General features: G+C 33.3%; 1 protein-coding gene and 1 non-coding gene across 3 annotated transcripts; both read left to right on the top strand.

Annotated features, from left to right (window-relative positions):
- The first annotated feature begins 41,680 nt into the window (after window positions 1-41,680).
- LOC130811448 (tubulin-folding cofactor D) lies at window positions 41,681-65,936 on the top strand. Of its 2 annotated transcripts, none has more exons than XM_057677774.1 (17): window positions 41,681-42,117; window positions 43,760-44,307; window positions 46,285-46,342; window positions 46,669-46,845; window positions 50,194-50,379; window positions 51,223-51,339; window positions 51,849-51,953; window positions 54,316-54,486; window positions 54,596-54,811; window positions 58,469-58,667; window positions 61,220-61,425; window positions 61,511-61,735; window positions 61,816-62,373; window positions 62,451-62,720; window positions 63,864-63,908; window positions 64,525-64,710; window positions 65,153-65,936. In XM_057677774.1, exons 1-17 carry the CDS (start codon window positions 41,887-41,889, stop codon window positions 65,432-65,434), a joined length of 3,780 nt encoding a protein of 1,259 aa, XP_057533757.1. In that variant the 5' UTR covers window positions 41,681-41,886; the 3' UTR covers window positions 65,435-65,936. The 2 variants fall into 2 exon arrangements, with proteins under 2 accessions (XP_057533757.1, XP_057533756.1); XM_057677773.1 differs by having other exon boundaries at window positions 46,240-46,342.
- LOC130811945 (U5 spliceosomal RNA) lies at window positions 59,723-59,838 on the top strand. The gene has a single exon (XR_009041557.1). It is a non-coding gene; the product is annotated as a U5 spliceosomal RNA (small nuclear RNA).
- Window positions 65,937-72,089: the final 6,153 nt, after the last annotated feature.

The raw sequence follows: 72,089 nt of genomic DNA, 5'->3' as shown, positions 1-72,089 counted from the left end.
ATAGTCATATGCTTGAAATTACGTGACACGTTTCGTTTTTGAAGTTTTTATTAGCGTTTTTTGCGTTTTATCAAATAAAGTTGTTCAAACTTGGTTTGTTTGCCACGAAACTTGGCGCACAACACTATATGGTTTGTTTGGCATTTTCTCGAATAAAGTGGTTCAAACTTTGTTTGTTTGCCACGAAAGTTGGCATACAACACTATTGGATTTATGTTATTGAGTTGAAAATGTTTGAATCGAAAACAACAGTCATATGCTTGAAATTACATGCTAAGTTGCGTCTTTGAGATTTTTGTATATGCTTGAAATTACATGGTAGTTCAAACATGGGTTGTGTGGCACGAAACTTCGTACACAACACTATTTGGTATATGGTATTGTGTTGAAATTGTTGGAATTGAAAACAATAGTCAAATGCTTGAAATTACGTGCTAAGTTTCGTTTTTGAGGTTTTTTTTAGCGTTTTTGGCATTTTCTCGAATAAAGTGGTTCAAACTTTGTTTGTTTGCCACGAAACTCGGAACACAACACTATTGGGTTTATGTTATTGTGTTGAAATAGCAAGAATCGTAAACAATGGTCATATGCTTTAAATTAGATGCTATGTTTCTTTTTGATGTTCTTGTAGCGTTTTTGGTACTTTCTCGCTTAAAGTGGTTTAAACTTTTTGTTTGCCACGAAAGATTACACACAACACTATTTGGTTTATGTTATTGTATTGAAATTGTTAGAATCGAAATGAATAGTCATATGCATGAAATAGCGTGCTAAGTTGCGTCTTTGAGGTTTTTGTAGCGTTTTTGGCACTTTTTCCCATAAAGTGGTTCGAACTTGCGCTGTATAGCAAGAGACTTATAACACTACATTATTTGGTATATGTTATTGTATTGAAATGGTTTTTATCGAATACAATAGTGATACGCTTGATATAACGTGCTAAGTTGCGTTTGTGAGGTTTTTCTAGCATTTTTGGCACTTTCTCGTATAAAGTGGTTCAAACTTGGTTTATTTGCCACGAAACATGGCACACAACACTATTTGGTATATGCTATTGTGTTGAAATGGCTATAATCGAAAACAATAGTCATATGCTTAAATTTACGTGCTAAGTTGCGTTGTTGGCACATTCTCGCATAAAGTGGTTCAAAGTTTGGTTGTTTGGCGCGAAACTTAGCACACTACACTATTTGGTATATGTTATTGTGTTGAAATGATTAGAATAGAAAACAATAGTGATATGCTTAAAATTACATGCTAAGTTGCGTTTTTGAGGTTTTTTTAGCGTTTTTAGCACTTTTTCGCATCAAGTGGTACAAACTTGATTTGTTTGCCACGAAAAATCGCACACAAAACTATTTAATATACGTTATTGTGTTGAAATAGCAAGAATCGAAAACAATAGTTATATGCTTGAAATTACATGCTAACTTTCTTTTCTGAGATTTTTCTAGCGTTTTTGGCACATTCTCGCATAAAGTGGTTCAGAGTTGGGTTGTTTGGCACGAAACTTAGCACACTGCACTATTTGTTATATGTTATTGTGTTGAAATGGTTGGAATAGAAAACAATAGTGATATGCTTGAAATTACGAGCTAAGTTGCGTTATTGAGGTTTTTTAGCGTTTTTGGCACTTTCTCGCATAAAGTGGTTCAAACTAGGTTTGTTGGCTAGGAAACATAAGACACAACACTATTTCGTATATGTTATTGCGTTGAAATGGATAGAATCGAAAACAATAGCCATATACTTGAATTTACGTACTAAGTTGCATTTTTGTGGTTTTTCAAGCGTTGTTGGCACTTTCACACGTGAAGTGGTTCAAACTGTGTTTGTTGGCTAGGAAACTTTTTAAGTAGTTCAAATAAAATTGTTCAAACTTTTAAGTGTTTTTTTAAGCATTTTTGAAGTTTTTATTAGCGTTTTTTGCATTTTATCGAATAAAGTGGTTCAAACTTGGTTTGTTTGCCACGAACCATGGCACTCAACACTATTTGGTTTATGTTATTGTGTTGAAATGGGTAGAATCGAAAACAATAGTCATATGCTTGAAATTACGTGCTAAGTTGCGTCTTTGAGGTTTTTTTTAGCGTTTTTGGCATTTTCTCGCATAAAGTGGTGCAAACTTCTTGTTTGCTTCGAAACTTGGCACACAACACTATTTGGTATATGTTATGGTGTTGAAATGGTTAGAGTCAAAAACAATATTCATATGCTTGAAATTACGTGCTAACTTTTGTTTTTGAGGTTTTTTTAGCGTTTTTGGCATTTTCTCAAATAAAGTGGTTCAAACATGGTTTGTTTGCCACGAAACATGGCATACAACACTATTGGGTTTATGTTATTGAATTGAAATGGTTAGAACCCAAAATAATAGTAATATGCTTGAAACTACGTCTTTGAGGATTTTGTAGCGTTTTTGGCATTTTCTCAAATAAAGTGGTTCAAACTTGGCACACAACACTATTTGGTTTATATTTTATTTATTTGAAATGGTTAGAATCGAAAATAATATTCATATTCTTAAAATTACTTGCTACGTTTTGTTTTTGAGGTTTTTAGCGTTTTTTGCACTTTCACGCTTAAAGTGGTTCAAACTTGGGTTGTTTGGCACGAAACTTGGCACAACACACGATTTGGTATATGTTATTGTGTTGAAATGGATTGAATCGAAAACAATAGTGATATTCTAGAAATTATGTGCTAGGTTGTGATTTTGAGGTTTTTTTTTAGCGTGTTTGGCACTTTCTCACTTAAAGTGGTTCAAACTTGGGTTGTTTGGCACGAAACTTGGCGGTTTATGTTATTGTGATGAAATGGTTAGAATCGAAAACAATAGTGTTATGCTTTAAATTACATGCTAAGTTGCGTCTTTGAGGTTTTTTTTAGCGTTTTTGGCTATTTCTCAAATAAAGTGGTTCAAACTTTGTTTGCCACAAAACTTGGCACACAACAGTATTAGGTAATGTTATTGTTTTGAAATGGTTAGAATCGAAAACAATAGTCATATGCTTGAATTTAGTTGCTAAGTTGCGTTATTGAGGTTTTTTAAGCGTTTTTAGAACTTTCTCGCGTAAAGTGGTTCAGACTTTGTTTGTTGGCTAGGAAAGTTGACACACGACACTATTTGGTTTATATTATTGTGTTGAAATGGTTAGACTCGAAAACTATAGACATATTCTTTAAATTACGTTCGTAGTTGCATCTTTGAGGGTTTTTTTAGCGTTTTTGGCATTTTATCGAATAAAGTGGTTCAAACTTGGTTTGTTTGCCACGAAACTTGGCACACAAAACCATTGGGTTTATGTTATTGTGTTGAAATGGTTAGAATTGAAAGCAATAGTCATAAACTTTAAATTTCGTGCTAAATTTCATTTTTGAGGTTTTTTTTAGCGTTTTTGGCATTTTATCGAATAAAGTGGTTCAATCTTGGTTTGTTTGCCTAGAAACATGGCACACAACACTATTTGGTTTACGTTATTGTGTTGAAATGGTTAGTATTGAAAACAATAGCCATATGCTTGAAATTACGTGTTATGTTTCGTTTTTGAGGTTTTGGAAGCGTTTTTGGCACTTTCTCGCTTAGGGTGGTTCAAACTTGGCTTGTTTGCCACGAAACTTGCTACAAAACACTATTTGCTTTATTTTATTTAGTTGAAATGGTTAGAATTGAAAACAATAGTCATATGCTTGAAATTGCCTACTAAGTTGCGTCTTTGAGTTTTTTTTAGTGTTTTTGGCATTTTCTCGAAGAAAGTGGCTCTAACTATGTTTGTTTGCCACGAAACTTGGCACACAATACTATGTATTTGTAGTGTTTTTGGCACTTTCTCTCTTAAAGTGGTTCAAACTCTTTGTTTGCCATGAAACTCGGCACGCTACACTATATTGTATATGTTATTGTGTTGAAATGGTTGGAATCGAAGACAATAGTGATATTCTAGAAATTACGTGCTAAGTTGTATTTTTGAGGTTTTTTTAGCGTTTTTGGCCCTTTCTCGCATAAAGTGGTTCAAACTTGGTTTGTTGGCTAGGAAACTTGACACACATCACTATTTGGTATATGTTATTGTGTTGAAATGGTTGGAATCGAAAACAATAGTGATATGCTTGAAATTACGTCTAAGTTGAGTTTTCGAGGCTTTGTTAGCGTTTTTGGCTCTTTCTCGCATAAAGTTGTTCAAACTTTGTTTGTTTCCCACGAAACATGGCACACAACACTATTTGGTATATTCTATTGTGTTGAAATGGTTTGAATAGAAAACAATAGTCATATGTTTAAATTTACGTGCTAAGTTGCATTTTTCAAGTTTTTTAAGCGTTTTTGGACCTTTCTTGCGTTAAGTGGTTCAAACTTGGTTTGTTGGCTAAGAAACTTGACACACAACACTATTTGGTATATGTTATTTTGTTGAAGTGGTTAGAATCGAAAACAATAGTCATATGCTTGAAATTATGTGTGAAGTTGCGTCGTTGAGGTTTTTTTACCGTTTTTTGAATTTTATCGAAAAAGTGGTTCAAACTTTGTTTGTTTGCCACGAAACTTGGCACAAAACACTTGGGTTTATGTTATTGTGTTGAAATGGTTAGAATCGTAAACAATAGTCATATGCGTAAAATTACTTGCTAAGTTGCGTCTTTGTGGTTTTTTTAGCGTTTTTTGCAATTTCTTGAATAAAGTGGTTCAATCTTTGTTTGTTTGCCACGAAACTTGGAACACAACACTATTAGGTTCTTTATATTTTATTGAAATTGATGTAAGTGTGATTAGGAAGAACACACTTAAATTTAAAAGTTTCTGATTTAAAAGAATAGAAGAAAGTAGATAAGAAACAATAGTAGAAGAATATAGATAAGAGCCAAATCACGAGAACAAACTCAATGATTTGGGGTTTTAGGCTAGAGACAAGACACACTCAATCTCCCCTAAGAATTAACACTCAAGAGAAACTCAAAGTGATAATTGAAATTACTATTTCTTTGGACAAACACAAGAAGAAAAGCAATGCATAAAACATAAGGTTTATATTATGAAACAAAATCTGAATTTTTTTTATTACAAAACATTCCTTTATATAGGGTGAATACAAGATTCTAGAAGCTTTCAAATACATCCCCTATTTAGTTCAATACTTCCCCCTTTGTTGGTCAACAAATGCATGAATTAATTAGAGTTCATGTATCAAAATTCTTCTAGCAAATACAATGAACTTGGTGATTTCTAGAAACTAAATTCATCCCCCCTTATAATAATGAAAATCAGCCCCAAAAACTCAAAAATAAAAATAAAAATTAATATTCTGGACCAACATTGCATATTGATGCCACCCTTGCTCTTTTGTACCATTTATTTGTTATCCCATACTAAGAATGTGACAAATTTTGGTTAGCGAAAAAAAGAATTAAACCCGAGTTTCTCAAGAATTAAAGCAACGGGCTCATGAACACTCGATCTTGGATCAGAAATGGTTAGAATCAAAAAAAATAGTCATATGATTGAAATTACGTGCTAAGTTTCGTTTTTGAGGTTTTTATAGCGTTTTTGGCACTTTCTCGCTTAAAGTGGTTCAAACTTTTTGTTTGCCACGAAACTTTGCACACAACACTATTTGATTTATGTTATAGTACAGTGTTTTTATGGTTTGAATCGAAAACAATAGTCATATGCTTGAAATTACGTGCTAAGTTGCGTCTTTGAGGTTTTTGTAGCATTTTTGGCTTTTTCTGGAATAAAGCGGTTCAAACTTGGTTTACTTGCCACGAAACATGGCACACAACACTATTTGGTTTATGTTAATGTGTTGAAATGGTTAGAATCGAAAACAATATTCATATGCTTGAAATTACGTGCTAAGTTGCATCTTTGTAGTTTTTATTAGCGTTTTTTCCATTTTAACGAATAAAGTTGTTCAAACTTGGTTTGTTTGGCACGAAACTTAGCACAAAACACTATTTGGTATATGTTAATGTGTTGTAATGGTTAGAATTTAAAAGAATAGTCATATGCTAGAAATTACGTGACATGTTTCGTTTTTCAGTTTTTATTAGCGTTTTTTTCATTTTATCGATTAAAGTTTTTCAAACTTTGGTTGTTTGGTACGAAACTTGGCACACAACACTATTTTGTATATAATTGTGTTGAAATGGTTGGAATCGAAACAAATAATGACATTCGAGAAATTACGTCCTAAATTGCGTTTTTTAGTTTTGTTTTTGCTTTTTTGGAACTTTCTCGCATAAAGAGGTTTAGTAAACTTGGCACACAACACTATCTCGTATATGTTATTGTGTGGAAATGTCTAGAATCGAAAACAATTGTCATATGCCTGAATTTACGTGCTAAGTGCGTTTTTGAGGTTTTTAAAGCGTTTTTGGCACTTTCTCACGTAAAGTGATTCAAAGTTGGTTTGTTGGCTAGGAAACTTGACACACAACACTATTTGGTATATGTTATTGTGTTGAAATGGCTAGAATCGAAAACAATAGTCATATGCTTGAATTTACGTGCAAAGTTGTGTCTTTGATGTTTTTTTTAGCGATTTTGGCATTTTCTCGAATAAAGTGGTTCACACTTTGTTTGTTTGGCACGAAACATGGCATACAACACCATTGGGTTTATGTTATTCAGTTGAAATGGTTACACCATTGGGTCTATGAGCTTTTTGTAGCGTTTTTAGCACTTTCTCGCTTAAAGTGGTTCAAACATGGGTTGTTTGGCACGAAACTTCGCACACAACACTATTTGGTATATGTTATTGTGTTGAAACAAATAGAATTGAAAACAATAGTTATATGCTTGAAATTACGTGCTAAGTTTTGTTTTTGAGGTTTTAATAGCGTTTTTGGACCTTTCTCGCATAAAATGGTTCAAACTAGGTTTGTTGGCTAGGAAACTTGAGACACAACACTATTTGCTATATGTTATTGTGTTAAAATGGCTAGAATCGAAAAAAATAGTCATATGCTTGATTTTACATGCTAAGTTGTGTTATTGAGGTTTTTTAAGCGTTTTTGGCACTTTCTCACGTAAAGTGGTTCAAACAGTGTTTGTTGGCTAAGAAACTTGGCACACAATACTATTTGGTATATGTTATTGCGTTAAATTGGTTAGAATAGAAAAAAATAGTCATATGCTTGAATTACGTGCTAAGTTGCGTGTTTGAGGTTTTTGTAGCGTTTATGGCACATTCTCGCATAAAATGGTTCAAACATGGGTTGTTTGGCACCAAACATAACACACAACACAATTTGGTAAATGTTATTGTGTTGAAATGGTTAGAAATGAAAACAATAGTCATATGCTCTAAATTACTTGCTAAGTTTCGTTTTTGGAGTTATTTTAGCATTTTTGGAATTTTCTCGCTTAAAGTGGTTCAAACTTTGGTTGTTTGGCACAAAACATGGCACACAACACTATATGGTATATGTTATTGTGTTGAAATAGTTGGAGTCGAAAACAATGGTGATATTATAGAAATTACGTGCTTAGTTGCCTTATTGAGATTTTTTTAGTGTTTTTGGAACTTTCTCGCATAAAGTGGTTCAAACAAGGTTTGTTGGCTAGGAAACTTGTGACAAAACACTAATTGATATATGTTATTGTGTTGAAATGGATAGAATCGAAACCAATAGTCATATGCTTGATTTTACGTCGTAAGTTGCGTTTTTGAGGTTTTTAAGCGTTTTTGGCACTTTCTCACGTAAAGTGGTTCAAATTGTGTTTGTTGGCTAGAATATTTAGCACACAACACTATTTGGTTTATGTTATTGCGTTGAATTGGTTAGAATAGAAAAGAATAGTCATATACTTGAAATTACGTGCTAAGTTGCGTGTTTGAGGTTTTGTAGCGTTTTTGGCACATTCTCGCATAAAGTGGTTCACACATGGGTTGTTTGGCACGAAACTTAGCACACAACACTATTTGGTAAATGTTATTGTGTTGAAATGGTTAGAATTGAAAACAATAGTCATATGCTCTAAAATACTTGCTAAGTTTCGTTTTTGGAGTTTTTTTAGCATTTTTTGCATTTTCTCGCTTAAAGTGGTTCAAACTTTGGTTGTTTGGCACAAAACATGGCACACAACACTATTTTGTATATGTTATTGTGTTGAAATATTTGGAATCGAAAATAATAGTGATATTCTAGAAATTATGTGCTTAGTTGCCTTATTGAGATTTTTTTAGCGTTTTTTGAACTTTCTCGCATAAAGTGGTTCAAACTAGGTTTGTTGGCTAGGAAACTTGTGACAAAACACTAATTGGTATATGTTATTGTGTTGAAATGGCTAGAATCGAAAAAAATAGTCATATGCTGGATTTTACGTCGTAAGTTGCGTTTTTGAGGTTTATAAGAGTTTTTGGCACTTTCTCACGTAAAGTGGTTCAAACTGTGTTTGTTGACTTGGATATATAGCACACAACACTATTTGGTTTATGTTATTGCGTTGAATTGGTTAGAGAAAATAATAGTCATATACTTGAAATTACGTGCTCAGTTGCATGTTTGAGGTTTTTGTAGCGTTTTTGGCACATTCTCGCATAAAGTGGTTCAAACATGGGTTCTTTGGCACAATACTTAGCACACAACACTATTTTGTAAATTTTATTATGTTGAAGTGGTTAGAATTAAAAACAAATAGTCATATGCTTGAAATTACGTGCTAAGTTTCATTTTTGGAGTTGTTTTAGCGTTTTTGGAATTTTCTCGTTTAAAGGGGTTCAAACTTGGGTTGTTTGGCACAAAGCTTAGCACACAACACTATTTGGTATATGTTATTGTGTTGAAATGATTGGAATCGAAAACAATAGTGATATTCTAGAAATTACGTGCTAAGTTGCCTTAATGAGGTATTGTTAGCGTTTTTGGAACTTTCTCGCATAAAGTGGTTCAAACTAAGTTTGTTGGCTAGGAAACTTGACACACAACACTATTTGGTATATGTTATTGTGTTGAAATGGCTAGACTCGAAAACAATAGTCATATGCCTGAATTTACGTGCTAAGTTGCGTTTTTGAGGTTTTTTAAGCGATTTTGGCACTTTCTCACGTAAAGTGGTTCAAATTGTGTTTGTTGGCTAGGAAACCTTGCACATAACACTATCTGGTTTATATTATTGTGTTGAATTGGTTAGAATAGAAAACAATAGTCATATGCTTGAAATTACGTGCTAAGTTGCGTGTTTAAGGTTTTTGTAGCGTTTTTGGCACATTTACGCATAAAGTGGTTCAAACATGGGTTGTTTGGCACAAAACTTAGCACGCAACACTATTTGGTAAATGTTATTGTGTTAAAATGGTTAGAATTGAATACAATATTCATATACTTGAAATTACGTACTATGTTTCGTTTTTTATGTTGTTTTTTAGCGTTTTTGGCATTTTCTCGCTTAAAGTGGTTCAAACATGGGTTGTTTGGCACGAAACTTGGCACACAACACTATTTTGTATATGATATTGTGTTGAAATGGTTAGAATCGAAAAAAATAGTCATATGCTTGAAATTACATGCTAAGTTGCATCTTTGAAGTTTTTATTAGCGTTTTTTGCTTTTTATCGAATAAAGTTGTTCAAACTTGGTTTGTTTGGCATTTTCTCGAATAAAGTGGTTCAAACTTTTTCTGTTTGCCACGAATCTTGGCACACAACACTATTGGGTTTTTGTTATTGTGTTGAAATGGCTTGAATCGTAAACAATAGTCATATGAATGAAATTACGTGCTAAGTTGCGTCTTTGCAGTTTTTTTTAGATTTTTTAGCGTTTTCTCAAATAAAGTGGTTCAATCATTGTTTATTTGCCACGAAACTTGGAACACAACACTATTGGGTTTATGTTATTGTATTGAAATAGTTAGAATCGAAAACAATAGTCATATGCTTGAAATTACATGCCAAGTTTCGTTTTTGAGGTTTTTGTAGCGTTATTTGTACTTTCTCGCTTAAAGTTGTTTAAAATTTTTATTTTCCACGAAACTTTGCACACAACACTATTTGGGTTATGTAATTGTGTTGAATTGGTTAGAATCGAAAACAATAGTCATATGCTTCATTTTACATTCTAAGTTGTGTTTTTGAGGTTTTTTAAGCGTTTTTGGCACTTTCTCACGTAAAGTGGTTCAAACAGTGTTTGTTGGCTAAGAAACTTGGCACACAATACTATTTGGTATATGTTATTGCGTTAAATTGGTTAGAATAGAAAAAAATAGTCATATGCTTGAATTACGTGCTAAGTTGCGTGTTTGAGGTTTTTGTAGCGTTTATGGCACATTCTCGCATAAAGTGGTTCAAACATGGGTTGTTTGGCACCAAACATAACACACAACACAATTTGGTAAATGTTATTGTGTTGAAATGGTTAGAAATGAAAACAATAGTCATATGCTCTAAATTACTTGCTAAGTTTCGTTTTTGGAGTTATTTTAGCATTTTTGGAATTTTCTCGCTTAAAGTGGTTCAAACTTTGGTTGTTTGGCACAAAACATGGCACACAACACTATATGGTATATGTTATTGTGTTGAAATAGTTGGAGTCGAAAACAATGGTGATATTCTAGAAATTACGTGCTTAGTTGCCTTATTGAGATTTTTTTAGTGTTTTTGGAACTTTCTCGCATAAAGTGGTTCAAACTAGGTTTGTTGGCTAGTAAACTTGTGACAAAATACTAATTGGTATATGTTATTGTGTTGAAATGGCTAGAATTGAAAAAAATAGTCATATGCTTGATTTTACGTCGTAAGTTGCGTTTTTGAGGTTTTTACGCGTTTTTGCACTTTCTCACGTAAAGTGGTTTAAACTGTGTTTGTTGCCTAGGATATTTAGCACACAACACTATTTGGTTTATGTTATTTCGTTGAATTGGTTAGAATAGAAAATAATAGTCATATACTTGAAATTACGTTCTAAGTTGTGTGTTTGAGGTTTTTGTAGCGTTTTTGGCACATTCTCGCATAAAGTGGTTCAAACAAATGTTGTTTGGCACGAAACTTAGCACACAACACTATTTGGTAAATGTTATTGTGTTGAAATGTTTAGAATTGAAAACAATAGTCATATTCTCTAAATTACTTACTAAGTTTCGTTATTGGAGTTTTTTTAGCATTTTTTGCATTTTCTCGCTTAAAGTGGTTCAAACTTTGGTTGTGTGGCACAAAACTTAGCACACAACACTATTTGGTATATTTTATTGTGTTGAAATGATTGGAATCGAAAACAATTGTGATATTCTAGAAATTACGTGCTAAGTTGCCTTAGTGAGGTTTTGTTAGCGTTTTTGGAACTTTCTCGCATAAAGTGGTTCAAACTAAGTTTGTTGGCTAGGAAACTTGAGACACAACACTATTTGGTATATGTTATTGTGTTGAAATGGCTAAACTCGAAAACAATAGTCATATGCTTGAATTTAAATGCTGAGTTGCGTTTTTGAGGTTTTTTAAGCGATTTTGGCACTTTCTCACGTAAATTGGTTCAAATTGTGTTTGTTGGCTACGAAACCTTGCACACAACACTATTTGGTTTATATTATTGTGTTGAATTGGTTAGAATAGAAAACAATAGTCATATGCTTGAAATTACGTGCTATGTTGCGTGTTCAAGGTTTTTGTAGCGTTTTTGGCACATTTACGCATAAAGTGGTTCAAACATGGGTTGCTTGGCACGAAACTTAGCACGCAACACTAGTTGGTAAATGTTATTTTGTTGAAATGGTTTGAATTGAATACAATAGTCATATACTTGAAATTACGTGCTATGTTTCGTTTTTGATATTGTTTTTTAGCATTTTTGGCATTTTCTCGCTTAAAGTGGTTCAAACATGGGATGTTTGGCACGAAACTTGGCACACAACTCTATTTGGTATATGATATTGTGTTGAAATTGTTAGAATCGAAAAAAATAGTCATATGCTTGAAATTACGAGCTAAGTTGCATCTTTGAAGTTTTATTAGCGTTTTTTGCTTTTTATCGAATAAAGTTGTTCAAACTTGGTTTGTTTGGCATTTTCTCGAATAAAGTGGTTCAAACTTTGTCTGTTTGCCACGAAACTTGGCACACAACACTATTGGGTTTTTTTTATTGTGTTGAAATGGCTTGAATCGTAAACAATAGTCATATGAATGAAATTACGTGCTAAGTTGCGTCTTTGCAGTTTTTTTTAGAGTTTTTAGCGTTTTCTCAAATAAAGTGGTTCAATCATTTTTTATTTGCCACGAAACTTGGAACACAACACTATTGGGTTTATGTTATTGTATTGACATTGTTAGAATCGAAAACAATAGTCATATGCTTGAAATTACATGCCATGTTTCGTTTTTGAGGTTTTTGTAGCGTTTTTGGTACTTTCTCGCTTAAAGTTGTTTAAAATTTTTATTTGCCACGAAACTTTGCACACAACACTATTTGGGTTTATGTAATTGTGTTGAATTGGTTAGAATCGAAAACAATAGTCATATGCTTGAAATAACGTGTAAATTTGCGTTTTTGAGGTTTTTGTAGCGTTTAGGGTTGTATTTCACGAGACTTAGCACACTACACTATTTGATATATGTTATTGTGTTTAAATGGTTGGAATCGAAAACAATACTGATATGCTCGAAATTACGTGTTAACTTGTGTTTGTGAGGTTTTTTTTGCGTTTTTGGCACTTTCTCGCATAAAGTGATTCAAACTTGGTTTCTTTTCCAAGAAACATGGTACACAACACTATTTAGTATATGCTATTGTGTTGAAATGGCTATAATCGAAAACAATAGTCATATGCTTAAATTTACGAGCTAAGTTGCGTTTTATAAGTTTTTGTAGAGCTTTTTGTACATTCTCGCACAAAGTTGTTCAAAGTTGGGTTGTTTGGCACGAAATTTAGAATACTACACTATTAAGTATATGTTATTGTGTTGAAATAGTTGGAATAGAAAACAACAGTGCTATGGCTAAAATTACGTGTTAAGTTGCGTATTTGAGAGTTTTTACGTTTTTGGCACTTTCTCGCATAAAGTGGTACAAACTTGATTTCTTTGCCAGGAAAAATCGCACCCAACACTATTTGGTATATGTTATTGTGTTCAAATGGCTAGAATCGAAAAGAATAGTTATATGCTTTAAATTACGTGTTAAGTTGCGTTGTTGAGATTTTTTTTTTGTAGCGTTTTTGGCACATTCTCGCATAAAGTGGATGAAAGTTAGGTTGTTTGGCACGAAACTTAGCATACTGCGCTATTTGGTATATGTTATTGTGTTGAAATGGTTGGAATAGAAAACAATAGTTGTATGCTTGAAATTACGTGCTAAGTTGCGTTTTGAGGTTTTTTAAGCGTTTTTGGCACTTTCTCGCATAAAGTGGTTCAAAATAGGTTTGTTGGCCAGGAAACTTGAGACACAACACAATTTGGTATATTTTATTGCATTGAAATGGCTAGAATCGAAAACAATAGTCATATGCTTGAATTTACGTACTAAGTAGTTCAAACTTGGTTTGTTGCTTAGGAAACTTGACACACTACACTATTTGGTATTTTTTTTTTTGTTGAAATGGATAAAATCAAAAATAATATTCATATGCTTGAAATTTCGTGTTAGCTTGCGTCTTTGTGGTTTTTTTAGAGTTTTTGGCATTTTCTCGAATAAAGTGTTTCAAACTTAGTTTGTTTGCCACGAAATATGGCACACAACACTATTTCGTATATGTTATTGTGTTGAAATGGTTAGAATTGAAAACAATAGTCATATGCTTGAAATTACGTGACACGTTTCGTTTTTGAAGTTTTTATTAGCGTTTTTTGCGTTTTATCAAATAAAGTTGTTCAAACTTGGTTTGTTTGCCACGAAACTTGGCGCACAACACTATATGGTTTGTTTGGCATTTTCTCGAATAAAGTGGTTCAAACTTTGTTTGTTTGCCACGAAAGTTGGCATACAACACTATTGGATTTATGTTATTGAGTTGAAAATGTTTGAATCGAAAACAACAGTCATATGCTTGAAATTACATGCTAAGTTGCGTCTTTGAGATTTTTGTATATGCTTGAAATTACATGGTAGTTCAAACATGGGTTGTGTGGCACGAAACTTCGTACACAACACTATTTGGTATATGGTATTGTGTTGAAATTGTTGGAATTGAAAACAATAGTCAAATGCTTGAAATTACGTGCTAAGTTTCGTTTTTGAGGTTTTTTTTAGCGTTTTTGGCATTTTCTCGAATAAAGTGGTTCAAACTTTGTTTGTTTGCCACGAAACTCGGAACACAACACTATTGGGTTTATGTTATTGTGTTGAAATAGCAAGAATCGTAAACAATGGTCATATGCTTTAAATTAGATGCTATGTTTCTTTTTGATGTTCTTGTAGCGTTTTTGGTACTTTCTCGCTTAAAGTGGTTTAAACTTTTTGTTTGCCACGAAAGATTACACACAACACTATTTGGTTTATGTTATTGTATTGAAATTGTTAGAATCGAAATGAATAGTCATATGCATGAAATAGCGTGCTAAGTTGCGTCTTTGAGGTTTTTGTAGCGTTTTTGGCACTTTTTCCCATAAAGTGGTTCGAACTTGCGCTGTATAGCAAGAGACTTATAACACTACATTATTTGGTATATGTTATTGTATTGAAATGGTTTTTATCGAATACAATAGTGATACGCTTGATATAACGTGCTAAGTTGCGTTTGTGAGGTTTTTCTAGCATTTTTGGCACTTTCTCGTATAAAGTGGTTCAAACTTGGTTTATTTGCCACGAAACATGGCACACAACACTATTTGGTATATGCTATTGTGTTGAAATGGCTATAATCGAAAACAATAGTCATATGCTTAAATTTACGTGCTAAGTTGCGTTGTTGGCACATTCTCGCATAAAGTGGTTCAAAGTTTGGTTGTTTGGCGCGAAACTTAGCACACTACACTATTTGGTATATGTTATTGTGTTGAAATGATTAGAATAGAAAACAATAGTGATATGCTTAAAATTACATGCTAAGTTGCGTTTTTGAGGTTTTTTTAGCGTTTTTAGCACTTTTTCGCATCAAGTGGTACAAACTTGATTTGTTTGCCACGAAAAATCGCACACAAAACTATTTAATATACATTATTGTGTTGAAATAGCAAGAATCGAAAACAATAGTTATATGCTTGAAATTACATGCTAACTTTCTTTTCTGAGATTTTTCTAGCGTTTTTGGCACATTCTCGCATAAAGTGGTTCAGAGTTGGGTTGTTTGGCACGAAACTTAGCACACTGCACTATTTGTTATATGTTATTGTGTTGAAATGGTTGGAATAGAAAACAATAGTGATATGCTTGAAATTACGAGCTAAGTTGCGTTATTGAGGTTTTTTAGCGTTTTTGGCACTTTCTCGCATAAAGTGGTTCAAACTAGGTTTGTTGGCTAGGAAACATAAGACACAACACTATTTCGTATATGTTATTGCGTTGAAATGGATAGAATCGAAAACAATAGCCATATACTTGAATTTACGTACTAAGTTGCATTTTTGTGGTTTTTCAAGCGTTGTTGGCACTTTCACACGTGAAGTGGTTCAAACTGTGTTTGTTGGCTAGGAAACTTTTTAAGTAGTTCAAATAAAATTGTTCAAACTTTTAAGTGTTTTTTTAAGCATTTTTGAAGTTTTTATTAGCGTTTTTTGCATTTTATCGAATAAAGTGGTTCAAACTTGGTTTGTTTGCCACGAACCATGGCACTCAACACTATTTGGTTTATGTTATTGTGTTGAAATGGGTAGAATCGAAAACAATAGTCATATGCTTGAAATAACGTGTAAATTTGCGTCTTTGAGGTTTTTGTAGCGTTTAGGGTTGTATTTCACGAGACTTAGCACACTACACTATTTGATATATGTTATTGTGTTTAAATGGTTGGAATCGAAAACAATACTGATATGCTCGAAATTACGTGTTAACTTGTGTTTGTGAGGTTTTTTTTGCGTTTTTGGCACTTTCTCGCATAAAGTGATTCAAACTTGGTTTCTTTTCCAAGAAACATGGTACACAACACTATTTAGTATATGCTATTGTGTTGAAATGGCTATAATCGAAAACAATAGTCATATGCTTAAATTTACGAGCTAAGTTGCGTTTTATAAGTTTTTGTAGAGCTTTTTGTACATTCTCGCACAAAGTTGTTCAAAGTTGGGTTGTTTGGCACGAAATTTAGAATACTACACTATTAAGTATATGTTATTGTGTTGAAATAGTTGGAATAGAAAACAACAGTGCTATGGCTAAAATTACGTGTTAAGTTGCGTATTTGAGAGTTTTTACGTTTTTGGCACTTTCTCGCATAAAGTGGTACAAACTTGATTTCTTTGCCAGGAAAAATCGCACCCAACACTATTTGGTATATGTTATTGTGTTCAAATGGCTAGAATCGAAAAGAATAGTTATATGCTTTAAATTACGTGTTAAGTTGCGTTGTTGAGATTTTTTTTTTGTAGCGTTTTTGGCACATTCTCGCATAAAGTGGATGAAAGTTAGGTTGTTTGGCACGAAACTTAGCATACTGCGCTATTTGGTATATGTTATTGTGTTGAAATGGTTGGAATAGAAAACAATAGTTGTATGCTTGAAATTACGTGCTAAGTTGCGTTTTGAGGTTTTTTAAGCGTTTTTGGCACTTTCTCGCATAAAGTGGTTCAAAATAGGTTTGTTGGCCAGGAAACTTGAGACACAACACAATTTGGTATATTTTATTGCATTGAAATGGCTAGAATCGAAAACAATAGTCATATGCTTGAATTTACGTACTAAGTAGTTCAAACTTGGTTTGTTGCTTAGGAAACTTGACACACTACACTATTTGGTATTTTTTTTTTGTTGAAATGGATAAAATCAAAAATAATATTCATATGCTTGAAATTTCGTGTTAGCTTGCGTCTTTGAGGTTTTTTTAGAGTTTTTGGCATTTTCTCGAATAAAGTGTTTCAAACTTAGTTTGTTTGCCACGAAATATGGCACACAACACTATTTCGTATATGTTATTGTGTTGAAATGGTTAGAATTGAAAACAATAGTCATATGCTTGAAATTACGTGACACGTTTCGTTTTTGAAGTTTTTATTAGCGTTTTTTGCGTTTTATCAAATAAAGTTGTTCAAACTTGGTTTGTTTGCCACGAAACTTGGCGCACAACACTATATGGTTTGTTTGGCATTTTCTCGAATAAAGTGGTTCAAACTTTGTTTGTTTGCCACGAAAGTTGGCATACAACACTATTGGATTTATGTTATTGAGTTGAAAATGTTTGAATCGAAAACAACAGTCATATGCTTGAAATTACATGCTAAGTTGTGTCTTTGAGATTTTTGTATATGCTTGAAATTACATGGTAGTTCAAACATGGGTTGTGTGGCACGAAACTTCGTACACAACACTATTTGGTATATGGTATTGTGTTGAAATTGTTGGAATTGAAAACAATAGTCAAATGCTTGAAATTACGTGCTAAGTTTCGTTTTTGAGGTTTTTTTTAGCGTTTTTGGCATTTTCTCGAATAAAGTGGTTCAAACTTTGTTTGTTTGCCACGAAACTCGGAACACAACACTATTGGGTTTATGTTATTGTGTTGAAATAGCAAGAATCGTAAACAATGGTCATATGCTTTAAATTAGATGCTATGTTTCTTTTTGATGTTCTTGTAGCGTTTTTGGTACTTTCTCGCTTAAAGTGGTTTAAACTTTTTGTTTGCCACGAAAGATTACACACAACACTATTTGGTTTATGTTATTGTATTGAAATTGTTAGAATCGAAATGAATAGTCATATGCATGAAATAGCGTGCTAAGTTGCGTCTTTGAGGTTTTTGTAGCGTTTTTGGCACTTTTTCCCATAAAGTGGTTCGAACTTGCGCTGTATAGCAAGAGACTTATAACACTACATTATTTGGTATATGTTATTGTATTGAAATGGTTTTTATCGAATACAATAGTGATACGCTTGATATAACGTGCTAAGTTGCGTTTGTGAGGTTTTTCTAGCATTTTTGGCACTTTCTCGTATAAAGTGGTTCAAACTTGGTTTATTTGCCACGAAACATGGCACACAACACTATTTGGTATATGCTATTGTGTTGAAATGGCTATAATCGAAAACAATAGTCATATGCTTAAATTTACGTGCTAAGTTGCGTTGTTGGCACATTCTCGCATAAAGTGGTTCAAAGTTTGGTTGTTTGGCGCGAAACTTAGCACACTACACTATTTGGTATATGTTATTGTGTTGAAATGATTAGAATAGAAAACAATAGTGATATGCTTAAAATTACATGCTAAGTTGCGTTTTTGAGGTTTTTTTAGCGTTTTTAGCACTTTTTCGCATCAAGTGGTACAAACTTGATTTGTTTGCCACGAAAAATCGCACACAAAACTATTTAATATACGTTATTGTGTTGAAATAGCAAGAATCGAAAACAATAGTTATATGCTTGAAATTACATGCTAACTTTCTTTTCTGAGATTTTTCTAGCGTTTTTGGCACATTCTCGCATAAAGTGGTTCAGAGTTGGGTTGTTTGGCACGAAACTTAGCACACTGCACTATTTGTTATATGTTATTGTGTTGAAATGGTTGGAATAGAAAACAATAGTGATATGCTTGAAATTACGAGCTAAGTTGCGTTATTGAGGTTTTTTAGCGTTTTTGGCACTTTCTCGCATAAAGTGGTTCAAACTAGGTTTGTTGGCTAGGAAACATAAGACACAACACTATTTCGTATATGTTATTGCGTTGAAATGGATAGAATCGAAAACAATAGCCATATACTTGAATTTACGTACTAAGTTGCATTTTTGTGGTTTTTCAAGCGTTGTTGGCACTTTCACACGTGAAGTGGTTCAAACTGTGTTTGTTGGCTAGGAAACTTTTTAAGTAGTTCAAATAAAATTGTTCAAACTTTTAAGTGTTTTTTTAAGCATTTTTGAAGTTTTTATTAGCGTTTTTTGCATTTTATCGAATAAAGTGGTTCAAACTTGGTTTGTTTGCCACGAACCATGGCACTCAACACTATTTGGTTTATGTTATTGTGTTGAAATGGGTAGAATCGAAAACAATAGTCATATGCTTGAAATAACGTGTAAATTTGCGTCTTTGAGGTTTTTGTAGCGTTTAGGGTTGTATTTCACGAGACTTAGCACACTACACTATTTGATATATGTTATTGTGTTTAAATGGTTGGAATCGAAAACAATACTGATATGCTCGAAATTACGTGTTAACTTGTGTTTGTGAGGTTTTTTTTGCGTTTTTGGCACTTTCTCGCATAAAGTGATTCAAACTTGGTTTCTTTTCCAAGAAACATGGTACACAACACTATTTAGTATATGCTATTGTGTTGAAATGGCTATAATCGAAAACAATAGTCATATGCTTAAATTTACGAGCTAAGTTGCGTTTTATAAGTTTTTGTAGAGCTTTTTGTACATTCTCGCACAAAGTTGTTCAAAGTTGGGTTGTTTGGCACGAAATTTAGAATACTACACTATTAAGTATATGTTATTGTGTTGAAATAGTTGGAATAGAAAACAACAGTGCTATGGCTAAAATTACGTGTTAAGTTGCGTATTTGAGAGTTTTTACGTTTTTGGCACTTTCTCGCATAAAGTGGTACAAACTTGATTTCTTTGCCAGGAAAAATCGCACCCAACACTATTTGGTATATGTTATTGTGTTCAAATGGCTAGAATCGAAAAGAATAGTTATATGCTTTAAATTACGTGTTAAGTTGCGTTGTTGAGATTTTTTTTTTGTAGCGTTTTTGGCACATTCTCGCATAAAGTGGATGAAAGTTAGGTTGTTTGGCACGAAACTTAGCATACTGCGCTATTTGGTATATGTTATTGTGTTGAAATGGTTGGAATAGAAAACAATAGTTGTATGCTTGAAATTACGTGCTAAGTTGCGTTTTGAGGTTTTTTAAGCGTTTTTGGCACTTTCTCGCATAAAGTGGTTCAAAATAGGTTTGTTGGCCAGGAAACTTGAGACACAACACAATTTGGTATATTTTATTGCATTGAAATGGCTAGAATCGAAAACAATAGTCATATGCTTGAATTTACGTACTAAGTAGTTCAAACTTGGTTTGTTGCTTAGGAAACTTGACACACTACACTATTTGGTATTTTTTTTTTGTTGAAATGGATAAAATCAAAAATAATATTCATATGCTTGAAATTTCGTGTTAGCTTGCGTCTTTGAGGTTTTTTTAGAGTTTTTGGCATTTTCTCGAATAAAGTGTTTCAAACTTAGTTTGTTTGCCACGAAATATGGCACACAACACTATTTCGTATATGTTATTGTGTTGAAATGGTTAGAATTGAAAACAATAGTCATATGCTTGAAATTACGTGACACGTTTCGTTTTTGAAGTTTTTATTAGCGTTTTTTGCGTTTTATCAAATAAAGTTGTTCAAACTTGGTTTGTTTGCCACGAAACTTGGCGCACAACACTATATGGTTTGTTTGGCATTTTCTCGAATAAAGTGGTTCAAACTTTGTTTGTTTGCCACGAAAGTTGGCATACAACACTATTGGATTTATGTTATTGAGTTGAAAATGTTTGAATCGAAAACAACAGTCATATGCTTGAAATTACATGCTAAGTTGCGTCTTTGAGATTTTTGTATATGCTTGAAATTACATGGTAGTTCAAACATGGGTTGTGTGGCACGAAACTTCGTACACAACACTATTTGGTATATGGTATTGTGTTGAAATTGTTGGAATTGAAAACAATAGTCAAATGCTTGAAATTACGTGCTAAGTTTCGTTTTTGAGGTTTTTTTTAGCGTTTTTGGCATTTTCTCGAATAAAGTGGTTCAAACTTTGTTTGTTTGCCACGAAACTCGGAACACAACACTATTGGGTTTATGTTATTGTGTTGAAATAGCAAGAATCGTAAACAATGGTCATATGCTTTAAATTAGATGCTATGTTTCTTTTTGATGTTCTTGTAGCGTTTTTGGTACTTTCTCGCTTAAAGTGGTTTAAACTTTTTGTTTGCCACGAAAGATTACACACAACACTATTTGGTTTATGTTATTGTATTGAAATTGTTAGAATCGAAATGAATAGTCATATGCATGAAATAGCGTGCTAAGTTGCGTCTTTGAGGTTTTTGTAGCGTTTTTGGCACTTTTTCCCATAAAGTGGTTCGAACTTGCGCTGTATAGCAAGAGACTTATAACACTACATTATTTGGTATATGTTATTGTATTGAAATGGTTTTTATCGAATACAATAGTGATACGCTTGATATAACGTGCTAAGTTGCGTTTGTGAGGTTTTTCTAGCATTTTTGGCACTTTCTCGTATAAAGTGGTTCAAACTTGGTTTATTTGCCACGAAACATGGCACACAACACTATTTGGTATATGTTATTGTGTTGAAATGGCTATAATCGAAAACAATAGTCATATGCTTAAATTTACGTGCTAAGTTGCGTTGTTGGCACATTCTCGCATAAAGTGGTTCAAAGTTTGGTTGTTTGGCGCGAAACTTAGCACACTACACTATTTGGTATATGTTATTGTGTTGAAATGATTAGAATAGAAAACAATAGTGATATGCTTAAAATTACATGCTAAGTTGCGTTTTTGAGGTTTTTTTAGCGTTTTTAGCACTTTTTCGCATCAAGTGGTACAAACTTGATTTGTTTGCCACGAAAAATCGCACACAAAACTATTTAATATACGTTATTGTGTTGAAATAGCAAGAATCGAAAACAATAGTTATATGCTTGAAATTACATGCTAACTTTCTTTTCTGAGATTTTTCTAGCGTTTTTGGCACATTCTCGCATAAAGTGGTTCAGAGTTGGGTTGTTTGGCACGAAACTTAGCACACTGCACTATTTGTTATATGTTATTGTGTTGAAATGGTTGGAATAGAAAACAATAGTGATATGCTTGAAATTACGAGCTAAGTTGCGTTATTGAGGTTTTTTAGCGTTTTTGGCACTTTCTCGCATAAAGTGGTTCAAACTAGGTTTGTTGGCTAGGAAACATAAGACACAACACTATTTCGTATATGTTATTGCGTTGAAATGGATAGAATCGAAAACAATAGCCATATACTTGAATTTACGTACTAAGTTGCATTTTTGTGGTTTTTCAAGCGTTGTTGGCACTTTCACACGTGAAGTGGTTCAAACTGTGTTTGTTGGCTAGGAAACTTTTTAAGTAGTTCAAATAAAATTGTTCAAACTTTTAAGTGTTTTTTTAAGCATTTTTGAAGTTTTTATTAGCGTTTTTTGCATTTTATCGAATAAAGTGGTTCAAACTTGGTTTGTTTGCCACGAACCATGGCACTCAACACTATTTGGTTTATGTTATTGTGTTGAAATGGGTAGAATCGAAAACAATAGTCATATGCTTGAAATTACGTGCTAAGTTGCGTCTTTGAGGTTTTTTTTAGCGTTTTTGGCATTTTCTCGCATAAAGTGGTGCAAACTTCTTGTTTGCTTCGAAACTTGGCACACAACACTATTTGGTATATGTTATGGTGTTGAAATGGTTAGAGTCAAAAACAATATTCATATGCTTGAAATTACGTGCTAACTTTTGTTTTTGAGGTTTTTTTAGCGTTTTTGGCATTTTCTCAAATAAAGTGGTTCAAACATGGTTTGTTTGCCACGAAACATGGCATACAACACTATTGGGTTTATGTTATTGAATTGAAATGGTTAGAACCCAAAATAATAGTAATATGCTTGAAACTACGTCTTTGAGGATTTTGTAGCGTTTTTGGCATTTTCTCAAATAAAGTGGTTCAAACTTGGCACACAACACTATTTGGTTTATATTTTATTTATTTGAAATGGTTAGAATCGAAAATAATATTCATATTCTTAAAATTACTTGCTACGTTTTGTTTTTGAGGTTTTTAGCGTTTTTTGCACTTTCACGCTTAAAGTGGTTCAAACTTGGGTTGTTTGGCACGAAACTTGGCACAACACACGATTTGGTATATGTTATTGTGTTGAAATGGATTGAATCGAAAACAATAGTGATATTCTAGAAATTATGTGCTAGGTTGTGATTTTGAGGTTTTTTTTTAGCGTGTTTGGCACTTTCTCACTTAAAGTGGTTCAAACTTGGGTTGTTTGGCACGAAACTTGGCGGTTTATGTTATTGTGATGAAATGGTTAGAATCGAAAACAATAGTGTTATGCTTTAAATTACATGCTAAGTTGCGTCTTTGAGGTTTTTTTTAGCGTTTTTGGCTATTTCTCAAATAAAGTGGTTCAAACTTTGTTTGCCACAAAACTTGGCACACAACAGTGTTAGGTAATGTTATTGTTTTGAAATGGTTAGAATCGAAAACAATAGTCATATGCTTGAATTTAGTTGCTAAGTTGCGTTATTGAGGTTTTTTAAGCGTTTTTAGAACTTTCTCGCGTAAAGTGGTTCAGACTTTGTTTGTTGGCTAGGAAAGTTGACACACGACACTATTTGGTTTATATTATTGTGTTGAAATGGTTAGACTCGAAAACTATAGACATATTCTTTAAATTACGTTCGTAGTTGCATCTTTGAGGGTTTTTTTAGCGTTTTTGGCATTTTATCGAATAAAGTGGTTCAAACTTGGTTTGTTTGCCACGAAACTTGGCACACAAAACCATTGGGTTTATGTTATTGTGTTGAAATGGTTAGAATTGAAAGCAATAGTCATAAACTTTAAATTTCGTGCTAAATTTCATTTTTGAGGTTTTTTTTAGCGTTTTTGGCATTTTATCGAATAAAGTGGTTCAATCTTGGTTTGTTTGCCTAGAAACATGGCACACAACACTATTTGGTTTACGTTATTGTGTTGAAATGGTTAGTATTGAAAACAATAGCCATATGCTTGAAATTACGTGTTATGTTTCGTTTTTGAGGTTTTGGAAGCGTTTTTGGCACTTTCTCGCTTAGGGTGGTTCAAACTTGGCTTGTTTGCCACGAAACTTGCTACAAAACACTATTTGCTTTATTTTATTTAGTTGAAATGGTTAGAATTGAAAACAATAGTCATATGCTTGAAATTGCCTACTAAGTTGCGTCTTTGAGTTTTTTTTAGTGTTTTTGGCATTTTCTCGAAGAAAGTGGCTCTAACTATGTTTGTTTGCCACGAAACTTGGCACACAATACTATGTATTTGTAGTGTTTTTGGCACTTTCTCTCTTAAAGTGGTTCAAACTCTTTGTTTGCCATGAAACTCGGCACGCTACACTATATTGTATATGTTATTGTGTTGAAATGGTTGGAATCGAAGACAATAGTGATATTCTAGAAATTACGTGCTAAGTTGTATTTTTGAGGTTTTTTTAGCGTTTTTGGCCCTTTCTCGCATAAAGTGGTTCAAACTTGGTTTGTTGGCTAGGAAACTTGACACACATCACTATTTGGTATATGTTATTGTGTTGAAATGGTTGGAATCGAAAACAATAGTGATATGCTTGAAATTACGTCTAAGTTGAGTTTTCGAGGCTTTGTTAGCGTTTTTGGCTCTTTCTCGCATAAAGTTGTTCAAACTTTGTTTGTTTCCCACGAAACATGGCACACAACACTATTTGGTATATTCTATTGTGTTGAAATGGTTTGAATAGAAAACAATAGTCATATGTTTAAATTTACGTGCTAAGTTGCATTTTTCAAGTTTTTTAAGCGTTTTTGGACCTTTCTTGCGTTAAGTGGTTCAAACTTGGTTTTTTGGCTAAGAAACTTGACACACAACACTATTTGGTATATGTTATTTTGTTGAAGTGGTTAGAATCGAAAACAATAGTCATATGCTTGAAATTATGTGTGAAGTTGCGTCGTTGAGGTTTTTTTTACCGTTTTTTGAATTTTATCGAAAAAGTGGTTCAAACTTTGTTTGTTTGCCACGAAACTTGGCACAAAACACTTGGGTTTATGTTATTGTGTTGAAATGGTTAGAATCGTAAACAATAGTCATATGCGTAAAATTACTTGCTAAGTTGCGTCTTTGTGGTTTTTTTAGCGTTTTTTGCAATTTCTTGAATAAAGTGGTTCAATCTTTGTTTGTTTGCCACGAAACTTGGAACACAACACTATTAGGTTCTTTATATTTTATTGAAATTGATGTAAGTGTGATTAGGAAGAACACACTTAAATTTAAAAGTTTCTGATTTAAAAGAATAGAAGAAAGTAGATAAGAAACAATAGTAGAAGAATATAGATAAGAGCCAAATCACGAGAACAAACTCAATGATTTGGGGTTTTAGGCTAGAGACAAGACACACTCAATCTCCCCTAAGAATTAACACTCAAGAGAAACTCAAAGTGATAATTGAAATTACTATTTCTTTGGACAAACACAAGAAGAAAAGCAATGCATAAAACATAAGGTTTATATTATGAAACAAAATCTGAATTTTTTTTATTACAAAACATTCCTTTATATAGGGTGAATACAAGATTCTAGAAGCTTTCAAATACATCCCCTATTTAGTTCAATACTTCCCCCTTTGTTAGTCAACAAATGCATGAATTAATTAGAGTTCATGTATCAAAATTCTTCTAGCAAATACAATGAACTTGGTGATTTCTAGAAACTAAATTCATCCCCCCTTATAATAATGAAAATCAGCCCCAAAAACTCAAAAATAAAAATAAAAATTAATATTCTGGACCAACATTGCATATTGATGCCACCCTTGCTCTTTTGTACCATTTATTTGTTATCCCATACTAAGAATGTGACAAATTTTGGTTAGCGAAAAAAAGAATTAAACCCGAGTTTCTCAAGAATTAAAGCAACGGGCTCATGAACACTCGATCTTGGATCAGAAATGGTTAGAATCAAAAAAAATAGTCATATGATTGAAATTACGTGCTAAGTTTCGTTTTTGAGGTTTTTATAGCGTTTTTGGCACTTTCTCGCTTAAAGTGGTTCAAACTTTTTGTTTGCCACGAAACTTTGCACACAACACTATTTGATTTATGTTATAGTACAGTGTTTTTATGGTTTGAATCGAAAACAATAGTCATATGCTTGAAATTACGTGCTAAGTTGCGTCTTTGAGGTTTTTGTAGCATTTTTGGCTTTTTCTGGAATAAAGCGGTTCAAACTTGGTTTACTTGCCACGAAACATGGCACACAACACTATTTGGTTTATGTTAATGTGTTGAAATGGTTAGAATCGAAAACAATAGTCATATGCTTGAAATTACGTGCTAAGTTGCATCTTTGTAGTTTTTATTAGCGTTTTTTCCATTTTAACGAATAAAGTTGTTCAAACTTGGTTTGTTTGGCACGAAACTTAGCACAAAACACTATTTGGTATATGTTAATGTGTTGTAATGGTTAGAATTTAAAAGAATAGTCATATGCTAGAAATTACGTGACATGTTTCGTTTTTCAGTTTTTATTAGCGTTTTTTTCATTTTATCGATTAAAGTTTTTCAAACTTTGGTTGTTTGGTACGAAACTTGGCACACAACACTATTTTGTATATAATTGTGTTGAAATGGTTGGAATCGAAACAAATAATGACATTCGAGAAATTACGTCCTAAATTGCGTTTTTTAGTTTTGTTTTTGCTTTTTTGGAACTTTCTCGCATAAAGAGGTTTAGTAAACTTGGCACACAACACTATCTCGTATATGTTATTGTGTGGAAATGTCTAGAATCGAAAACAATTGTCATATGCCTGAATTTACGTGCTAAGTGCGTTTTTGAGGTTTTTAAAGCGTTTTTGGCACTTTCTCACGTAAAGTGATTCAAAGTTGGTTTGTTGGCTAGGAAACTTGACACACAACACTATTTGGTATATGTTATTGTGTTGAAATGGCTAGAATCGAAAACAATAGTCATATGCTTGAATTTACGTGCAAAGTTGTGTCTTTGATGTTTTTTTTAGCGATTTTGGCATTTTCTCGAATAAAGTGGTTCACACTTTGTTTGTTTGGCACGAAACATGGCATACAACACCATTGGGTTTATGTTATTCAGATGTAATGGTTACACCATTGGGTCTATGAGCTTTTTGTAGCGTTTTTAGCACTTTCTCGCTTAAAGTGGTTCAAACATGGGTTGTTTGGCACGAAACTTCGCACACAATACTATTTGGTATATGTTATTGTGTTGAAACAAATAGAATTGAAAACAATAGTTATATGCTTGAAATTACGTGCTAAGTTTTGTTTTTGAGGTTTTAATAGCGTTTTTGGACCTTTCTCGCATAAAATGGTTCAAACTAGGTTTGTTGGCTAGGAAACTTGAGACACAACACTATTTGCTATATGTTATTGTGTTAAAATGGCTAGAATCGAAAAAAATAGTCATATGCTTGATTTTACATGCTAAGTTGTGTTATTGAGGTTTTTTAAGCGTTTTTGGCACTTTCTCACGTAAAGTGGTTCAAACAGTGTTTGTTGGCTAAGAAACTTGGCACACAATACTATTTGGTATATGTTATTGCGTTAAATTGGTTAGAATAGAAAAAAATAGTCATATGCTTGAATTACGTGCTAAGTTGCGTGTTTGAGGTTTTTGTAGCGTTTATGGCACATTCTCGCATAAAGTGGTTCAAACATGGGTTGTTTGGCACCAAACATAACACACAACACAATTTGGTAAATGTTATTGTGTTGAAATGGTTAGAAATGAAAACAATAGTCATATGCTCTAAATTACTTGCTAAGTTTCGTTTTTGGAGTTATTTTAGCATTTTTGGAATTTTCTCGCTTAAAGTGGTTCAAACTTTGGTTGTTTGGCACAAAACATGGCACACAACACTATATGGTATATGTTATTGTGTTGAAATAGTTGGAGTCGAAAACAATGGTGATATTCTAGAAATTACGTGCTTAGTTGCCTTATTGAGATTTTTTTAGTGTTTTTGGAACTTTCTCGCATAAAGTGGTTCAAACAAGGTTTGTTGGCTAGGAAACTTGTGACAAAACACTAATTGATATATGTTATTGTGTTGAAATGGATAGAATCGAAACCAATAGTCATATGCTTGATTTTACGTCGTAAGTTGCGTTTTTGAGGTTTTTAAGCGTTTTTGGCACTTTCTCACGTAAAGTGGTTCAAACTGTGTTTGTTGGCTAGAATATTTAGCACACAACACTATTTGGTTTATGTTATTGCGTTGAATTGGTTAGAATAGAAAATAATAGTCATATACTGAAATTACGTGCTAAGTTGCGTGTTTGAGGTTTTGTAGCGTTTTTGGCACATTCTCGCATAAAGTGGTTCACACATGGGTTGTTTGGCACGAAACTTAGCACACAACACTATTTGGTAAATGTTATTGTGTTGAAATGGTTAGAATTGAAAACAATAGTCATATGCTCTAAAATACTTGCTAAGTTTCGTTTTTGGAGTTTTTTTAGCATTTTTTGCATTTTCTCGCTTAAAGTGGTTCAAACTTTGGTTGTTTGGCACAAAACATGGCACACAACACTATTTTGTATATGTTATTGTGTTGAAATATTTGGAATCGAAAATAATAGTGATATTCTAGAAATTATGTGCTTAGTTGCCTTATTGAGATTTTTTTAGCGTTTTTTGAACTTTCTCGCATAAAGTGGTTCAAACTAGATTTGTTGGCTAGGAAACTTGTGACAAAACACTAATTGGTATATGTTATTGTGTTGAAATGGCTAGAATCGAAAAAAATAGTCATATGCTGGATTTTACGTCGTAAGTTGCGTTTTTGAGGTTTATAAGAGTTTTTGGCACTTTCTCACGTAAAGTGGTTCAAACTGTGTTTGTTGACTTGGATATATAGCACACAACACTATTTGGTTTATGTTATTGCGTTGAATTGGTTAGAGAAAATCATAGTCATATACTTGAAATTACGTGCTCAGTTGCATGTTTGAGGTTTTTGTAGCGTTTTTGGCACATTCTCGCATAAAGTGGTTCAAACATGGGTTCTTTGGCACAATACTTAGCACACAACACTATTTTGTAAATTTTATTATGTTGAAGTGGTTAGAATTAAAAAAAAATAGTCATATGCTTGAAATTACGTGCTAAGTTTCATTTTTGGAGTTGTTTTAGCGTTTTTGGAATTTTCTCGTTTAAAGGGGTTCAAACTTGGGTTGTTTGGCACAAAGCTTAGCACACAACACTATTTGGTATATGTTATTGTGTTGAAATGATTGGAATCGAAAACAATAGTGATATTCTAGAAATTACGTGCTAAGTTGCCTTAATGAGGTATTGTTAGCGTTTTTGGAACTTTCTCGCATAAAGTGGTTCAAACTAAGTTTGTTGGCTAGGAAACTTGACACACAACACTATTTGGTATATGTTATTGTGTTGAAATGGCTAGACTCGAAAACAATAGTCATATGCTTGAATTTACGTGCTAAGTTGCGTTTTTGAGGTTTTTTAAGCGATTTTGGCACTTTCTCACGTAAAGTGGTTCAAATTGTGTTTGTTGGCTAAGAAACCTTGCACATAACACTATCTGGTTTATATTATTGTGTTGAATTGGTTAGAATAGAAAACAATAGTCATATGCTTGAAATTACGTGCTAAGTTGCGTGTTTAAGGTTTTTGTAGCGTTTTTGGCACATTTACGCGTAAAGTGGTTCAAACATGGGTTGTTTGGCACAAAACTTAGCACGCAACACTATTTGGTAAATGTTATTGTGTTAAAATGGTTAGAATTGAATACAATATTCATGTACTTGAAATTACGTACTATGTTTCGTTTTTTATGTTGTTTTTTAGCGTTTTTGGCATTTTCTCGCTTAAAGTGGTTCAAACATGGGTTGTTTGGCACGAAACTTGGCACACAACACTATTTTGTATATGATATTGTGTTGAAATGGTTAGAATCGAAAAAAATAGTCATATGCTTGAAATTACATGCTAGGTTGCATCTTTGAAGTTTTTATTAGCGTTTTTTGCTTTTTATCGAATAAAGTTGTTCAAACTTGGTTTGTTTGGCATTTTCTCGAATAAAGTGGTTCAAACTTTTTCTGTTTGCCACGAAACTTGGCACACAACACTATTGGGTTTTTTTTATTGTGTTGAAATGGTTTGAATCGTAAACAATAGTCATATGAATGAAATTACGTGCTAAGTTGCGTCTTTGCAGTTTTTTTTAGAGTTTTTAGCGTTTTCTCAAATAAAGTGGTTCAATCATTTTTTATTTGCCACGAAACTTGGAACACAACACTATTGGGTTTATGTTATTGTATTGAAATTGTTAGAATCGAAAACAATAGTCATATGCTTGAAATTACATGCCATGTTTCGTTTTTGAGGTTTTTGTAGCGTTTTTGGTACTTTCTCGCTTAAAGTTGTTTAAAATTTTTATTTGCCACGAAACTTTGCACACTACACTATTTGGGTTTATGTAATTGTGTTGAATTGGTTAGAATCGAAAACAATAGTCATATGCTTGAAATAACGTGTTAATTTGCGTCTTTGAGGTTTTTGTAGCGTTTAGGGTTGTATTTCACGAGACTTAGCACACTACACTATTTGATATATGTTATTGTGTTTAAATGGTTGGAATCGAAAACAATACTAATATGCTCGAAATTACGTGTTAACTTGTGTTTGTGAGGTTTTTTTTTGCGTTTTTGGCACTTTCTCGCATAAAGTGATTCAAACTTGGTTTCTTTTCCAAGAAACATGGCACACAACACTATTTATTATATGCTATTGTGTTGAAATGGCTATAATCGAAAACAATAGTCATATGCTTAAATTTACGAGCTAAGTTGCGTTTTATAAGTTTTTGTAGAGCTTTTTGTACATTCTCGCACAAAGTTGTTCAAAGTTGGGTTGTTTGGCACGAAATTTAGAATACTACACTATTTGGTATATGTTATTGTGTTGAAATAGTTGGAATAGAAAACAACAGTGCTATGGCTAAAATTACGTGTTAAGTTGCGTATTTGAGATTTTTTACGTTTTTGGCACTTTCTCGCATAAAGTGGTACAAACTTGATTTCTTTGCCAGGAAAAATGGCACCCAACACTATTTGGTATATGTTATTGTGTTCAAATGGCTAGAATCGAAAAGAATAGTTATGTGCTTTAAATTACGTGTTAAGTTGCGTTGTTGAGATTTTTTTTTGTAGCGTTTTTGGCACATTCTCGCATAAAGTGGATGAAAGTTAGGTTGTTTGGCACGAAACTTAGCACACTGCGCTATTTGGTATATGTTATTGTGTTGAAATGGTTGGAATAGAAAACAATAGTTGTATGCTTGAAATTACGTGCTAAGTTGCGTTTTGAGGTTTTTTAAGCGTTTTTGGCACTTTCTCGCATAAAGTGGTTCAAAATAGGTTTGTTGGCTAGGAAACTTGAGACACAACACAATTTGGTATATTTTATTGCATTGAAATGGCTAGAATCGAAAACAATAGTCATATGCTTGAATTTACGTACTAAGTAGTTCAAACTTGGTTTGTTGCTTAGGAAACTTGACACACTACACTATTTGGTTTTTTTTTTTTTTGTTGAAATGGATAAAATCAAAAATAATATTCATATGCTTGACATTTCGTGTTAGCTTGCGTCTTTGAGGTTTTTTTAGAGTTTTTGGCATTTTCTCGAATAAAGTGTTTCAAACTTAGTTTGTTTGCCACGAAATATGGCACACAACACTATTTCGTGTATGTTATTGTGTTGAAATGGTTAGAATTGAAAACAATAGTCATATGCTTGAAATTACGTGACACGTTTCGTTTTTGAAGTTTTTATTAGCGTTTTTTACGTTTTATCAAATAAAGTTGTTCAAACTTGGTTTGTTTGCCACGAAACTTGGCGCACAACACTATATGGTTTGTTTGGCATTTTCTCGAATAAAGTGGTTCAAACTTTGTTTGTTTGCCACGAAAGTTGGCATACAACACTATTGGATTTATGTTATTGAGTTGAAAATGTTTGAATCGAAAACAACAGTCATATGCTTGAAATTACATGCTAAGTTGCGTCTTTGAGATTTTTGTATATGCTTGAAATTACATGGTAGTTCAAACATGGGTTGTGTGGCACGAAACTTCGTACACAACACTATTTGGTATATGGTATTGTGTTGAAATTGTTGGAATTGAAAACAATAGTCAAATGCTTGAAATTACGTGCTAAGTTTCGTTTTTGAGGTTTTTTTTAGCGTTTTTGGCATTTTCTCGAATAAAGTGGTTCAAACTTTGTTTGTTTGCCACGAAACTCGGAACACAACATTATTGGGTTTATGTTATTGTGTTGAAATAGCAAGAATCGTAAACAATGGTCATATGCTTTAAATTAGATGCTATGTTTCTTTTTGATGTTCTTGTAGCGTTTTTGGTACTTTCTCGCTTAAAGTGGTTTAAACTTTTTGTTTGCCACGAAAGATTACACACAACACTTTTGGTTTATGTTATTGTATTGAAATTGTTAGAATCGAAAAGAATAGTCATATGCATGAAATAGCGTGCTAAGTTGCGTCTTTAAGGTTTTTGTAGCGTTTTTGGCACTTTTTCCCATAAAGTGGTTCGAACTTGCGCTGTATAGCAAGAGACTTATAACACTACATTATTTGGTATATGTTATTGTATTGAAATGGTTTTTATCGAATACAATAGTGATACGCTTGATATAACGTGCTAAGTTGCGTTTGTGAGGTTTTTCTAGCATTTTTGGCACTTTCTCGTATAAAGTGGTTCAAACTTGGTTTATTTGCCACGAAACATGGCACACAACACTATTTGGTATATACTATTGTGTTGAAATGGCTATAATCGAAAACAATAGTCATATGCTTAAATTTACGTGCTAAGTTGCGTTGTTGGCACATTCTCGCATAAAGTGGTTCAAAGTTTGGTTGTTTGGCGCGAAACTTAGCACACTACACTATTTGGTATATGTTATTGTGTTGAAATGATTAGAATAGAAAACAATAGTGATATGCTTAAAATTACATGCTAAGTTGCGTTTTTGAGGTTTTTTTAGCGTTTTTAGCACTTTTTCGCATCAAGTGGTACAAACTTGATTTGTTTGCCACGAAAAATCGCACACAAAACTATTTAATATATGTTATTGTGTTGAAATAGCAAGAATCGAAAACAATAGTTATATGCTTGAAATTACATGCTAACTTCCTTTTCTGAGATTTTTCTAGCGTTTTTGGCACATTCTCGCATAAAGTGGTTCAGAGTTGGGTTGTTTGGCACGAAACTTAGCACACTGCACTATTTGTTATATGTTATTGTGTTGAAATGGTTGGAATAGAAAACAATAGTGATATGCTTGAAATTACGAGCTAAGTTGCGTTATTGAGGTTTTTTAGCGTTTTTGGCACTTTCTCGCATAAAGTGGTTCAAACTAGGTTTGTTGGCTAGGAAACATAAGACACAACACTATTTCGTATATGTTATTGCGTTGAAATGGATAGAATCGAAAACAATAGCCATATACTTGAATTTACGTACTAAGTTGCATTTTTGTGGTTTTTCAAGCGTTGTTGGCACTTTCACACGTGAAGTGGTTCAAACGGTGTTTGTTGGCTAGGAAACTTTTTAAGTAGTTCAAATAAAATTGTTCAAACTTTTAAGTGTTTTTTTAAGCATTTTTGAAGTTTTTATTAGCGTTTTTTGCATTTTATCGAATAAAGTGGTTCAAACTTGGTTTGTTTGCCACGAACCATGGCACTCAACACTATTTGGTTTATGTTATTGTGTTGAAATGGTTAGAATCGAAAACAATAGTCATATGCTTGAAATTACGTGCTAAGTTGCGTCTTTGAGGTTTTTTTTAGCGTTTTTGGCATTTTCTCGCATAAAGTGGTGCAAACTTCTTGTTTGCTTCGAAACTTGGCACACAACACTATTTGGTATATGTTATGGTGTTGAAATGGTTAGAGTCGAAAACAATATTCATATGCTTGAAATTACGTGCTAACTTTTGTTTTTGAGGTTTTTTTTTTAGCGTTTTTGGCATTTTCTCAAATAAAGTGGTTCAAACATGGTTTGTTTGCCACGAAACATGGCATACAACACTATTGGGTTTATGTTATTGAATTGAAATGGTTAGAATCCAAAACAATAGTAATATGCTTGAAACTACGTCTTTGAGGATTTTGTAGCGTTTTTGGCACTTTCTCGCATAAAGTGGTTCAAACATGGGTTGTTTGGCACGAAACTTCGTACACAACACTATTTGGTATATGTTATTGTGTTAAAATGGTTAGAATTGTAAACAATAGTCATATTCTTGAAATTACGTGCTAAGTTTTGTTTTTGTGGTTTTCTTTTTGCCTTTTTGCCATTTTCTCGAATAAAGTGGTTCAAACTTTGTTTGATTGCCACGAAACTTGGCACACAACACTACTAGGTTTATGTTATTGTGTTGAAATGGTTAGAATCGTAAACAATAGTCATACGGTTGAAGTTACGAGATAAGTTGAGTCTTTGCGGTTTTTTTTAGCGTTTTTTGCATTTGCTCGAATAAAGTGGTTTAATCTTTCTTTATTTGCCACGAAACTTGGAATACAACACTATTAGGTTTATGTTATTGTGTTGAAATAGCTAGACTCGTCAAAAATAGTCATATGCTTGAAATTACATGCTAAGTTTTGTTTATGAGGTTTTTGTAGCGTTTTTTGTACTTTCTCGTATAAAGTGGTTTAATCTTTTTGTTTGCCACGAAACATTACAGACAACACTATTTGGTTTATGTTATTGTGTTGAAATGGTTAGAATCAAAAACATTAGTCATATGCTTGAAATAACGTGCTAAGTTGCGTCTTTGAGGTTTTTTTGTTGCGTTTTTGGCATTTTCTCCCATAAAGTGGTTCAAACTTGGGCTGTATAGCACGAGACTTAGCACACTACACTATTTGGTATTTGTTATTGTGTTGAAATGGTTGTTATCGAAAACAGTAGTGATATGCTTGATATTACATGCTAAGTTGCGTTTGTGACGTTTTTCTAGCGTCTTTGGCACTTTCTCGCATAAAGTGATTGAAACATGGTTTATTTGCCACGAAACATGGCACACAACACTATTTAGTATATGCTATTGTGTTGAAATGGCTATAATCGAAAACAATAGTCATATGCTTAAATTTGTGTGCTAAGTTGCGTTGTTGGCACATTCTCGCATAAAGTGGTTCAAAGTTTGGTTGTTTGGCACGAAACTTAGCACACTACCCTATTTGGTATATGTTATGGTGTTGAAATTATTGGAATAGAAAACAATAGTGATATGCTTAAAATTACATGCTAAGTTACGTGTTTGAGGTTATTTTAGCGTTTTTGGCACTTTCTCGCATAAAGTGGTACAAACTTGATTTGTTTGCCACGAAAAATGGCACACAACACTATTTGGTATATGTTATTCTGTTGAAATGGCTAGAATCGAAAACAATAGTTATATGCTTGAAATTACGTGCTAAGTTGCGTTTTTGAGATTTTTCTAGCGTTTTTGACACATTCTCGCATAAAGTGGTTCAAAGTTGGGATCTATAGCACGAAACTCAGAACATTGCACTATTGGGTATATGTTATTGTGTTGAAATGGTTGGAATAGAAAACAATAGTGATATGATAGACATTATGTGCTAAGTTACGTTTTGTAGGTTTTTTAGCGTTTTTGGCACTTTCTCGCATAAAGTGGTTCAAACTAGGTTTGTTGGCTAGGAAACTTGAGAGACAACACTATTTTGTATACGTTATTGTGTTGAAATGGCTAGAATCGAAAACAATAGTCATATGCTTAAACAACTCTATTTGGTTTATGTTATTGTGTTGAAATGGTTAGAATCAAAAATAATAGTCATATGCTTGAAATTACGTGCTAAGTTTCTTCTTTGAGGTTTTTGTAGCGTTTTTAGGAATTTGTCGCATAAAGTGGTTCAAACATGAGTTGTTTGGCTCGAAACTTAGCACACAACACTATTCGCTATATGTTATTGTGTTGAAATGGTTAGAATTGAAACAATAGTCATATGCTTGAAATTACGTGCTAAGTTTTGTTTTTGAAGTTTATTTAGCGTTTCTGGCATTTTCTCACTTAAAGTGGTTCAAACCTGGGTTGTTTGGCACGAAACTTGGCACACAACACTATTTTGTACATGTTATTGTGTTGAAATGGTAGGAATCGAAAACAATTGTGATATTTTAGAAATTACGTATTTAGTTGCCTTATTGAGGGTTTTTAAAAGTTTTTGGAACTTTGTCGCGTAAAGTTGTTCAAACTAGGTTTGTTGGCTAGGAAACTTGCCACACAATACTATTTAGTTTTTGGTATTGTGTTGAATTGGTTAGAATCGAAAACTATATTCATATGCTTGAATTTACGAGCTAAGTTGCGTCTTTGAGGATTTTTTTCGCACTTTTGGCATTTTCTCAAATAAAGCGGTTCAAACTTCGGTTGTTTGCCACGAAACTGGGCATACAACACTATTTGGTTTATGTTATTGTGGTTATATGGTTGGAATCAAAAACAATAGTCATATGCTTGAACTTATGTCCTAAGTTTCGATATGAAGGCTTAGCGTGTTTGGCCCTTTCTCGCTTAAAGTGGTTCCAAAATTTTGTTTGCCACGAAACTTGGCACACAAAACTTTTTGGTTTATGTCTTTTTTTTGAAATGCCTAGAATCGAAAACAATAGTCATATGCTTGATTTTACATGCTAAGTTGCATTCTTGAGGTTTTTTAAATGTTTCTGGCACTTTCTCACGTAAAGACGTTCAAACTGTGTTTGTTGGCTAGGAAACTTGGCATACAACACTATTTGGTTTATGTTATTGTGTTGAAATGGTTAGAATCGAAAACAATAGTCATATGCTTGAAATTACGTACTAAGTTGCGTGCTTGAGCTATTTGTAGCGTTTTTTGCATTTCTCGCATAAAGTGGTTCAAACATGAGTTGTTTGGCACGAAACTTAGCACACAACACTATTTGGTGTATGTTATTGTGTTGAAATGATTAGAATTGGAAACAATAGTCATACGCTTGAAATTACGTGCTAAGTTTCATTTTTGAAGTTTTTTAGCGTTTTTTCCATTTTCTCACTTAAAGTGGTTCAAACATGGGTTGTTTGGCACGAAACTTAGCACACAACACTATTTGCTTCATGTTATTGTGTTGAAATGGTTAGAATCGAAAAAAATAGTCATATGATTGAAATTACGTGCTAAGTTTCGTTTTTGAAGTTTTTTTAGCCTTTTTTGCATTTTCTGGCTTAAAATGGTTCAAACTTGGGTTGTTTGGCACGAAACTAGGCACATAACACTATTTCGTATATGTTATTGTGTTGAAATGGTTGGAATCGAAAATATTTTTGTATTCTAGAAATTACGTGCTTAGTTGCCTTTTTGAGGTTTTTTTAGCTTTTTTGGAACTTTTTCGCATAAAGTGGTTCAAACTAGGTTTTTTGGCTAGGAAACTTGAGACACAACACTATTTGGTATATGTTATTGTGTTGAAATGGCTAGAACTGAAAACTATAGTCATATGCTTGATTTTACTTGCTAAGATAAATTTTTGAAGTTTTTTAAGCGTTTTTGGCACTTTCTCACGTGAAGTGGTTCAAACTGTGTTTGTTGGCTAGGAAACTTGGCACATAACACTATTTGGTTTATGTTATTGTGTTGAAATGGTTAGAATCGAAAACAATAGTCATATGCTTGCAATTACGGGCAAAGTTGCGTCTTTGAGGTTTTTGTAGCGTTTTTGGCACTTACTCGCATAAAGTGGTTCAAACATGGGTTGTTTGGCACGAAACTTAGCACACAACACTATTTGGTATTTGTTATTGTGTTGAAATGGTTAGAATTGAAAACAATAGTCATATGTTTGAAATTACATGCTAAGTTTCGTTTTTGAAGTTTTTATAGCGTTTTTGAAGTTTTCTCGCTTAAAGTGGTTCAAACTTGGGTTGTTTGGCACGAAACTTGGCATATAATACAATTTGGTATAATTTATTGTGTTGAAGTGGATGGAATCGTAAATAATAGTGATATTCTACAAATTACGTGTTAAGTTGCCTTATTAAGGTTTTTTTAGCATTTTTTGAACTTTCTCGCATAAAGTGGTTCAAACTAGGTTTGTTGGCTAGGAAACTTGAGACACAACACTATTTGGTATATATTATTGTGTTAAAATGGCTAGAATATAAAACAATAGTTATATGTTTCAATTTATCTGCTAAGTTGCGTTTTTGAGGTTTTTGAAGCGTTTTTGGCACTTTCTCGCATAAAGTGGTTCAAACATGGGTTGTTTGGCACGAAACTTAGCACACAACACTATTTGGTATTTGTTATTGTGTTAAAAAGGTTAGAATTGAAAACAATAGTCATATGTTCGAAATTACATGCTAAGTTTCATGTTTGAAGTTTTTTTAGCGTTTTTCAAGTTTTCTCGCTTAAAGTGGTTCAAACTTGGGTTGTTTGGCACGAAACTTGGCATATAATACAATTTGGTATAATTTGTTGTGTTGAAGTGGATGGAATCGAAAATAATAGTGATATTCTACAAATTACGTGTTAAGTTGCCTTATTAAGGTTTTTTTAGCATTTTTGGAACTTTCTCGCATAAAGTGGTTCAAATTAGGTTTGTTGGCTAGGAAACTTGAGACACAACACTATTTGGTATATATTATTGTGTTGAAATAGCTAGAATCAAAAACAATAGTTATAAGTTTCAATTTATCTGCTAAGTTGCGTTTTTGAGGTTTTTTAAGCGTTTTTGGCACTTTCTCACGTAAAGTGGTTCAAACTGTGTTTGTTGGCTAGGAAACTTGGGACACAACACTATTTGGTTTATGTTATTGTGTTGAAATGGTTAGAATCGAAAGTCATATGCTTTAAATTACGTGCTAAGTTGCGTCTTTGAGGTTTTTGTTGCGTTTTTGACACTTTCTCGCATAATGTGGTTCTAAAATGGGTTGTTTGGCACGAATTTAGCACACAACATTATTTGCTATATGTTATTGTGTTGAAATGGTTAGAATTGAAAACAATAGTCATATGCTTGAAATTACGTGCTAAGTTTCGTTTTTGAAGTTGTTTTAGCGTTTTTGGAATTTTCTTTCTTAAAGTGGTTCAAACTTGTATTGTTTGACACGAAACTTGGCACACAATAATATTTGGTATATGTTACTGTGTTGAAATGGATTGAATCTAAAATATTAGTGATATTCTAGAAATTACGTGCTAAGTTTCCTTATTGAGGTTTTTTTTAGCGATTTTGGAACTTTCTCGCATATAGTGGTTCAAACTAGGTTTGTTGGCTAGGAAGCTTGAGACACAACACTATTTGGCATATATTATTGTGTTGAAATGGCTAGAATCGAAAAAAATAGTCATATGCTTAAATTTACGTGCTAAGTTGCGTTTTTTAGGTTTTTTAAGCGTTTTTGACACTTTCTCACGTAAAGTGGTTCAAATTGTGTTTATTGGCTAGGAAACTTGGCACAGAACACTATTTGGTTTAGGTTATTGTGTTGAAATGGTTAGAATCGAAAACCATAGTCATGTTCTTGATATTACGTGATAATTTGCGTCTTTGAGATTTTTGTAGCGTTTTTGGCACTTTGTTGCATAAAGTGATTCAAACATGGGTTGTTTTGCGCGAAACTTAGCACACAACACTATTTTCTATATTTTTTGTGTAATGGTTAGAATTGAAAACAATAGTCATATGCTTTAAATTACGTGCTAAGTTTCGGTTTTGCATTTTTTTAGGTTTTTGGCATTTTCTCGTTTAAAGTGGTTCAAACTTGGGTGGTTTGGCACGAAACTTGGCACACAACACTATTTGGTAGATGTTAATGTGTTGAAATCATTGGAATCGAAAACAATTGTATTATTCTAAAAATTACGTGCTTAGTTGCCTTATTGAGGTTTTTTTAGCGTTTTTGGAAATTTGTCGCATAAAGTGGTTTAAACTAGGTTTGTTGGCTAGAAAACTTGGCACACAATACTATTTCGTTTTTGGTATTGTGTTGAATTGGTTACAATCGAAACAATATTCATATGCTTAAAATTACGAGCTAAGTTGCGTCTTTGAGGTTTTTTTTAGCGCTTTTGGCATTTTCTCGAATATAGTGGTTCAAACTTCGGTTGTTTGCCACGAAACTTGGCATACAACACTATTTGGTTTATGTTATTGTGTTGATATGGTTGGAATCAAAAAAAATAGTCATATGCTTGAAATTACGTGCTAAGTTTCGTATTGGAGGTTTTTTTAGCGTTTTTGGCCCTTTCTCGCTTAAAGTGGTTCCAAAATTTTGTTTGCCACGAAACTTGGGACACAAAACTTTTTGGTATATGTTATTGTGTTGAAATGGCTAGAATCGAAAACAATAGTCATATGATTGATTTTAAGTGCAAAGTTGCATTTTTGAGGTTTTTTAAGTGTTTTTGGCACTTTATTAGGTAAAGTGGTTCAAACTGTGTTTGTTGGCTAGGAAACTTGGCACACAACACTATTTGGTTTATGTTTTGTTGTTGAAATGGTTAGAATCAAAAACAATCGTCATATGCTTGAAATTACGTGCTAAGATGCGTGTTCCTATTTATAATGGTGAAGAAGGAAGTTACTTCAGAGAGGAGGTTGAAGAACATGGGAATAATGGGCGGTTACCAGCCTTGGAAGAAGGAGAACCAAGCAATGAGGGATGAATGGGAAGTTGGGTCAATTTGGAGGTTACTCTCCTGGAGGGAGGTTAGGGTATTTGGAGGTAACTAGCCTATGGGCCATTCAGGAAAGATGGGGAATTCAGAAAAAGGCCCATTGACCGAAAGTCAAAGTCAATGCAAAAGGTCAAAGGGTATTTAGATAATATGTCGTTAATAATTTAAATAAATAAATAAATTAGGTAGGTGATACCATGACAATTATTATTATTAATATTATTGTAATTAATTTTCTAAATTAACAATAATCATTAATATAATAATAATAATAATAATATTAACAAAAATAATAACATTAATAATAATCATAACAATAATAACATAAACAATAATAATAATCATAATAATAATAACAAAAACAATATTTAAAAATAAAATTAAAGAAAAATTTAGTAACAATAACAATAACAACAACAACAATAACATCACCAACAAAAATAATAAAAATAATATTTAAAAGAATATAAAAAAGTTAATAATAATAATAATAATAATAATAATAATAATAATAATAATAATAATAATAATAATAAAATTAATAATAATTATTCATAAAAAAATGAAAAAAAATAAATAAAAAAATGGGCTAGTCGCACGAAATCTGCGAGTCCACCGCAGGTCAGTCGCACGAAACCTGTGACTCGATCAGGGCTCAGTCGCACGTTTTCGTGCGACTGACCCGTGGTGGGCTCGCAGATTTTGTGTGACTGGCCCATTTTTTTAATTTTTTTTTCGTTTTTTTAAATTTAAAATAATACGATTCGAATAAAATTTACCTCGATTATTTGTTTGTGGATTGAATTTCTTAGTTTTTGCTCCAAAATTTTATGTTATAATTTTTTTTTAAGTGTGATAAAGGAGTTATTTAGTGAGGTTAGAGTATAAATAAGAAATTTTAAGTCCAGTGGCAAATTCGTAATTATTTAAAGTTCAGAGGTAAATTCGTAATTTCATTAGAAGGGTGACGATAAAATAAAAAGGGTGATGATGTTTAAAGATTGAGTTATTTTTATACCACTATTCGATAATTTATTTTAGGGTTGGTTATTACCCGTCTATATATTAAAATTTTTAAAAAGTATTGTGTAGGCCCACCGTTTAACGAGTCAAGTAAGCCATGGCTGACGAGTAGCCCGTCCAACGGACAACTGCACCATCCGTGCCGAGATCCTAACTTACGAAGATGTATTAAACTCGAAGTGTCGAACTTTCCACTATCAATCTATTTATTACTGGCGGGAAGTGATATTGGAAAGAGAGGAAAAGAGAACGGTAGCCATGGAAGAAGACTCAATAAAGCTCAACCAAAAACAAGATGAACAAATGACTGACAAGAACACGATGGAAACAAAATCGGAAGATATAGAAGATGACGAACACGCTTGCAAAGACAAGATTTTGCAAAAGTATTTCCTCCAAGAATGGAATGTCATCAAATCTATCATCGATGACATCGTTTCTATTGGTCATGTCGCCGATATTTCTTCCGCTTACAAGATCCGCACCATTGTAATCTCTCTCTCTCTCTCTCTCTCTCTAATTTTTGGAGTTAATTTTCCTATAAATGTTGAATTATTGTTTTGATTTAGTTAAGATTGCTGGTTAATTTGTTTTTGGATTCAATATCAGGGCGTTGATCTGCATTATTGTATTGCTTGTTATAAGGTTTTGTTTTGTTTTGTAGACTTGAGTTGTTGCTGAGACTTTTGGTAGAGGACTGAGCAAGTGTAGTTTGAGATACTCACAATTATTGTTTTGATTTAGTTAAGATTGCTGGTTAATTTATTTATTGATTCAATATCAGGGCGTTGATCTGCATTATTGTATTGATTGTTATAAGGTTTTGTTTTGATTTGTAGACTTGAGTTGTTGCTGAGACATTTGGTAGAGGACTGAGCAAGTGTAGTTTGAGATACTCACAATTATTGTTTTGATTTAGTTAAGATTGCTGGTTAATTTATTTTTGGATTCAATATCAGGGCGTTGATCTGCATTATTGTATTGATTGTTATTAGGTTTTGTTTTGTTTTGTAGACTTGAGTTGTTGCTGATACTTTTGGTAGAGGACTGAGCAGGTGTAGTTTGAGATACTCACTATTATTGTTTTGATTTAGTTAAGATTGCTGGTTAATTTATTTTTGGATTCAATATCAGGGCGTTGATCTGCATTATTGTATTGATTGTTATTAGGTTTTGTTTTGTTTTGTAGACTTGAGTTGTTGCTGAGACTTTTGGTAGAGGACCGAGCAAGTGTAGTTTGAGATACTCACAATTACATTATTATTTAACGTAAAAAAAACCATTTCGGAGAGTTGCCTTGCAATAGCTGATGTATCTTTGTGGTTTCAAATTTCTTAAACTGATTCCCGGATTTTTTTGTTGGTTGTTTTGTAATTCAGTTTAAGGTAATAGATTACTGAGAATGGATGAACTATGGGTAACTTGACATATCCCAGTTTAAGTGTAGGGAAAGAACTCCAAGAAATTTATCCCATAAGCAATATCTATGTTTTTCATATCAGACGTTCATTGCTATTCATACCAATTGCTCGGAATGATAATGCAACTGTGGGTGTGAAATCCATTTCTTAATGATAATGGTGCACCTTTAGTTTGGTGACAAATTTGGTGTTCATTGTTGCATTTTGGGAATGGAATGCTATGCATGCAATTATCTGAAGTTTTGGGAGTATCTACATCCATAAAATTGCCTCTTTTCATCCCTATGAGCAACTGTTATATATTACTGGGACGTGTGTGTGAGTGTCACATTGGAGCCGCTTTTCCTGATTCCGGATGTCGCCATGGGACTGAATACTGATATGCAAAATTGTTAGTAACTCACAAAAAGACAGTGTCCGAATTGGGGCCTGTGTTAGTAGAATTAAAATTAATATTCTAATGCCCATGTGTGAGCTCATTTGAGAGAGAGAAAGGAGCTCATGAGATGAGAAAAGAGACGGAGAGAGAAATTACATGTGAAAATAGGTGATGTTGCAACTTCCCCAAAGCAATTCTTGCTACTCTTTCAAAACAATTGCTGCAACTAGACTGTAAAATAGGAATTATTTGCTTGAGGTCACTCAATATAAGTGTATGGTTAGTGATTTTGCGTTAGTCTAGTGTACTGAAGATTCTTTTTCTTGTGCAGCTGGACAAGTATCAACAGGAAGGACAACTTTTGGAGCCTTACCTTGAAAGCATAGTTTCTCCTTTGATGTCTATCATTCGCACCAAGACAATTGATTTAGGGACAGAGTCAGATGAAATTCTTGAAGTGGTCAAGCCTATTTGCATAATTATTTATACATTAGTAACTGTTTGTGGATTCAAAGCTGTTACCAAGTTCTTCCCACATCAGGTTTCTGATTTAGAGCTTGCCGTGTCTCTCCTGGATAAGTGCCACACTACAAATGCAATATCATCCCTGCGCCAAGAGAGCACTGGAGAAATGGAGGCAAAATGTGTTGTTCTATTATGGCTATCCATTCTTGTTCTGGTTCCATTTGACATTTCTTCTGTTGACACAAGTATTGCTCAAACTTGTCATTTGAAAGGAGATGGGCCACCACCTCTGGTACTTAGAATTTTGGACTTCTCTAAGTACTACCTTTCAAATGCAGGTCCTATGCGTACTATTTCTGCACTGCTACTCTCGAAACTTTTGACACGACCTGATATGCTGAATGCGTTTACCAGGTTTCTTTATAGATCACTTTTTAATTGATTAATGTTTGAAGTCATTTTGAGGGATGAAAATTCTGCATTTGTATTCTAGGGTTGAGTTTTTTCAGGGAAGGGGGGATCGATTGAGGATGTCATTATTTTTCATCAAAAGAGAACATGTTTCCTTGGGCTCTATTTACCAGAGACATGGGCTTACCAATTATTTCTCGTAAATCCATATTGATAGTAAATAGAACTGGAGTTTGGAGGAAGTATATGGTTACCTTTGAATATGGGCTGCATATAGAGCGCTAAGAGCTTTAGCGATTTGTTAGGTTACATGTTATTTTGAAGAGTTGGTTGGAAAATTTGATAGGCATGCTTTTATTTGTGTGATATGGATTGTTTGTCCTGCAAGTGATGGAAATGGGGGTACATTTTTTTTATTTTTTATTTTTTTGATAACACAATAATAATTTCACTATTATTTTGGTTATTTTGGAAGATTAGATGCATTTTCAAGGAGAGTTTTTTTTGGTTTTTATTTTCACCATTTTTTAAAGAGTTGGTTGCATTTTCGGAGAGTTACTTTTCTTATTGCTAACTTTAAACTTATATTGCACTTTCATTTACACTGCCATTCCTCAAATCTGTGTGCATAGTAATAACTTGCAAGTTGCAACAATGTCTCCTGTTGACCTTCTAGAAATGAAAATTGAGTTAAATAGTATGCGATCTTAGCTAGTGAAGACTTGAAGTTTTTCTTAAAAACATTTTCTAACAAGTTGAAATTGTAAACAATAATTTAAATTTCGAAAGAATCGATGAAATTTTCATCGAAGATAATCACATAAAAGCTCTACATAAAATTTCCCTAAAATGGAGGATGTTTATATTCTTGGGATGCCAAATTGTGTTGGAGTAACTGTGTCTAGTTATCAAAAAGGGACTGTTAAAAAAGTCCTTTGCCTTCGTTTCCTTGTGGTAATATTTTTTATTGTTTCTTGTCAAAATAAGTTGAGAGGTTATGAAAGACACGTGTGCAAACTCATGTGCACTAGTGCAATATCTTTTATTTATATATATGTAGAATCATATTGATGCATAGTATTTGAAGGTGATATTGAGTTTGGGGGTGAGGGTGCTAACCCACCCATTCAACCCAACAAGTCAGGGGTTGGGCGACCATTGGTGTGAGGTCTACCACTTTTATTGCGGCTTGTTCATCTAGGTTGGATCGCTCTTGTCTCATTAGGTTTTGTTCCATTTGAATTGTATAGTTCAGTCATTTTATTAGAAGAAGCTGAGATTATCAATGAGCTTGATGCATGCAAAATATGTTGTTTGCGTTAGTCTGTTATGTATTTTGTTTTTCTCGTACGAAAGGACTAAGGTGTTAGTAGGATTTTTATCGTGTAGATTTACTCTTCTAGAGCATAAAACATGTATATTGAAAAGTATCCCTCTATAGGCCATAATTAGCATATGTTATTCTAAACAAAATTGATATCTTTGAATCACTATTGGATTATTTGCTAATTTATGTGTCGGTCCAGCTGTCTTGAGGCCTGCTATATTGTTGAGCATTGTGATGGCCATTTCTTTTGTGGACCTTCACTACCAACACAATCAAGGGTTAGGCCCTGGTTTTAGTTCATCAAATTTCAAGTAATGGCTTATTTTTGAAAATTTTTAAGAATCTGCTCTAACTTAATTGGGAGTACTTGAGTATAATGAACTTTATATTCACCTTTTGTTCATGTTACGTGGTTGAGGTGAGCATTAATTACACGAACCTAGTTAAAGAGCATTGTATGAACTTCTTTTTATGTCTTTTTTGGTTGCTAACTTTGTTGAATACGTATCACATTTGGCTTCCTTCTAGATTCATAAATCTTTTGAATCAATAATTAATATATACAAGTGAGAAAGTTTTCGACTTTTAAAGGTTCATATGTTTTTCAGCTTCACTGAATGGACTCATGAAGTCTTGTCTTCATCATTAAATAGTGTTATGGACAATTTCCGCCTGCTTGGTTCCGTGGAAGCTTTGGCTGCCATTTTCAAGGTTACTTCTTTAATACATGCTTATGGTTCTTTAAGTCAATATGCAAAACTAAATTAAGAGCTTATAAGCAGTGAAACTTGCTGTTTAATTTGCTTTTTTTTTTTGGTTAGTTGTTGGAGGAAAAGGTAGGGACGAGATCAAACAATTACCAATAGAAAAAGGATTATTTTTTAAAACATTATGTCAATGCTTCTTTATTAACACTATTAGGACCTAGATGCTCTTCTACTATATTTGAAGTTATCTTAGTTTTTCTTTGTTATAACTGAAATTTTTGTTGAATTGGTTGCAATTGCACATCAATTTACGGATAATGTTTATTGTAGATTGGTAGCAGAACAAGATTGCTTGACGTGGTTCCAGCTGTTTGGAAGGATGTATCCACATTAATGAACTCTAGTGTGGCAGCACAGAGCCCTTTGATTCGCAAGTATCTTATAAAGGTCACTCAGCGTTTAGGTCTTGTTTGCCTTCCATATCGTTCTCCATCTTGGCACTATAAGGTAAGGATAATTTGAATTCCCTATTCTTCTGCCTCATTAAATTTGCACCTTGTTCTTGGAATTTAAAATGAAGGAACATATTTGATAACATATAGTCAGTAGTGAAAATTTGCATCGCTTTTAGATTCTCCCTTAGTGGTAATATGCTACATTTCTCTATCAGTGGTCAGGGGTTTCGGTATCGTACTTTCTCCTTCATTTCTCCCTTATTGTTTGGATTAAGGCGTTGACATTAATGTTTTATATTCGATTCCCTTTTTTGGTCAGAGATAATATGAAAGTTAAATAATTGTGTTGTTCTCATTCTTATCTATAAATTTGATTCAAGTGGTTTAATTTCAAGCGGCTAAATAATTTACAACAATGGAGCTTATTCTCTTCACTTCCAAAAGAGAGAAAAATATAATTAAATTAAAGATATGAGAATGTAACCAAGGAATTCTCCGTGATTTAAAGAAACCCTTGAAACTTTTGCTGCCATGAGACCATGCACTAGTAGGCAAATGTTGTATCCAAGGAGAGATATTCTTATAGAGTATAAGAGCAAAAATGTCTAGAGATTACTCACTTCACAAAGCCATACTTTTACCATAAGCTATTTAAGTATGAAGTATACTGCTCTTCAGAAAAAAGGTATCAAATAGACTGAAGCAGCTGGGTGAAATCTGTGTAATGTCAAAAGAGGTAATTCCATAGTGTTTTAATCATAACGCATTAAAAACTAGCTTGCCACTGTATAAAATTAAGTTACTTCTGGTCTTTGCACTTGCAAAAATCATATGGAGAAGGTGCTTTACATGAATTATAAATCTGCAGATTACAACATATTAGTGTAATTAAGTTAATCTGAAATCAGCTATAAAGAAATGCTTTACTCTTTTCGGTCTCTTCATTTCAAATCATTGTTTGGAAGATTGAATGACTGTTTGTGGTTTGCAAGTGATTGTTATAAGTTACGCTCAGTATCATAGTGCAAAAATCATATGGATATCTCATGTTTTTTACGGATATTGGCGTTATGCTAACCAAATCAGTGCCCCTTACGACATGTTCAGTATGCCAAAATTGAGTTTTGTTCTAAATGATCTGGCACATCAGATTTGACAAATGATTGTTGAGGAAGGTAGCAACTGGTCAATTAGAGAATAATTAATAGCATCCTTAGCAGCTAGTTGTGTATTTGTTTTAAGCATGGTCTAGTGTGTCATTTACTATTTAAGGATCAATGCATAACTTAGGAGATTCTTGCTAATTAGCTATTGGATGTGTATGTAGGTCTTTAATTGTAACCAAATATGCTAATTGAAATGCTAGCAGCAATAATATCTAGAAGATTGGCCTGACCACTTAAACTATGGTTTTATGCCTTGTGGAATGTCCTTCTACAGCATAATGGAGCACCAAGATTAGAACATTAATTTGTTGAAATTCTGTGTGGCTCTAAAATTGCTAAGTGTTCTATTTTACACCATTTTTAAGGGCTAAGGACTTGTAGTTGTATGAAAATAGTTTAACTTTTTGATTTTATAAAGGGGTGGGTTTCAATATGGTTTAAAATTTTGTGATAGGAAAGGAAATATGAAATCTTGTAAAGATGAGAATTTAAGGATAAACTAATTTTGGGGAAATATGGGAAAATAATCATAAAGATTGAAGCTTTTGAAATACTTTGGGCTTGTGTCACTTTTGGAGCTTATGGAAGCATATTTACAAAGGTTGAAGGTTTATGAAAGCTTTAGTTTTGGCATGAATATGCTAGAAAAAAAATTTTGCTGGCCGACTCTAAAAAGAAATTTAGTTGACTCAGTTACAAGACTAACTCATTAAATGTAAGAGATGACTAAAAGAAAAAAACTTGATGACCTAATTGTGACCGTTGAAACGATGACAAACCTGGTTTTGTAGAAAAGTCAGAGAATTTTCTCTCTTCTCTAAGCAATTTTCACCCATTCCTCTTATACATAACTTAAATATTCTTATAAATTTGGTAGCTGGTAAAAAAAACTTAGAATTGATGGTAAACATTGGGATATAATAGAGAAGCTAATACGTACAATATGATAATTATGTGTTAAATATCATCCTTTTTTTTTTTGATGTGGATGGTTATGCTATATCTTGCAAATATAATGCTTCAAATATGGCATGAAAACTGTATTCATTTCAGATTTTTGTATACCTATGAACCTATATAAAAATCTAGCTTTAAAGAAGATATATTTTACAGTCTATGTGGAAATCCGATAGAGGATCTCTACTTGTTAATCAGAATTCTGCTAGTGGTAGTGCTAGTAAGAAGCACACTTGTTCATCTAAAATTCAAATTATTTAATCTCCTTGTAATGCTAGTAATCTGAAATGGACATAGCACGTAGTAGTTAATCTCTAAGTAACAGTTTCTAAATGTATTGAAATAAAGTTTTGCATGAGATTATTCACGGTGTTGGCTTAGTTTTAAAATGCGCCTCACTTTGCGCCTTGTACGCCTCTAGCTAGGTGTCAAGAGGCGTGTGCCTTTGGCGCATGGATGCACTTGACGCCTTGTGCTCCTCCTTGTTCAAAAAAGAAGTAAAACTCGAAACCCAAATTTACTTGAATATGAAGTTCGAAAAACCGTCGCTTCTTTAAGAAAAATAAAAACCTGGTGAGGAAGAAACTAATTTTGGATATTCTGCATATTCTCATTATAATAGTTATGTGCTAAAGTGGGTTTTACCACCAGGATATTGAATGTTTTGCAAGCTTGTTATACTAAAATATGAATAACATATTTGAAGTAATATATATTTTTTAATATCATTTTTTATGCTTTTTAGTGAAAAAGTGTGTCTCGCCTACAAAAAGCTTGCGCCTAGGCTTTACGGAGCTTTTGCGCCTCGGTGCGCCTCACACTTTTAAAACTAAGAGTGTTGGACTCATATATGCAATTTCGGTCCTATCGTCAAACGGCTTTCGCAGTCAACGCGGATGATTTTACGGTTGTCTCCTATATATTGATTACCGTAAGCTCAAAAACTTACAGTATGGTCGCGATATGGTGATGTGGTCGATATTTCACGCTATTGGAGTACAAGGATGGTAAACTAACCATTAGAAATTTAAGTTGTTCATATAGAACTAATTTTTAGTAAACCATTTCACCTCTTACCCTAGTTATAACATGAGTTTTAAAAGTTTGGGTAACTTTGTTGACCTTACCACTTTAACTTTTCTTAGGGGGTGATCTTTGGCTTTAGGGTATGCAGTATATTTTTTTGCTTGCTTTTAATTTGTATACTATTTAATACTTGCTTTATCACGATATTTATCATTTTCTAAGAAACCTATGATTGTTATACTTCTCTGCAGGGTAGAGTTGCATGTTTGGGGCAAGATCTTTTAGGCTGTAAAAATACAGATCGCTGCTGTCATGGTGTTGACATGAAATCATCCGGCATAAACCAAAGCATAAGCAGTGAAGAAGATGAAGACATGGAGGTTCCAAATCTTGTGGAACAAATTATTGAAGTGCTGTTGACTGGCTTGAAAGATACTGTATGATTGTTTTTTTTTGAAACTGTATGCTTAAATGTTACGTTAAAAATTTTCTCTAGTCCATATGCAATATATTATATCTACAACACTTATACGAATCGTTTAATTTTCTGGTATTACGTTGTTTTTAGGCTTAGAGGTTGTGTATGAACTATGAAGTGCACTTACACTGCCAGTGTTGAGCTAAATTAGATGTTGCTTATGTGTTGACACAGAAGTAGTTGACTTCTTGTGCCATTTATTTAGAATCACTTTTCACGATATGTACGGGGAATGATTTTGAGATTTATGACCTGTAGCCTGACTGTATTCCTCATTTCATGTGCCTATTTTTGTAAGGGAGGCTTTGTTTACAATCTAATAACTTTGATGTGGTTGGAATATGTTGATTAAGTTTGTTATTGTTTAGTCAATTTGTATTTTGGACTTGAAGCACTAGGGGCGTTGTTTATGCCGCCAATTTAAGCTTTGTAAACCAGTAAATTAGCTTCAAATCTTGGTGACTTTAGACCTTGAGAATATATTTGATGTTGGTGTTGCAGCATATTCTATAATTGCTGCCCATCATAAACTTCGTTACCCTCTTAAATAGTGAAGGGGATTACATGAGCTTACACGAGCTTCTGTTTTCTGTGTGTTGGATTTATGATATCTGATGGCCCAAGTGTTGACTCCTATTCTCTTACTTTAGATTAATGATTCTGCTTTCTGTAATTCAGCTTTTTCTGGTTGTTTTTTCTACTTGAACTGGTTGTTAAGGCACAACCTGATATATCCTTTTGAAACTTAGTCTAATTTTGCCTTTCAAAGATTTGCAGTGATGTTATTGTCATATTTTTTCAGGACACTGTTGTTCGTTGGTCTGCAGCCAAAGGTATTGGCCGGGTGACTTCGCGTCTCACATTGTCCCTCTCTGATGAAGTTCTCTCATCTGTGTTAGAGTTATTTTCACCACGTGAGGTAGACTTTGTGGCAGTATCCATTCATATATGCATGCTGATTGATCAAAATGATGTTCACCTTAGGTGAACTCCTCATATTATGTTGGATGTCAATGCACAGCATTCATGTACTCCTTTTGCTCTTTTCTTTTAATCTCTTGTACATGGGGATTGAGGATAGCATACTTGTGTCTTTCTAGTTTCTAATTAATACTTCTATGTGTTTTCCTATAAAAAGTACTTAATTGCTCTCATGTGTATTTGGCAGTTTCAATCCTTTTAAATCATAAATTTTTTTTAACTAAGTATCATGCGTACCCACTCTCTACTAAGATTTGTATTTGTTTCATTTAACATAGATGCTACTGCCCTTTTAGTGCCTTTGTAGATGTATTCATGTTTATTTTTCCTTCAGATTTTCTGGGGGGTTTTGAAGCTTCAACAATTCTGTTAGAAATTATCTTGATTATCTATATAGGTTTTGTGATTGTAAATCTTTAACAAGGTTTGCGTTGCGTTTATTTCCAGGGAGATGGTTCATGGCATGGAGGTTGCCTTGCCTTGGCTGAACTTGCTCGTAGGGGATTGCTATTGCCAGTTAGTCTTCCAAAAGTTGTTAATGTCGTTGCAAAGGTTAGATAATCTGTTATGGACATGTCTCTGTGCTAATTTAGGATGTCTTGATTTTCGTGCATGTGTACATTCAGCTTATTCTATTTATGGTCATGGGGTTATATGAAAGTGGTAAGACTTCCATCTTTATGGATCTAGATTCAATATACCATTTTATTAAAGGAAAGAAGAAGGGTAGGGGAAGGAAAGTGAGGGATGATTGATTGTTCTTCTAAGTCTTTTTAATCTAGGAAGAATTTGTTTAGCACAAAATGTAAATGAATCTTCCTATCCAATTCTCATCTCTTCGTTTCTCTCCCCTTCACTTTTGGTATCCAAATGAATGAAATGTTATCCCTCCAGTTTCATCCCCTTCCGTTCTCACTGTTTTATTCCATCTAAACATAGCATTAGTGTCTCGTCTATCTCAACCAAAACCATACCAATTATACCAAAATGCTTATCCTTTGAGATGCAGTCAACCAAGTAACAATGCTACATTGCGTATTTGCTAATAGACTAACATAAACCATGCAGGAAAGCTTAACTATTAATGCATGCTATTGAACACCAATCTTACTTTTTTTTGAATTGTTTTGAATTCAACACTTGTAAAATGCCATGGAACAACTGATGTTTAGAATAAACTGATTAAGGGAAGTTATAATACGTAAGAAGTAATATTACAAAAAAGTGTTCTCACTTAATTTCAAATGATTGTTTCATGCATTGTTACCAGAAACTGAAAACTTCCGCTCTTTCAGAACCTTGTTCCCAAAACTCTAAATTAATGTTTCCGAAACTACATTCTTCATATGTTGTCTTTATTCAAGCCCAAAACAATATATAATATCATAAGCCCTTCCTTTCTTTAATGTTTTTTCTTTTTACTCATTTTTTTTCATACCCTTTCTTTACTCATTTTTTATTGCTATAAAATATACGTTGTCTACGTTTCCAAAGCTCTAAAATTAATGTTTCTCGTTTTTGCTTCCGTTTCTCGCATTGAACCGAATCCCTTAGATAACATTGGTTTGATGAGTAATGGCTTCACCTTGTTTATATCCTGTTTGTCTAAACATTCCTTGCTATATATTTGTATTGATTAGTTTATTCACCCTTTTCTTCTCACGCCATTATGCAAATACAAAGATCTTCTTCAGTCTAAAAAGTAAATTCAAAGTTTTTTTTTTTTTTTTTTTTTTTTTTTTCACATGAAGCTCAAAGTTTGCAAAACAATTTTATCTTGAGTAAACTTTCATGTATTTATGTTGAGATAACTTTCATCAATGTAAATCAACATGCAAAATTACTATTGAGTTTTTCTTTTTTTTTTCTTTTTTAATTTGCTCTAAGATTGTAAGTTCGATTTTGACTTCTTAAGGTCAAGAAGTCCCAATTTCATCTTGTTGAGAACACAAGATTGCATATTCTTTTCTAATAGCTTGAATTAGTATCTTTAAAATATTCTATTATGTCATGTTTGGGAACAATGATTTCATTTGGAAATTTGGAATTGGCTCAAATTTATTGTTTGGCAAATCAAAAATTTTCAAATTTGGATTTGAATCCAATTCCATCATTGTTTTTAAAGTAGTTAAAGTTAAGAATTTGAGAATTACTACCCAAACCTTGTTATTCTCAAATTCTTCATTTATGATTTCATAATTGAAATTCATAATTTGAAATGAAATACTTGTTTCCAAACACTACATTATAGAAATTGCTAACACTTAACCCCTGGTATAGTTAGCATGAATACCATGTGAGCAAATGTTACCCAAATTGATTACTACTTCACTATGCTGAATAATACCTTCGTGAACTTTATGCTCATACTAGAGGAATGCGTAGTCATCCAACACAAACTCCTATCCTTGATATTTGTTTCCTTAAGATTGACCCTTTGCTCTATACAAATTTTGGGATCAAGGTTTTGGCATCCTTATTGTTTCTGATATGAGATTTCATAAATTCCAAAACTTGAATTGCATGTTATAGCAACTAGCTGGACTGCTGAATTATCGACGCACCATACCAAACTGATTCTTGGTGTTCATGCATGATTTTTGTTATGCAAATATTGATTCTCCAGCCACCTGTCATATTAAGTGGTTATGGATTTGGCATTTTTTGTTGTATGTTATAGGCATTTTATGGCTTATCACATTTAATACTATAAAAATTGCTCTGATGACTCTGTGGAATTCTAAAGATCTCGTCCCTGCTTTCTCTTAGATTAGTTTGATTGCTGAACTTATGGCTCTTGCTCACAATTATATGTTTGAGTGTTAAATCTTTAGCAAGTCTTTTGATGAATATTATTTAAGCATTGTATTTGTTAGGGTGCAGATGATGATCCTTGTCCATTTCATTTTATCAGGCGTTACATTATGAAGTTCGGAGGGGTCCACACAGTGTTGGAGCGCATGTACGTGATGCTGCTGCTTATGTTTGCTGGGCATTTGGTCGTTCATATTATCATACTGACATGAGAAGTATCCTAGAACAACTTGCCCCTCATCTTTTGACAATTGCTTGTTATGACCGTGAGGTGTCTATTTATCTTTCATTTAATTTTTCTGAATAGTTAGATACTGATTTAAGCTCTGGCCTCTGGGATTGATTCTTGTCTGCTTAATCTTTAAAATTTTGATCATCAGGTTAATTGTAGACGAGCAGCAGCAGCAGCCTTTCAGGAAAATGTTGGAAGACAAGGAAATTATCCGCATGGTATTGACATTGTGAACACTGCAGATTACTTTGCTCTTTCTTCACGTGAAAACTCATATCTTAATGTGGCTGTCAGAATTGCCAAGTATGAGGGGTATCTATACTCTTTTGTGGATGAACTCCTGTCTAGCAAAATGTGTCACTGGGTATGAGTGATGCTCATCTGTCTCTCCTGTTAATTTATACTTATATCTTCAGTTACTTGCTTCTTGCATATGTTTAGTTGTAGTATATTGCACATGTTGCTACTTGCTAGCTGTTCTCGTGTTTAAACTAGGGGGACTAGTTTTCAGAAATGAAAAACTTGTGTTTGATAAGGAACACTCTCTTAAATCAAAATAGTATGCAGGGATTACTCACTAAACCTTACTAGGTTGTAATATTAATTTCAAGAACACTCAACTCAAATTAATATATTTCTAATTAAAATGTATGGAACTCTCACAAACACTTTAATTTTATCAAATGTTAGAACACTCACAATTTGGATAAACATTCAATACTTAAACACAATTATATGAATACTAAAAAGTTTTACTACTCATGAAATGTAATTCGAAATCAGGCTTGTATCATCAATTATGTCTTTATATTGGCTCAAAATACATCATAATTTTTAGGTAAATAAAGTCATTCACTTGATTAGAAATCAACCAAGTAAATGATAATTAACACTACAAATATTTTGAACAATGAATCCTAGAAACGTAGGATACCAAACAGCTATAAACAGCTAAAAACAATATCATTTGCTAAAAAATCAGAAATAAACATCTTTAAATTCTAACTGTTGAATGCATAAACTTCTTCCTTCATTTGATGCTAGATAATCTTCAAAAAGAACTATGCCTTGGATGCTGTTTAGACATGGAATGTTTGCCCTTGGATGCTCTTCTCTTCGAAAACTTGGATGCTCACTAAACAGCCATATGAATTAACATCAGGAATGCATCCCTTTGAATGAGAGTTAAACCATGTGCATTAAATTGCTTCTACGTTTGGGTGCTCTTTGAAATCAGCCATTAACCATAAAACAAAAGAGTTATGGTTTGCACATTGATAGCTGAATTAATACACTCTAGCAGCAATAATGAACCAGTAAAGGAAAGAAAACATGCGAATAAGAGCCAAATAAATAAACATTGCCTTAATCTCCATTCAAAGTTTTCTTATTTCCCTTTGGTATACTGATTTAAATGAGGGCAATAATCTGCAACACTTACCCCCTTAAATGGCCGAATAAAAGAGTCAACAATCAGGAATATTTCCTCATCAATTCTTCCTTATTATGTAAAATATATCAGCAACTAATTTTCAATTTAACCAAGGAAATAATACCATAAATGTGTGGTTGAACTGAGTAAAACCTAGTAACTCCCTTAAAAAAACGTGGCATTTTATGCATCATCAAAGATTAATTATCATGTTAATGTCCCTGGCCAGATTAAGTAACAACATATCCATGCAATTCGAATGGACCATGCAAGTATTTTCATAAGTGACTTGAATAAGAAGACTTTATATTGATTGAGACAATGACCCTTCTGTCCTTGACTTCGTATAATCCCCATAAAAAAGAGCTCAAATGAATTTTTTTTGGCTTTTCTCAATGAGAAAAAATACATAAAAAGTTCATTATAAAAAATGATAAAATGGTCATGATTACATCAGTGTTGCTGCGTCTTTTACTGGTCTCAGAATTACATTTTTGATCCCTGTGGGTGGCTGATTCTTTAGTTACTTGACTGGCTTCTAATACCAGCTCTTATTCTCGAAATGTGCATCCTGTTCTCTTAGAAACTGTCTTTATTGATGCACTTTTGGAGACTATATCTGTCCGCATTGATGAAATCATAACGAAACAATCCCAAATAAAGAGCATTTGCAATGGAGCAGGGTAGCTTCAGATATGTAACTCATTTTACTCTAAACACGCTATTGATATTTCATTTAGGCACTTTTAATGTTGATTTTGTTAGATTCATTTTGTGTGGATGCAATCTACGCTTGTTTTAGATAATAGATTGCTTGTATTAAGTAGTAGCATATGTAATGTATCCTCAATTAATTTCAAGCCTTTATGCTATAATGTATTAATTGTAACATGTATTGCTTTTTTTGGAGAGGTGATGCAAGCAATAGGGGTTCCCCCATATGGACTTTGAACACAATAGCTTGTGTGGGATCTAGCTATGGTTAACTATGTTTTATTAGGGAAAATGTTTTCTGTACTTGTAATTTTATGGTTGAATTGCATTATGTGAACTTGAGAATTAATCAAATACGTGACAATGAGTAGATTAGATGTCTAATAATCTTGTCTTTTAAAAGCTATCTGGAGTACAGTTCTTTGTTGCTGACTGATGATATGAGTGCTTGTTATGTTGCCCAATTCTGTGAATAATTGTGCTTGGTATCATAGGTAAAACCTCCTCCGTTTTTACAAGGGTAAGGTTACATTCAGATGTAGATACACTTTGGGGTAATGGAATTTTGTTGTACATATACTACGAAACTCTTGGTACTGGTCCTTGTGGTCTAATACACACGTTTTTCATCTCAAATGTTCCTGCTTCAGCTACATGTGTGACTTACAGATTCATTTGTTAGAGTTACCCAGCTAACACAATAGAAGAAAAAAGGAAATTTCTGAAAATTAAATCATGGAAGCATATCAACTTGCAAAGGCAAAAATCTGTAAAGAGAAAACTTTTGGTTTATCTTTTATCAGCAAATGAGAAGAATCGGGCTCATAAAATATTAGAAGGCTGGGAAGAAGCATTTTCAGAAAATTAAACCTTTAGCTTAAAATTGTTGCCTTTACAGTTAATACCAAACCTCTTTATTGTTTTCTCTCTTTTGTAATTCTTTCCCCTTGAACTAATCTTCTAGTAAAGCTGTGTATGCTCTATCTAAAGTTCTAAATTTCCCTTTTATTAAACTTACATTTTTTTTTTTTGTGTTCAGAATGTAAAGCATATGCTTCATTGTTTTATGCCCTTTCTCTCGCTCCTACTGAATCATTGAAGCGCAAAACATGAAACTTTGATTTGTACCACATTTCTAACCGTTCGTGCCGAAACGATACGGAAACTCGATTTGAATCACTAAATTAACATTTCTCAAATGCATTTAGATCTAAAAGCTTTTTTTTCTTTTTCTTTTACTGATATGATTATGTTATTTCTACCTTTGTGATGTAAGACTTTTGATTACTGCTGTGGTTATATTTCCTACTTATGATCAATGTATTTGGACAACCTAATGGCCCTATCTTAGCTTCTATTTGATCAAATTTCGTTACCTGCGGTTCCTAAACACCAAATTGATGTATCTTGATTCGTTTCTTAATCAGATTTCATTTCTTGCAACATTGTACCGAGTACTTGTTAGTTGTTACTTCTCAATTTTCTTTCGACTTCCAATTCTTTTGGCTCAGACATCACGTGTTGCCTGAGAATGACTTGAGTTGCTGAAGAAATTATCTTTGAACCAGAAGCTCTGACTTTTAATATCATTCATATGATAATTTGAGAGACCTAAGTGGCGAAATTCGTACAATTTTTGTGGTCCAATTGGTTCTTACTGTGCTTTATGTCCATCAAACTTGTTTGCATTAGCCCTTGTAGCTCATCTGTCATACCTGCTAGAGGCAGGATCGTTAATTAATAGGATGTTTGTATTTTTTAGTTTAGCAGAATAATGCTTTAGATACTTAATATATTATGTGTCATTTTACTTGCTTTCGCTTGGTGGTCAGCTGTCAAGTTTGGTTACTGTGTGACTCTCTTATAAATTTTCAGGATAAAGGCTTAAGAGAACTTGCTGCGAAAGCCCTTTCTGCCCTTGTGAATTATGATCCTGAGTATTATGCAAATATTGTTCTGGATAAGATAATACCGAGCACTCTTTCAGCTGATTTGTATATGCGTCATGGTGCAACATTAGCTGCTGGTGAAGTCGTTTTGGCACTACATAAACGCAATTATAGCCTGTCTTCGGGTTAGTTTTGGTTATTTAAAGCTTTTGCAGCTATTAATTTAATTGGAAAACAATTACTACAGATATTAGGATAGTCTTCACCCAATACAGAATGGATTGACTGTTTCAGTTATGGCTTGACATAATTAGCTCCAAACTTAGGAACTATTTGCATTTTATGTGATTGTACTTTAAGGCTGTTTCTTAATATCTCATTTTTTAGTTTGCAGTAGCTGTTTCTTTAAGATCTCACTTTTGGTATTTGTTTATATGTAATTGTAATGTTGTTCTCAATTAGAGCTGTTCAAAACAAACCCGACCCGAAAATCCGACTCGGAATTGAAAATTATCCGACCCGAAAAATATAAGTTTTTTAGGTTTACCGAACCGCAATTACCCGAACCGATACTTCACTCGAACCGTTTGATAACCGAAAAGGGCAAAATCGAACTCGAACTGCAACCGAATTTTATAACCGACATATAAACCTTAACCGATGTTACCCGAATTGAACAGTAATCGACCCGAGTCAAATCCGACCCGAATTATGCACGTAACCGAATGTAACCTGACTAAAACCGATTAAGATCGAACTGTTTTTAACCCGAACTGATACAAACCCGATCGATTATTAATCGAACTATTTTTAACCCGAACTGATACAAACCCGAACCGATTGTAAATCGAACTGTTATAAATCCAAATCAAATTTTCACCTAATTTTAGCAAATTAAGTCCAATTTCAGTTTTCTAATAATACGGAAAAAGGAAGAACACAAGTTCTATACAGAATAGATTGCATACAGAATATATATATATATATATATATATATATATATATATATATATATATATATATATATATATATATATATATATATATTGAATTTAAGACAGATCAACATTTGCCAAATACTTTGTAAAACTAAGATAATACCAATTACCATGTATTGAGGGATTTGTCAGCTGAAGATGACTTTCAATAACAAAGGAAGTTGTCCCACATCGGCTATGAAAGATACTAATAAAAGAAAATTCCTTTAAATCACTTCCACAAATCTCATACCAACTTACGCAGCCACGCCGTGAGCACAAAGCGAACTATTCTTTCGCCTTTTACTAAAGAATACCGTGTGCTCGCTACATTAAGTGGCATACGTTTATTTTTGGAGGAAGCCTTTAATTAAGGTTAAATGGGTCAAATGACCTGAAATATATGAATTTAATGACCTAAAAAAAAAGTAGGCTAAATGGGTCATTAGCAGGTTGATCCGATCTGCTACAGATCAGGTCGGGGTTTTTATTTTTGACCCATTAATTAAATGGGTCAGGTTCAGGTTAAGGGTTTATTGACCCATTTATATATGATCCGAACCTGCAAATGACCCAACCCGACCTGTTTGACACCCCTATCTGCTATATCTGATAAAACAATCGGTAATTATTTTTTGTAAGTAAATGAGCATACATCAATTAAAAACCTGACTATTTCGATATTGACCCGATCAGTAGTTATCCGTAACCGATAACTACTCGAAAAATAAAGCTCGAACCCGATCTGTACCCGAAAAAACCGAACCAATTAGTAATCGATGACAACCCGAGACCGATTGACACTCGACACGAACTTCAACCGACACCGAACTGATGCTAACCCGATAGCTTGAATAACCGATCTCTAACCGACTCGACCCGAGTGTGACCCGTTGTAACACACAGACGAAAAATAACCGATCTGAAATGCAACCGAACCGAATAACACCCGTCCGAAACCGACCCGATCAACCGAATGAACACCTCTATTCTCAATGAATTAAAGAATCATCCTTGCTTTGTTAAATAGAATAGATATCGACTTTACTAAATCGTGTTTTTCTAGTCTTGTTTTACTGCAATTGGTGAGGGCGTATGATGCCCTTTTTCATAGCCTTTGACTAAAATGCTGAAGACAAGCTGCTCTATATCTTACCCGTTACTTGGCTCTATATCAACCATGCTGATCTCGATCTTGATATTATTACTTTTTCTGAGAACCTAACGAGCTGAAAGCATGCTACCCTTAGCAGTCTATTCTTTTTGTTAGAGATGGTAATATATTTTATGTTTTAACATGTAAATGATGAGCAGACCATTCTTCTGATAATTGATGAAGCAAGTTTTATTCTTGGACATCAATCTTTCTAAAATTACCATTATTGGTGTCGGGACTCGGGAGTGCTTGCAATTGTGACTGGTCCTCTGATTTATCCGAACTGTTCTTTTTCCTGATAGTTTTTTACCAGTACTTTGAATTTGTTATTTTCAATGTATACTTAGAATTGATTTATGTTCTCTTTTGTTTTTAAATTTGCAATATTTGAAAGTTGCTTTTTAATGCATTGTTGGAAAATCCCCTTCCTTTGAGCCTTTATGGGTTTTCTGGACTAAAGTCTTTCTGATATTCAGTGCCCTTTGCTCGTGTTGTGTAATTGTAATTCCTGGGAAAATTTCAGGTCCACTGTTGTGCTTTGGTTGTTTCAATTTTCTAATTGAAAATTCTTCATCCAGAAAATATTAAATCTTTGCTATTGCAGATAAGCAGAAACAAGTTGCTGGCCTTGTTCCTGCTATTGAGAAAGCACGCCTATATCGTGGCAAGGGAGGAGAAATAATGCGTGCAGCTGTTTCTCGGTTTATTGAGTGCTCCTCTATAGCTCATATATCATTACCGAACAAAATAAGACTAAGTTTACTTGACACACTTGATGAGAACCTAAGGCATCCAAATTCCCAAATACAGGTGTATTTTCTTGCCTCAACATGTTTATGCATGGTTTAGCCCTGAATCTATGAAGCCTAACTTTATAGTTCAAAATTTTGAGCAGATAACTGCTGTTGATGCCCTGAAACACTTCGTTCCAGCATACCTCCAAGCGACAGATGGTACAGGTCTGTCTGATATAACATCTAAGTATGTTGAGCAACTAAGTGATTCTAATGTGGCAGTAAGAAGAGGCTCTGCGTTGGTACTTGGTATTTTGCCTTATGAATTTCTTGCTAAAGGATGGAAGGATGTACTCTCAAAGCTTGCTAAGTCATGTGAAATTGAAGTAATAGACCCTTTCTTTATGCCCCTTTCCTAAAGCAGCTTTCATGGTTAACTGGAGCAACTGAAATGACTTTTTTCCAGGAAAATCCTGAAGATCGGGATGCTGAAGCCCGGGTAAATGCTGTTAAAAGTCTTGCCGCTGTGTGTGAAATTTTGACTGCTTCAAGAACCAGTACGTCTCTGCAATTTTGGGTGGATGACATGCCCCTTTTTCTCCTCATTAAAAATGAGGTTATGAGGAGCTTATTCAAAGCCCTTGATGATTATTCTGTGGACAACAGAGGCGATGTTGGTTCTTGGGTTCGTGAGGCTGCTATGGATGCCCTTGAGAGATGTACTTATATACTTTGTAGAAGAGATGCTATACATTCTGAAAAAGGAATAAAAGAATTTTCACAAGTCTTGAAACATGATGTAAGCCAAAATAACCAGGTGAACTCATTATTTACTGAAGAAATGGCTGTCAATTTAGTGGAAGGAATTGTTAAACAAGCTGTAGAAAAAATGGATAAGCTAAGAGAAATTGCTGCCAAGGTTCTTCAAAGGATTCTTTACAACAAAACTATATATGTCCCCTTCATACCTTACAGGGAAAAGTTGGAAGGAATTATACCTAAAGATACAGATTTGAAGTGGGGGGTATATTTGTTCTATCTGAGTCATGTCATATTTTTATTTAGATTAAATTTTATCCTGATGGAGATTTTTTCTTGTAGGTACCTACACTGTCATATCCTCGTTTTATACAGTTACTTGAGATTAGTTGTTACAGCAGATCTTTGCTTTCTGGACTGGTTATAGCAATTGGTGGGTTACAAGAATCTCTTGGAAAAGCATCACTTGCAGCTTTATTAGATTATCTGCGAGCGAATAAAACTGAAAGGCTTGAGGATAGAGTTTCTCGGGAACTCAATTTATCCACAGTTATACTTTGGGTCCTGCAGAAATATAAAAAATGTGATAGAGTTATCATACCTACTATGAAGGTATTTTACTACTGACCTCTTCAAGGTGTTAACGGGACCATTAACGTACTCCTAGGTTATTCTTTTTGTTTTCATTCAGATTATCGAAGATGCTTTAATGGCTAAGTATCTGGTACTTAGATGCTAGTGATAATTTATTGCGAAATTTGTTAGAACATAATCTGTACTAGCTTTTAGATTTGTTGGACCACTTGAAAAGTTGTCTTGATTATACTTGCATTTTTGGGTGAGCTCCTAATTGCTGATTAATGGAGTTTGTTAGCTGCTCCAATCAATTTTTTTTACTCTTGTGCTAGCAGTGCACCCATACTGGATTTGCAATTGGGTGGTTTTGGATGATTTTGCATTCTGCTATGAAGTATGAACTATGATATAGACAAATTTAAACTACCTTAATCCACATCTGTTTTTTATCAACCAAATCAAGCTTTAGTCATAATTTGATTATAGATGTTGATCCATTTGGAACCTATGTTACTTAGAATCTTCATTTTACCTTGAAGTACATGTGTTGAATCCTCGAGACTTGGACATGGGGCACACTTAGGCACTTCATTTTGGACCATAATATGTGAAATGTTTTCGTAAAATATCCAAGTCTAGCACTTGTATATGTACCCGTATTGAATATGAGTCCCCGAGTATGAGTAACATAGTCTGGAACATATTATGTTATCAAATATTGTGATGCTAATTTCTCTTTCATTTTCTAGTAAGAGGTGGGGGGAGCTGATATTATGCAAGCTAATGTGAGGCAAGTGAGGAATACACATATAATTTTATTTTACCTTCATACCTGCAAGCAAGCTGATTACAGACCCCAGTCATTTTATCAGGACTGATTCAAATAACTAGCTGCTTGTATTTTGAGCTTCTAGATGTCACTGAGTTGAATATTTTTTGGTGCAATGGGATTGTCTCACTTGATTAAATATTTTTTTCTTTTATTGATTTTTTGGGGGATATTTATTGAAGCTATCAGAATGTTCTGGAGTTGCTGACATGCATTGTTGATCTCTTTGTTTTCTTGTTCTCTAGTGGTAATTTTTCTCATGGCAAATGGTTATGTATCTTCTATCCATTTTCTATGACTCATGATATATTAATAGTTTTGCATTACTGAGTTTTCTTACTTTGTTTCAGACTATGGACATTCTATTCAGTAAGAAGTTTTTCCTAAGCATGGAGGTATTTTTCTGCTGTCACTTGTATTTTTTAATATTTGGACCCTTGCAGGATCCTCATATATGTCTTCTGTCTGAATTATTGGTGTAAAATTCCGCAACAGGAACAGCAGACTTTCTAATTGTACTTGAAAGCTGTGGAGCAATAAAATCTTTAATTATGAGGGAACATTGATGTTAAACTACATACTCGCATCTTATTTGCTAAGTGGTTTGCCAGTCATTCAGCAGTTCATTTACCGGAGAAGGATTTCCCAATTCTATGATAACATGTTACTTTTTCCCACCTTGTCCTGTCTACCAAATCTCCCTCATTGGGACCTGTACCCACTTTAAATCTTGAGTTGGGATGGGCGGAGTATATAATGAAAACACTGAAGAATAGATCAGCTTCTTTATTGTTATAGATATAGATACTAATATGTTACTTACCATAAATTCCCTTCCATATTTTGCATACTATCTGCTGTATACGCTTTTATTTGTTAGAAAACCTTGCTTATATTCACGTTTGATGCTCCCTAAAAAATCTGGCTCCCGTCTAATGTGTAGTTTCAGTCTTTTAACTGGTATGATGGTGCATCCTTGCTGATAGACGTGCCATTGTTCATTGCTTGCAGGCTCATACAGCAGCTTTCTGTGAAGGAGTGTTGGATTCAATTAAAGTGGAGTTGCGGGTTTGCAGAGACTTCTCAAAGTTGTCTTCAGGAATTTCTATACTTGGTTATATTGCTTCCATTTCTGAACCAATCAACGTTCAAGCCTTTGCCCATTTGCTCTCTTTCCTTGGGCATCGATATCCTAAGGTTTGCCAGCTTCAGAAGTTTTGAATTCTGCATTTTTGCTCTTTATTAATAGTCACATCTGATTTTGGGTGTCGATTTCATGGGTTCAGCTAAACTACCATCATTATCTACTCCCTATTAAATTTATACGTGAAGTACTTCATTACACTTCAAGGGTTTTTTATTTTTCTTCGAAATTCAAGTGTATCATGAAGGGTGTGCGTCCTGCCTGGGCAGTTAGGTTGTGTCAGATGTACACAACATTGAACAACATTACCCTTATAATAAAGAAAGTAGTTGTTTTTGATTGACATTTGACTATAAAACATCAATAACTTCACAAAAAAGACATGCAAACAAATACAGTGAACGATTTGATTATAGTAGTTCATTATAATCTAAAACCAAAAAATCATAATAAATTCAAACTGATGGATGCAACCGCACTTCCTCTTTCTACCAGATTAGGAAAACAGCAGCTGAACAATTATACCTCGTCCTACTACAAAATGTAAATCTGGTAACTAAAAACCAGCTGGAGAAAGCTGTTGAAATTGTTTCTGAAACTTGTTGGGAAGGTGATATAGAAGAAGCATCACGACGAAGATTACTACTATATGAAGTAGCTGGTTTGGATCCTGAAATGTATATCAAAGCCAGCTCTGGTGTGCCGAAGAGGGTGATACAGCAAAAACAGGATGAAAATTCATCTTATTCAGCGTTAGTTGAATCAACCGGATTTTAGGTGTTCACGTTTTATTTATGTCGTCAATTGTGTTCATGTTGTAGTTATATTTTAGATTCCCACCCCTGATTTGGCTTTTGTAAGAGAAAAGATGTGTTTCTTTTGTTTTGGAATGTTGTATACATAAGTTTGTTCTCTCAATGCTCTGGAAATGGTCTCAACTCAAACTAATCGACTCAGCTACACTCTAGCCTTAAAATGGACGTAAGAAAGGACTTAGGTTAGACTTAGGTTAGGATCCTGAGCTTTGAAATCCAATAATCCAGAAAGAACAAGCTGGTCATCGAAATCCAAAAATAAGCTTTTTTATAAAAAAATTCCTAAAATAAGCTTCGGGAAATTTTAGTAAAATAAGTGTCTCATGTATGAGCCTTATGTCTGGTTTGTTCGATTTTTCTAATAGCGGAAAAAAGAAAAAAAAATTACATTGACTTTTTTCGTTGTTATTAACACTGAACAAGGGAAAAAAAATAGGAAAATTATCAACGACACACCTGAGTTTTAACTTTTTATCAATGGTACTCATATGTTTTTTTATTATGAATGGTATCTTCATGTTATTGAGCGTTTTATAATCATAACCTTTTTTTAACTTTTTTCATCCAAAATCGTTCAAAATCATTAATTTTCTTTTATGTTTTGAATTAAAAAATAAAAGGAAAAGAAAAAAGTCAACGAATTTGGATGGAAAAAATTTAAAAAGGTTACAGTTGTAAAATGCTTAATAGTACGAGGGTACCATTGATAATAAAAAAACTTAGGGGTACCATTGATAATTTCCGAAAAAATTACAATTACTTTGAACGTTGTTATTAACGGCGAACAAAGAGTGACAATGTCATAACGTTTGAATGGACAAAATCAATGTTTGTTCTTTGTTGATAACTTTGAAGAACTATTTTTTTTTTTATCCCTTAACATTTTGATGCAGTCTTCTTTTTGTTCGCTATTACTAACAATGAACAAAGTAATTTTCTCTCTTGTTTGCTGTAAGCAACAACGAACAAACCCGATTTTAGGCTGGGCAAGAAGACACTTATTTTAAAAAGTAAGTTTCCGAAACTTATTTTGGGAATGTTTTAAACTTACTTTATTCAATGTATGAATGCCACCCTCAACTCCATCTTGTCCTATTTCTATAACCAACTGCATTTGTAATCTAAACCCCAATACATAAAGTTCACCACCTTCTTATTGGGTCGTCGTCCCTTTTATTTAATGAAATTGTTAAAATTCTCTTAAATCTATTTTTAATTATAAAATCAAATATTATTAAAGCTAAATTTAATAATAATAATTAAATTAAAAAATCAATTTTGAAAAAAAAAACAATTTTTTAAAGTCGAAAAGTAAACCTAATCACACGTTTTGTGTTGAAATTGATACATGATCACTATTTTGGCCAAACATTTTGAAAGTAAAATTATATTACTGTAATGTTTGCGGCATTAGGACCTAGACTTCAAGTTCTTTCCAATGATATATTATCTCCCTAATTCCGATAAACAAGCGAGAAATGATGTCGTTTATAATTTGCATGTGCTGAAATTTGATATATGTTTAATCTTTTGGGCATAACATTTTATAGCAAAATCTTATTAATACAAGATTTGCGGCATTAGAGACTAGACTTCAAGAGTTTTCCAATATCATATTATCTGCTGAATTCTGACAATCGAGCGAGAAATACGACCGTTTAAAGTTTGCAGTAATTTCTAACATTCAGTGGCGCCACCAGACCGCGGTATGGTCGCATAAAATGCGCGACCGGACCGCGGTGGAGTCGGGCATTTTACCCGACCATACTGCTGTTCGGTCACGCGTTTTACGTGAGCATACCGCAGTTCGGTCGCGCGTTTTATGCGACCATATCGCGGTCCGATCGCGTGTGACTAGATGTTAAAAATCCCAACAAATTTTAAACGGTCGTCATTTCTCGCTTGGTTGTCAGAATTGGGCACATAATATGTCGTTGGAAAGCTCTTGAAAGTCTAGTTTCTAATCACGTAAACCTTGCATTAATTTCTTTAAAACTTTATTTCCAAAATATTGAATACGTATCAAATTTCAGCACAAACAAACTTTAAACGGTCGTTATTTCTCGCTCGGTTATCAGAATTGGGCATACACTATATCGTTGGAAAGATCTTAAAGTCTAGGTTCTAATTCCACAAACATTTCAATTATTTTTTTTCCTATTAAAAGTTGTATACAAAAGAGTGAACATGTATCAAATTTCAAAACAAGTATTTTTTTGAAATTAACGATTGTTATCGATGCTTACGGAATCATTTTGATGATGGTGATTATTTTCATTTGCCATAGTGTTTCGATATTGAATTTTAGTTCAAACAGTTACTTAGAGAGAAATTAGAAAGATAAAGTTATGAAATTTCATAAAGGGTAATATTGGAAGCTTACCGCGACTGCCTCTCTCCTATTTATTTTTTTTAATTGAATCGATTTCGAAGCGTACCGAATCATATTGATGCTCATTTTCATTGGCCATTGTAATTCAATATTTAGTTTTTGCTTATTTTAGTTCAATGAGTGTTCGGTGAGAGTTTTAGAGAGATATGAGATATTAAAGGTTTGAAAAGTAACCAGGGACAATATTGAAAGTTCAATATATAAGGGATGGCGACAAAATGAGAATGGTTGCGAACGATAATAATGCTCATCTCAAATCCCTCAATTTCTTGTGTCCATCTTTTATAACTAACTCCATCTTGTCCATAGAAGATAATCAATGCCCTCTCTGCCTAGTCCTAAAAACCTTTATTTTAGGATAAAATTGAAAAAAAAATAAGCATTTTTCAATAAAAAAAAAAAGTTGCTAAAATAAAATGACGCTTAACTTATTCCCAAAATAAGCCTAAAATCTTTAGAGCCTTAAATATGAACATAATAACAAACTTGAAGTTTGGAAGTGTTCGATGTTAGTCACAATGAAAAGACAAAAGCTGGAATAAAAAAGTCAAAAAAAATCAGTCTAGTTTTGTTCATTGTTACTAATAACGAATAAGGTTGGGCTAACATATGTTGGCTTTATTTCTCTACCATTCAAAATATTCGTTGTGATGTTCAAAGTAATCGTAATTTTTTTTGCTATTAATAACAAAAAATATGAATTTTATAAAACAAAAATCAGATTGTCTAGCTTGACTCTCAAATTTATCTCTCAATTTTTTCTATCAATTGTTATATTTAAAATGATTGTAAATTGAATTAGGGTATATTTCTTTTTTTTCTGAATTGTTTATTTGTAATAATAATTAAATTTTTTCATTATTTTTTTGGTTTACTTTAGTTAATTAACTAGCATAATTATATTCTTTTTCTTTAAATGTCAAACAATGATATCATGAAGAGAAAGCTACTGTAATTATAAAGTTGAATATGATTGGGATTTAAGAGACTTTGATTCAGGTTGTCATTTGTTGTATGTTCTTTTTATGTTGATGAATGATTGAGTTGTAGCTATTTTAGGTGAATTGATCCATGGGGCACACAGTGACAAAAATATCATTCTTAATCTTGAAAAGGAGAAAGAAAAACTTCTAAACGACGTATTTAGCTTGAGGAAACATTATGAAATTCTAACGGCGCAAACAAGGATAGAGACTAAAGATTTATAAGGAAATTTTAGAAGTAATGTAAAATAGTATATTTAGTTTTATTAAAGATAAAAAAAATATTATGTAATATGATTTTTATTTTGTAACTGAATGGTGTGTCACACGATAAAATGTCATTTTCTATAAAAGTACACATAAAATCCAAACATCATCAAGTTCATGACAAGAATTAAGTACACTTAACATCAAGTTATAAATCTGTAAAAAAAAAAAAACTAAATCAGGTAATTTTTTTTTTGAAAATTAAGAAATAATATAAATAACACACTACAACTTGGAGAACACAGAATCCCTGGCATAAAAAACACCGAGGAGGTGAAAAAACAATTGGAAATAAGGCTATTAGGCTATTGTATATATTATGTTTGGTGGGCCACAATTAAATTAAGTAATGTTTATTGTTTGTAAGCCCAATAGCATGTAGGGTTAGTTGTATATAAAAATACTTTACTTCTTTAATAAAGATCACAAAGCATTGCTCCACAATAGTTCACATGGTATCAGGTAGAGGTGTTCATGGGCGAGCTTGGGCGGGTAGCGGACCAGGTAGTAACTAAAACATCTACCCGCGGGCTCAAATATTCAAAAGCGCGCCCGCATTTGCGGGCATATATTTTTCTCACTACCTGCCCATTTTTAAAGCGAGCAGGACCTGCAGGAAGGCGGGTATTTATTATTTAAAATTTAAAAATATAATACAAATTATAAAGTTAAGTTTTAATAACAATTAAAATACAATAACATTGTCCAAAATACTCCAAATACATAAAAAAGTCTCAAAATACTCTAATTATAGAAGATATTTCTAAATCTATATAGGAGACGGTACCGTGGTGCATGTTATTCGCTGACGATATCGTGTTGGTAGCAGAAACTAAACAGGAAGTTAAAAATAAATTGGAAGAGTGGAGGGAAGTTTTAGAAGGTAAAGGGTTGTGCATAAGTCGTACAAAGACAGAATATTTGCGATGCGACTTTAGTGGGAAAACGCCGATTGGGAAGACAAAGGTGTTCATCAGTGAAGAAGTTGTTACAAGTACGACCAAGTACAGGTATTTGGGATCGATTATTCAGAGTAGATATTTACGCAGATGTTACTCATCGAATACAAGCGAGTTGGCTCAAGTAGTGAGCAGCCACAGGGGTACTATGTGATAAGAAGTTCCCTAGTAAGTTAAAAGGTAAATTTTATCAAGTGGCAATCAGGTCTGCTTTGTTGTATGGGATAAAATGTTGGCCCGTAAAGAAAACTTTTGAGCATAAGATGGAGGTTACATAAATGTGCATGCTGAGGTGGATGTGTGGCCACCTTTGAGGGATAAAATTAGGAACCATGAGTTTAGAGAGAAACTAGGGGTTGCTCCTATTTTTGCAAAGATGCGCGAAAATAGATTAAGATGGTTTGGATATGTGCAGAGGAGGACTTTTGACGTTCCCGTGGGGAGGATAGAAAACATCATGATAGAGGGTAAGAGGGGTCGAGGAAAACCTAAAAGAACTTTGGAGGAACAAATAAAAATTGACTTGCACGAGTTACACATCTCTAAGGACCTGACCAGGAGCATAAATGAAAGCAATAAAGATATGAAAGCAATAAATGAATATATACTTACATAAATGGAAGCACATGAAAGTAGAAGAAAGCATAAAGGAAGAACATTGAATCTACACTAGGGCAAAAACAAGAGACATGCAATAAGAGTAATGTTCTAAAGTGAGGCACAAAGGCACCCATACTAGCCATCCCCCCTAGTATTACAGAAATAAGGGATATTTATAAGCTAAGGAACAAAAGGGGTAAAATTCCCTAAAAGCCCTCGGAGTTCGGTTTGCGAAGAAAAGAAATCGCGCAGTCTGGGGCCTCCATTCGGCTGAATGGGACCATGATTCGCCCAAATGGTACCTCAATCGACAGAATTGAGGTACATTCGGGCTTTATAGACGTTTTGAGCTCATTTCCTTGGAGTTTTGAAGCCATTCGCTCGAAGTGATGTATGGTTCACCCGAATCATTGCCCATTTGCTCGAATGGAACTTTGATTCGGCCGGGTTCTCTACTTGGCCTATTTTCGTCTTTTGAAGCTTTGGATGCCTTTTGGACTTTGCGGGGACCTTGAGGAAGACTTGGAATGCTTGGAAAAGCTTCGGTACGCATGTTTAATCTTCGATCAAAGCATCTAAGTCTCGTACGCATTGTAAAATACCTTGAAATCTCCGAAAATACCTGAAATTACCTCAAAACACCATGGAGACAAGAACAAGGTAAAATCATGCGTTAAGTGTGTAAAAACCATTCTAAAACGCGAGACTCGACACTAAAATGAGGAGATAAGTGTGCTCTAAAACGAGCACATCAATGGGTAAAAGTTGAATGCGCTTCATTTGAGCAAATAATGGTTTAGAAGCATTATTAATAGCAAATCATGATGTTGAAGTTGATTAGACTTGTTATGGATAATTTTTAGTTGGCTTGTTGTTATTGGAATTATGAGTATTGTAACGATTCTTAAAATAAAGATTTTTAATTTCATCTATATCCTTAATATACATAATAATTCTAAAGTAATGTGAATCATATCAATATTTAAATTTGATGTATTGGATATCTAGTTTTATTCACAAAATAATTCTCTTTTTAGTAATATACTTTATCAATGAATTTATTTTGGAAGGTAAATGATCTAAATATGCCTTTTAAGTTACGAACTATACGCTATTTTATAAATGAGCTTAAGTATCTGTGATGAGTTCTTGAATATGCTAAAAATGTGTTAAGACTTGTGAATAGTTTAAAGGTTACTCTTCGTAGTATTTAGTAGCTCTTAATGGGATTAGTAGACTTATAAGACCTATTTTAAATTTGGTAGGTGTGCACTTCATACGAGGTTATAAAACTCTATATTGGTGATTGTTTTGACTTTTGCGGAGTGTCAGTAACTTTAGGTACGTACATGCAGTAACTAACCTTTATATGAAATTTCTTTTGAGACATTATTGTTTATTGTGATAATATGCATT

Source organism: Amaranthus tricolor, chromosome 4, assembly GCF_026212465.1.
Source record: "Amaranthus tricolor cultivar Red isolate AtriRed21 chromosome 4, ASM2621246v1, whole genome shotgun sequence".
Classification (NCBI taxonomy): Eukaryota; Viridiplantae; Streptophyta; class Magnoliopsida; order Caryophyllales; family Amaranthaceae; genus Amaranthus; species Amaranthus tricolor.
This window is presented reverse-complemented; position numbering and strand designations above follow the sequence as displayed.

Bases quoted from the DNA above. Each gene is read 5' to 3' on its own strand.
- LOC130811448 (XM_057677773.1), top strand. From the start codon at position 41,887: ATGGAAGAAGACTCAATAAAGCTCAACCAAAAACAAGATGAACAAATG. The intron at 58,668-61,219 runs GTTAGTTTTGGT...TTGCTATTGCAG, and splicing joins CAATTATAGCCTGTCTTCGG to ATAAGCAGAAACAAGTTGCT. The intron at 61,736-61,815 runs GTAATAGACCCT...ACTTTTTTCCAG, and splicing joins CTAAGTCATGTGAAATTGAA to GAAAATCCTGAAGATCGGGA.